This window comes from Triticum aestivum, chromosome 4B (genome assembly GCF_018294505.1).
Source record: "Triticum aestivum cultivar Chinese Spring chromosome 4B, IWGSC CS RefSeq v2.1, whole genome shotgun sequence".
In the NCBI taxonomy this organism is placed as follows: domain Eukaryota; kingdom Viridiplantae; phylum Streptophyta; class Magnoliopsida; order Poales; family Poaceae; genus Triticum; species Triticum aestivum.
The window spans coordinates 310,917,011-310,989,099 of record NC_057804.1 but is presented as its reverse complement, the minus strand read 5'-3'; the positions used below and the strand labels follow the sequence as shown (position 1 = coordinate 310,989,099).

The 72,089-nt window shown below is 45.4% G+C and overlaps 1 protein-coding gene across 1 annotated transcript; it reads left to right on the top strand.

The window, feature by feature from the left end:
• The first annotated feature begins 32,984 nt into the window (after window positions 1-32,984).
• Window positions 32,985-56,553, top strand: LOC123092066 (ABC transporter E family member 2). The gene is made up of 12 exons (XM_044513739.1): window positions 32,985-33,309; window positions 34,066-34,151; window positions 34,243-34,340; window positions 35,738-35,855; window positions 35,975-36,064; window positions 36,715-37,019; window positions 37,114-37,309; window positions 37,386-37,568; window positions 38,352-38,621; window positions 39,266-39,511; window positions 56,033-56,170; window positions 56,259-56,553. Exons 1-11 carry the CDS (start codon window positions 33,207-33,209, stop codon window positions 56,150-56,152), a joined length of 1,815 nt encoding a protein of 604 aa, XP_044369674.1. The 5' UTR covers window positions 32,985-33,206; the 3' UTR covers window positions 56,153-56,170; window positions 56,259-56,553.
• The last annotated feature ends 15,536 nt before the right edge of the window (window positions 56,554-72,089 follow it).

Genomic DNA, 72,089 nt, shown 5'->3' with positions numbered 1-72,089 from the left:
CTCAGATATGTTAGGTTACAAGGAAGGTTAAACAAAACAATGGAAAGGAAAGTGTAGACTCGAATCAGTTATCGGTGTTCTTGAGTGTCCAACAACACAGAACCCGTGGAAAATTGGAATTGGCAAGAAATAATAGTTGATGAAGAACTCATAAGAAGTTATGTAATTCCGTGATATTCTCGAGATACCATAGGGTAATACTCGAAGGTAGATGAAAGTAGAGGTTGGACATGTGAAATGATCTGAAGAAGAAAAGTACTTTAACTTGTCCGAGAAATGGGATCAAAGAAGAACAGTATGGTCGGAACCACAGTTGCAAAGGACCAAACATAGATGCAAGATGAACTTATCACAAGGGGATTATTATTATAACAAAAAGCTTCCATGGTAAGTTCCATATCGGGTCCATGGGCATAAACACAAAGGTTCAAGGTCGACTCCCACTTCTCTAATGCACAACTTTCCATTCACTTCTCGTATTCGAAGAAGTTGTAGCATTGAAATTTTATCGGAAGAAACGCTAGTAGATATAACCCGCATAATCTTCGGGTTACACATATTTAGGGAAAAAATAGATTCAACCAATCGGGCGTCTTAGGAACATATAACGCAAACTTCAGGAGTAATTTATACAAGCTTGAAAATAGAGCATGGTTGAGAAAGCAGAGGATGCAATTTACCAAAGGCATTATGCATCAGAGGAAGGGCTCGCAAGGTTATTGAATAAGAAGGACGCTGTTGGATAAAACCCAACAAAGGATCTGGTGGTCCACGAGGGATCTGATATGAGCAATGATACTCAATCAGAAGATCAAAGAATGCAAGGAGATCAGATTATAGAAACAACTAACTAATTCAAAGCTCAAATGCAAGGCAAATATGATTCCCAAATCAAGGGATCAGAAGCAGAGGCTCTAATCAAAGACAAGTAAGTTGAATAGACATAGATCAACAATCAATCAAGGTTCGATTTGTCGAACGCCAGCTCATGTCCGAGGTGACGTCTGAGATGAATGGAAGAATTCTAATTGTGATTGATGATTGCAAGAATTCACAAACATATCGCATCAAATGTTCAAAATGACGATGACAAAGGATACTACTGAATATTGCTAGACATATGGAAAATATCCATAATGCAAGCAGACAAGTATTTGTAGAGCAATAGTTGGAGAGGATTTTGGAAGATCGAATAGTATGTCAATGTATCTCGTGATTCAGATGAACAACTAGTAATGAACAATTCCTCGACAAGTGCAAAGAATTATTCATAGGGGTATTCATGCGGCAAGGAACTGTAGGGCAGTAATCATAAAGGATTCTCGGAACATCAAAGAGTATCTTCAGAATCTTCTGGTGCACCAAGCAATCATCTGGAGTGAGGGGCTCTCCGGAAGAAAGCATTTACGAGAACCTAGATCTAGAGTTAGCAAAATATTTTAAACCGAATTGAAGAGTGATCAGATTCCCAGAGTAAAGAAGAGGAATAAAAGAACCTAATACCACCCAATGTCTATGTGGGCCCGTAAGTGATTCGTCTCCAACGTATCTATAATTTTTCATTGTTCCACGCTATTATATTACCCCTTTTGGATGTTTATGGGCTTTATTTTACACATTTATATCATTTTTGGGACTAACCTACTAACCGGAGGCCCAGCCCGTATTGCGGTTTTTTTTGCCTATTTCAGTATTTCAAAGAAAAGGAATATCAAACGGAGTCCAAACGGAATAAAACCTTCGGGAGCGTGATTTTTGGAACCAACGTGATCCGGAGAACTTGGAGTGCAAGTCAAGAAGCTTGCGAGGCGGCCAGGAGACACGAGGGCGTGCCCACCCCCTCTGGACGTGCCCCCTATCTCTTGGGCCCCACAGGCGGCCACCGACATACTTCTTTCTCCTATATATACCTACGTACCCCGAAAACATCCAGGGAGCCAACGAAACACAATTTCCACTGTCGTAACCTTCTGTATCTGCGAGATCCCATCTTGGAGCCTTCGTCGGCGCTCCGCCGGAGGGGGAATCGACCACGGAGGGCTTCTACATCAACACCATAGCCCCTTCGATGAGTTGTGAGTAGTTTACCACGGACCTTCGGGTCCATAGTTATTAGCTAGATGGATTCTTCTCTCTTTTTGGATCTCAATACAATGTTCTCCCCCTCTCTTGTGGAGATCTATTCGATGTAAACTCTTTTTGCGGTGTGTTTGTCGAGATCCGATGAATTGTGGGTTTATGATCAAGTTTATCTATGAGAAATATTTGAATCTCCTCTGAATTCTTTTATGTATGATTGAGTTATCTTTGCAAGTCTCTTCAAATTGTCAGTTTGGTTTGGCCTACTAGATTGATCTTTCTTGCCATGGGAGAAGTGCTTAGCTTTGGGTTCAATCTTGTGGTGTCCTTTCCCAGTGACAGCAGGGGCGGTAAGGCACGTATTGTATTGTTGCCACCGAGGATAAAAAGATGGGGTTTATATCATATTGCTTGAGTTTATCCCTCACATCATGTCATCTTTCTTAATGCGTTACTCTGTTCTTTATGAACTTAATACTCTAGATGCAGGCAGGAGTCGGTCGATGTGTGGAGTAATAGTAGTAGATGCAGGTAGGAGTTAGTCTACTTGTTGCGGACGTGATGCCTATATACATGATCATGCCTGGATAATCTCATAATTATTCGTCTTTCTATCAATTGCTCGACAGTAATTTGTTCACCCACCGTAATACTTATGCTATCTTGAGAGAAGCCACTAGTGAAACATATGGCCCCTGGGTCTATCTTTTATCATATAAGCTTTCAATCTACTTTTATTTGCATCTTTACTTTTTTGCATCTATATTATTGTCACGCCCAAGATGCGGCCCTATCCTAAAGGAACTCGAAGGTCCCACCAAGGATAGAAGCGCATCTTGAAGACGCTTTTGCAAGGTGGATATCATTACATCAACATTACATAATAGATAGGGATACATACATAAGGCATACAATGCCACACAAATACAACATCATCTTACATAAGATCACCATCCAACTATGGATGAAACACAAACAGAAACTCAAACGACATCCACCCTGCTAGCCCAGGCTGCCGACCTGGAACCTATCCCATGATCGAAGAAGAAGCAGAAGAAGAACTCCAACACAAGCAAACATCGCTCTCGCATCATGATCATCACATAAAACTGTACCTGCAACTGTTGTTGTAGTAATCTGTGAGCCACGAGGACTCAGCAATCCCATTACCATGGGTATCAAGACTAGCAAAGCTTAAAGGGAAAGGAAGGGGTAAAGTGGTGAGGTTGCAGCAGCGACTAAGCAAGTATGGTGGCTAACATACGCAAATAAGAGCGAGAAGAGAAGCAAAGGAACGGTCGTGAAGCTAGCAATGATCAAGAGGTGATCCTGAGCTCCTACTTATGCCAATCATAACACAAAAAACCGTGTTCACTTCCCGGACTCCGCCGAGAAGAGACCGTCACAGCTACACACGCGGTTGATGCGTTTTAATTCGTATCTGGTGTCAAGTTATCTACAACCGGACATTAACAAATTCCCATCTGCCACATAACCGCGGGCACGGCTTTCAAAAGTTTATACCCTGCAGGGGTGTCCCAACTTAGCCCATGATAAGCTCTCGCGATCAATGAAGGATAAGAGACCATCACGGCTACACACGCGGTTGATGCGTTTTAATTCGTATCTGGTGTCAAGTTATCTACAACCGGACATTAACAAATTCCCATCTACCACATAACCGCGGGCACGTCTTTCAAAAGTTTATACCCTGCAGGGGTGTCCCAACTTAGCCCATGATAAGCTCTCGCGATCAACCCTTCTCCCAGGAAGACTTGATCAGTCTCGGAATCCCGGTTTACAAGACATTTCGACAATGGTAAAACAAGACCAGCAAAGCCGCCCGATGTGCCGACAATCCCGATGGGAGCTGCACATATCTCGTTCTCAGGGCAACACCGGATGAGACATCCTACGAGTAAAACCAGACCTCGAGTTTCCCCGAGGGGGCCCTGCAGTCTACTCGGTTCAGACCAACACTTAGACAAGCATTGGCCCGGGGAGGCTAAAATAAAGATGACCCTCAGGCTCCGGAAACCCAAGGGAAAAAGGGCTAGGTGAAGCAAATGGTAAAACCAAGGTTGGGCTTTGCTGGAGGAGTTTTATTCAAAGCGAACTGTTAAGGGGGTACCATAAATCACCCAACCGCGTAAGGAACGCAAAATCCGGGAACATAACACCAGTATGATGGAAACTAGGGCGGCAAGAGTGGAACAAAACACCAGGCATAAGGCCGAGCCTTCCACCCTTTACCAAGTATATAGATGCATTAATTAAATAAGAGATATTGTGATATCCCAACATAAACCTGTCCATCATGGGGCAATCTTCAACTTCACCTGCAACTAACAACGCTATAAGAGGGGCTGAGCAAAGCAGTAACATAGCCAAGCAACGGTTTGCTAGGAATGGTGACAAAGGTTAGAGGCTGACATGGCAAATAGGGAGGCTTGAAGAGCAAGCGATAGGTAGCGCAGCAAAGCGATAGAACGAAGCAACTAGCATAGCAATGATAGTAGTGAGATCCAGGGTAGCGGTCATCTTGCCTGAAATCCCGCAAGGAAGAAGAACGAGTCCATGAAGAAGACGAACGGATGAAGCCAAACCAAGCACAGACGAACGAATCCTCACGATCACAACGAAACGGGAACTATCGAGAAGAAGCACACAAATAGTAAACACACCACACATATACATGACATGATGCACAACCAAGCATGATGCAAGACAATACTACATGAAGCTACTCATGGCAAGAGATGATGCAAACAAGAGCAACACATCAAGGCAAGTTTAAATGAGGCCGGGAACAACATATAACAATTCCGGTAAGTCCTCATATGCAAATTTCTAAATTGGTCCAGATCTGAATAAACCTTATGTCCAAGTTGTTAAACAGCAAGTTAAGATGCACCAAGAAGATCTACACGAGATTCTAGTCAAGTTACATATAAAGTTCATTTAATTCGGAGCTACGGCCTAGAAGATATGAGCAAAACAAGTTAAACATGGCATTGATGCTAAATGCATCCAAACATCAAGCAAACACCTCAAAACAAGTATGCAACATGCTAATATGAAACTACATGCAATTCTAAGCAAGTTTCATATAGAGCACACTCAAAACGGAGCAACCGTTCAACACATACTCTATACAAGTTTAAAGGACAAGCTGTCCAAAACAGCAACTAGGTATCTAGCAAGCATCAAAACAACATGCTACAGTACCACAATATGAAAACAAAAGGCATGGAATGATGTACAGGTAAAGCATGACAAAACATGAACACTGAGCTATCTCCAGAAATCACTGGAACATGCTCAAAAGGACATGGCAAGATTGCAAATAATAACTAGCTAAGTGTCCCTGCATTGCCACGGACTAACAAATATATATATACAAAGAGAAAATTCATGTGACATGAGAGTCAAAGGCCATTTTTATGGGATGATATCTCATGGTCATGATCTAGTAGGTACATACATCTCGTCATTGTCTTTCTTCCACACTCCATGTCTGAGCTACCACGCGACACTCGACTTCCTTCTCCCACCATGCATGCTTTTATCTCCTATTTCTCCTACCTCTACCTTGCACGACAGTACCAAGTTTCTTGTCCAACTATCATAATCTTCTCCGGTAGGGCACCCCCTTAGATTATTACTGACTTGTACATGTTGCAAATAAGATCAACGAAAATGGATACTAAATTTCTGATGAGAAATGAGAATTCAGGGCAATATCTTCCCTAGAAAATAATAATTCCAAGACAATCTTTTTATACCTTCTGTCAACATTGGGACACACATTCCACGCAATAAGCATGCAATGATGTTGATACTTGATTAATTGTCAATATATGTCTATAGTAAAGATAACTTTACTCAAAACATGTTTTTCTAAGAATGAAGGATAATTCATATTAGAAAAAAAATAAAGGTTTGGGTTCATCCCACCAATGTTTCTCTTGTGCAACTCATCTCCGCACCTGCTCACGAGATTGGCGTGTCTCGAGCACACCACTCCCACACACCCTCACAAGAGCGGCACAACCAATCTCTGAGTGCCACTGACACACATGCATGGAGCGCTCACTCCAAGCCTGACTATACACATTCCCACAGTAGCCGAATTCAAAGAGAATCAACGGGGCATCATCCACTGCTTTCTCAGGGTCCTATTCATCATGAAATCATAGACCAAGATATTCCTCCCATTCATTTTTAGGGAAAGGATTTTTCTTGATGTTCCTCTCATCTTCATGGTAGTAATAACCTAAAAACGCCACCAGTCAACTCCGAGGAACATGCAACATTGTGAGAGTCAAAGTCATGGTCAGTCAACTCCGTCAAGAATTTCAAATTATGTGCTATCCAATACGTACTTGTTGCCGATGGAACGACCACATGGATAGCTCCTACAATCTTCATGCAGGTTGCACAAAATTACGCCATAGGAGGTTTCAAACCTTCAATGGGCCACCCTTGGCCATCCAGCCGGTGGTTTTCCATCCTTCCTTACGCCTGACGTCTTGTGGAACCAGGCGCATCCCAGATCCACCGCCTTCCATTCAGGTCGCCACACAGAGGGGAAAAATAGAGTAGGCGGTGGCGCGGAGGAGGAGGCGGTGGTTTTCTATGTCACTGGTGTTTGTGTAGTTGTGCGTTGGAACTTCACAACGTGGGGAGGACGAGGAAATGGGAGAGCAGATTGTCGATGGTGGCATGGGAAAAAGAACGCGGTCTGGGGAGGGGGTCGGTGGCTAGAACTTTGGAAAGGAAGGAAACCTGATTGTGTTTCCCTTTATTTTGTATATGGAAGTTATCGTATGGTTCATGTATGGCAACAAGTCCTATAAAAGAGAACCAAGGATTGATTGATGATTGTGTTTTATTTCATATGGAAACCGATCTGTCGGGGCTACATGTAAGTGCATTGTGACTAAGGAAGGATCAATAGATTGAATTAGATTAGAAAAAAACCAGCAGGAGGGTGGAGTTATTAATTAAGAAAAAAGTCAGTAGTGGGAGGTGGGATGAAATAAAACCGGACGAAAAAAAGTCAGTAGTGGGAGGTGGTAGTCTCCGCCGGCCAATTTTCGTCCCACCTCCACTGGTTTTTTTTCGTCCTAAAAAAATCTATGAAATTTCGTAGGTTAACCAGGGACAACTCCCACCTCCCAGGTTTTTTTCCGTCTCACCTTCCATGATATTTTTTTGTACCTCGCCCCACCTCACACTGAGCCGCCAAGAACCGCAAAAACCGCCTACCTTAGCCAAATCAACAAATCTCTCTCATTAATGCAATTTTCTTTAGGAAACAAATAATAGATTCTTTCCTACCTTAGCCAAATCAACAGATCTCTTTCATTAATGCAATTTCCTTTAGCAAACAAATAATAGATTCTTTCCTACCTTAGCCAAATCAACGGATCTCTCCCATTAATGCAATTTGCTTTAGGAAACAAATAATAGATTCTTTCCTACCTTAGCCAAATCAACGGATCTCTCTCATTAATGCAATTTTCTTTAGGAAATAAATAATAGATTCTTTCCTACCTTAGCCAAATCAACGGATCTCTTTCTTTAATGCAATTTGCTTTAGCAAACAAATAATAGATTCTTTCCTACCTTAGCCAAGTCAACGGATCTCTCCCATTAATGCAATTTGCTTTAGGAAACAAATAATAGATTCTTACCTACCTTAGCCAAATCAACGGATCTCTCTCATTAATGCAATTTTTCTTTAGGAAACAAAGAATAGATTCTTTCCTACCTTAGCCAAATCAACGGATCTCTTCCATTAATGCAATTTGCTTTAGCAAACAAATAATAGATTCTTTCCTACCTTAGCCAAATCAACGGATCTCTCCCCGGTTCGCTGGGCGCGTTTCGGTGGGTGGGCGTGGGGATGGGGGTAATTTGATGGAAAAAACCCGGTTGAAAATAAACCGGTTGAAAATAAAACGGTTGAAAGTGGGGGGGACTATTCAACCAATTCGTCCATTAGGAGTAGAGATAGGAGTAGAGATAGTTTACAGACTTGGCAGAAATAACATCAGGTTGCAATGTTTCGAGCTATCAAACAACATGTTACAGAAACTTATCATGGCAAACAAAGGCATGGAATGAATCTACTAATTGCATAGAACAAAAGTCCCTTACTGACCATGAGCCAAAAGGGCACAAAAAATATGATGGCACCCATGTAAACATGGCAAATGATATGACAGATTCATGCATGGCAGGAACAACAATAAGTAGGCATGTTGGTGAGCTTGTACCACTCACCACAGAGCAATACATGGCATGGAAAGGCAACCAACAGAAAGAAAACATGTTTGTGAAGCTAAGCATGGCAATATCAAGTTCATAGGGTGCATGGATCACTAACAACAAACATGGCAACATTGAACTTAATGTTAACAGACTGACAGCAACATTATTTAGCAACTTTGGAGCAAGATTACCACATGTTACATCAGGCTATAAATGCAACCAGGGGCATGGATGGATAAAACATGACATGTATAACAAATCATCCTTAGTGAACATCTCCAGATTATGCATAGAATGACTTGTAGCAGCAGGTTTACATAGCATCACGAAATAATAGATTCAGTCTAGCAAAACAGCAACAGCATGTACCCTACTTAACAAGCTCGATGCACCCAGTACAAGACTCAAAAAAATACATGGATGGCACCACTGTGAAGATGGCATGATGTAGTACAAAACACATGTAGAGCTCATGCCCATAGGATGCACACATCAAATGCAACAAAAATGACAAATCATCAAGTTATAACAGTTTTAGCAGATTAATACCATATAGCACTCTTGCAACGATGATTCGGGCATCGGGATGACCTCAAACGAGCATGGCACAATGGAATGAAATGTAGAGCATCTCACAACGAACATTTTGATATATTATACATGCAAAATAGAGCATTATGTATGGAGTTATGGCATGGCAAAAAGGCAGCAGAATGCAAAATAATTTCGGGACTTAGGAAAAACAGGGTCAACCTTGGGTCTTCTCAGATCCAAATCCGGGCCGCGGAGCTCGAGGATTGCCGGAGATGGGCGGCGCTGGCGACGAGGGAGGAGGCCGAAGAGGGCGCTGCGGGGTCCGGCGAGGGGAGTCGAGGAGGCACGGGCGGCAGCCGGCGAGGGGAGTCGAGGAGGCGCGGGCGGTCGGCGACGGGACGTGGCGGCGGCCGGCGACGGGGCCGCAGCTGCGGACAGCGGTGAGGCGGCGGGGCGGCGTCCGGCGTGGAGCTCCGGCCCGGGGACGAGGCTGGCGGGGCGAGGGGCGGCACCGGCGACGACGGCGCTCGGCGGCACGGCGGAGGGCGGCGGCGCGCGGCCGGGAGGCGGGCGGCGGCACGGGAGGCGGCGGCCGAGCGGAGGGGCGCAGGGCGCGGGCGGAGGCGATGCGGGCCGCGAGGGGGCCCGCACGGGCCGAAGCGGGCCGGTGGCGATGTGGGCGCGGGGGCGCCACATGGCGGCTCCGTAGTGGCTGGGGCGCGGCGACGGACGCGCCCGGCTCCGCCCGGACGTGTCTGGCGGCGAAGAGGGAGCGGGGCTAGGGTTTGGACTGCGAAGAATTCGGAGGGGATCACATATTTATAGGTTCTGGGAGCTAGGAGAGTCCAAATGGAGCGCGATTTTTGGTCACGCGATCGTGATCGAACGACCGAGAGCATGGAGAGGGTTTGGATGGGTTTTGGGCCACTTTGGAGGGGTGTTGGGCTGCACACAAAAGAGGCTTTACGGTTACCCGGTTAACCGTTGGAGTATCAAACGGACTCCAAATGGCACGAAACTTGACAGGCGGTCTACCGGTGGTGTACCAAGGCCTCTTGGCAAATCACGGTCCATTCCGAGAATGTTTAACACCCGCACACGAAAAGAGACAAGAGGGGGTGTGCCGGATGACATAGGACTGCCGGATTGCAAAACGGACAACGGGGAAAATGCTCGGATGCATGAGACGAACACGTATGCAAAATGAAATGCACATGATGACATGTCAATATGCAACACGCAAGCAAATGACATGGCAATGACGGCGAATAACTGGCAGACACCTGGCGCATCGAATCCGGGGTGTTACAATTATAAAATACCAAAAATATATTTATCTTATCATACTATCTCTATCAAATCTCACTTTTGCAAGTGGCCGTGAAGGGATTGACAACCCCTTTATTGCGTTGGTTGCGAGTTCTTTGTTTGTTTGTGTAGGTGCGTGGGACTTTTGAGGAGCCTCCTACTGGATTGATACCTTGGTTCTCAAAAACTGAGGGAAATACTTACGCTACTATTGTTGCATCACCCTTTCCTCTTCAAGTAAAACCAACGCAAGCTCAAGATGCAGCAAGAAGGATTTCTGGCATCATTGCCAGGGAGGTCTTCACTCAAGTCAAGACATACCAAGTACCCATCACAGACTCATCTCCCTCGCATTTACATTATTTGCCATTTGCCTCTCGTTTTCCTCTTCCCCACTTTACCCTTGCCGTTTTATTCGCCCTCTCTTTCCCAATCTCCTTCTCTCTTTTACGTTTGCCTTCCCGTTGCCATGTCCGAATCAAAAAGAACTAAGGGTCCTCTCCCGGGTTCTAGTACCTTGGATAACGCCTCTATCCTCTCTAAGCTCATAAATAATGATGTTATGGAAAGACCCACCGGGGTCACCAATGATAGCTTAAATAATTTTGATGAAGATGACTCCGGAATTTTTTGCTATTTGCTTGATGAGTCTTTAAAAGATGCTTGGGATAGGTTATTAAGGATTCGGGCTAGCTATGTGCCACAATATCAAATTGAAGTTTACTTAAAAAGTTTCTATGTTGGCTTGCCCGCTTCTTTCAAACAAGTTCTAGATTCTATTTGTGAAGAAGGTTTTCTTGAAGGGGATGCTATAGATACCTATGAAAAAAATGAAAACCATATTTGGGCACCCTATGAATGATAAGGTTGAATCAACTACTCTCTTGTGATTTTATCAAAATGAAATTATCAAAGAGATGAAGTCTAGCTTAGAGGCAAATTTTTGTAACGTGCTTAATCTTAGTTCATCCATTAATGGCAATGTGCTTACCCTAAATAGAAGAATGAATGCCATAGAAAGGAGATCCTCTTTTTCCTTTCCGAGTGCCAAAGATGGCACTACTTAGATCTATCTTCGCTTTTATGCCTAGCTAGGGGCGTTAAACGATAGCGCTAGTTGGGAGGCAACCCAATTTTGTTTGTGTTTTTTGTTTTTGTTCATGTTTAGTAATAAATTTTGCACCTATATTCTGTTTATATGTGTTTTTATGTTTTAATTAGTGTTTGTGCCAAGTAGAACCTATAGGATAACCTATGATGATAGTTGATTTGATTCTGCTGATAAACAGAAACTTTGCGCGCACTAATTTAGTTTTGTTAAATCACAGAAACGTGATTTTGCGTTGATTCTTTTTGCTGATGATCAATAGACAACTTTTCCAGGACTTCCTATTTTGGTAGTATTGTTAGAGTTCCATAAGTTTGCGTTAGTTACAGATTTCTACAGACTGTTCTGTTTTTGACAGATTCTGTTTTTCGTGTATTGTTTGCTTATTTTGATACATCTATGGCTAGTAAAATAGTTTATAAACCATAGAGAAGTTGGAATACAGTAGGTTTAACACCAAAATAAATAAATAATGAGTTCATTACAGTACCTTATGTGGTGGTTTTGGTTTCTTTCACTAACGGAGCTTATAAGATTTCCTGCTGAGTTTTGTGTTGTGAAGTTTTCAAGTTTTGGGTAAAGCTTTGATGGACTATGGAATAAGGAGTGTCAAGAGACTAAGCTTGGGGATGCCCATGGCACCCCAAGATATTCAAGGATAGCCAAAATCCTAAGTTTGGGGATGCCCCGGGAAGGCATCCCCTCTTTCGTCTTCGTTCATTGGTAACTTTACTTGGAGCTATATTTTTATTCGCCACATGATATGAGTTTTGCTTGGAGCGTCGTGTATTATATTAGTCTTTGCTTTTTAGTTTACCACAATCATCCTTGCTGTACACACCTTTTGAGAGAAGCCTACTTGATTGAATTTGCTAGATTGTGTTATGTGCTTCACTTATATCTTTTGAGCTTGATAGTATTTGCTCTAGTGCTTCACTTATATCTTTTAGAGCACGGCGGTGGCTTATTTTTGTAGAAATTGCTAGTCTCTCATGCTTCACTTATATTATTTTGAGAGTCTTTTAGAACAGCATGGTATTTGCTATGGTTATAAAATTGGTCCTAGAATGGTAGGCATCCAAGTTGGGTATAATAAAAATTATCATAGGAAGTGAATTAGATGCTATGATCAATTTGATACTTGATAATTGTTTTGAGATATGGAGGTAGTGATGTTAAAGTCATGCTAGTTGGGTGATTATGAATTTAAAGAATGCTTGTGTTGAAGTTAGCAAATCTCGTAGCATGCATGTATGGTTAAAGTTGTGTAATAAATTTGAAACATGGAGTGTACCTGGCGTGTGCATCCTTATGAGTGGCGGTCGGGGACGAGTGATGGTCTTTTCCTACCAATCTATCCCTCTAGGAGCATGCGTGTAGTGCTTGATTTTTGATGACTTCTAAATTTTTGCAATAAGTATATGAGTTCTTTTGACTAATGTTGAGTCCATGGATCATACGCACTTTTACCTTTCCACCTTTGCTAGCCTCTTCGGTACCGTGCATTGCCCTTTCTCACCTTGAGAGTTGGTGCAAACTTCGCCGGTGCATCCAAACCCCATGATATGATACGCTCTATCACACATAAACCTCCTTATATCTTCCTCAAAATAGCCACCATACCTACCTATTATGGCATTTCCATAGCCATTCCGAGATATATTGCCATGCAACTTTCCACCGTTTCGTTCATCATCATCATGACATACTTTACTTTTGTCATATTGCCATTACATGATCATGTAGTTGACATCGTATTTGTGGCAAAGCCACCATGCATATTTTTTTATACATGTCACTCTTGATTCATTGCACCATCCTGGTACACCGCCGGAGGCATTCATGTAGAGTCATATCTTGTTCTAGTTTCGAGTTGTAATTCATATGTTGTGATCAATGAAAGTGTGATGATCATCATTATTAGAGCATTGCCCAAAAAAAGGCCAAAAAGAAAAAAAGAAAGGCCAAAGAAAAAAAGAGAAAAAAAAAAGAAAATAAATAAAAGGGGCAATGTTACTATCTCCTTTTCCACACTTGTGCTTCAAAGTAGCACCTTGTTCTTCATGTAGTGAGTCTCATATCTTGTGCTTCAAAGTAGCACCATGTTTTTCATATAGTGAGTCTCATATGTTGTCACTTTCATATGCTAGTGGGAATTTTTCATTATAGAACTTGGCTTGTATATTCCTACGATGGGCTTCCTCAAATGCCCTAGGTCTTCGTGAGCAAGCAAGTTGGATGCATACCCACTAGTTTTCTTTTATTGAGCATTCATTTATAGCTCTAATGTATCCGTTGCATGGCAATCCCTACTCCTCATGTTGATATCAATTGATGGGCATCTCCATAGCCCGTTGATTATCCTCGTCAATGTGAGACTTTCTCCTTTTTTGTCTTCTCCACACAATCCCCATCATCATATTCTATTCCACCCATAGTGCTATATCCATGGCTCACGCTCATGTATTGCGTGAAGGTTGAAAAAGTTTGAGATTATTTAAGTATGAAACAATTGCTTGGCTTGTCATCGGGGGTGTAGAATTTGGGAACATCTTTGTGTGACGAAAATGAAGCATAGCCTAACTATATGATTTTGTAGGGATGAACTTTCTTTTGCCATGTTATTTTGAGAAAACATGATTGCTTTGATTAGTATGCTTGACGTGTTACTATTTCTTTTATCAATATGAACTTTTATTTTGAATCACTTGGATCTGAACATTCATGCCACGATAAAGAAAATTACATTGAGAATTATGCTAGGTAGCATTCCACATCAAAAATTCTGTTTTTATCATTTACCTACTCGAGGACGAGCAGGAATTAAGCTTGGGGATGCTTGATACGTCTCCAACGTATCTACAATTTTTTATTGTTCCATGCTATTATATTACCCCTTTTGGATGTTTATGGGCTTTATTTTACACATTTATATCATTTTTGGGACTAACCTACTAACCGGAGGCCCAGCCCATATTGCTGTTTTTTTGCCTATTTCAGTATTTCGAAGAAAAGGAATATCAAACGGGGTCCAAACGGAATGAAACCTTCGGGAGCGTGATTTTTGGAACGAACGTGATCCGGAGAACTTGGAGTGCAAGTCAAGAAGCTTGCGAGGCGGCCAGGAGATAGGAGAGCGCTCCCACCCCCTCTAGGCACGCCCCCTATCTCCTGGGCCCCACAGGCGGCCACCGACGTACTTCTTCCTCCTATATATACCTACGTACCCCGAAAACATCCAGGGAGCCAACGAAACACAATTTCCACCGCCGTAACCTTCTGTATCCGCGAGATCCCATCTTGGAGCCTTCGTCGGCGCTCCGTCGAAGGGGGAATCGACCACGGAGGGCTTCTACATCAACACCATAGCCCCTCCGATGAGTTGTGAGTAGTTTACCACAGACCTTCGGGTCCATAGTTATTAGCTAGATGGCTTCTTCTCTCTTTTTGGATCTCAATACAATGTTCTCCCCCTCTCTTGTGGAGATCTATTCAATGTAAATTCTTTTGGGGTGTGTTTGTTGAGATCCGATGAATTGTGGGTTTATGATCAAGTTTATCTATGAAAAATATTTGAAATCTCCTCTGAATTCTTTTATGTATGATTGAGTTATCTTTGCAAGTCTCTTTGAATTATCAGTTTGGTTTGGCCTACTAGATTGATCTTTCTTGCCATGGGAGAAGTGCTTAGCTTTGGGTTCAATCTTGCGTTGTCCTTTCCCAGTGATGGCAGGGGCAGCAAGGCACGTATTGTATTGTTGCCATCGAGGATAAAAAGATGGGGTTTATATCATATTTCTTGAGTTTATCCCTCACATCATGTCAACTTTCTTAATGCGTTACTCTATTCTTTATGAACTTAATACTCTAGATGCAGGCAGGAGTCGGTCAATGTGTGGAGTAATAGTAGTAGATGCAGGCAGGAGTCAGTCTACTTGTTGCGGACGTGATGCCTATATACATGATCATGCCTAGATAATCTCATAATTATTCGCTTTTCTATCAATTGCTCGACAGTAATTTGTTCACCCACCGTAATACGTATGCTATCTTGAGAGAAGCCACTAGTGAAACCTATGGCCCCCGGGTCTATCCTTTATCATATAAGCTTTCAATCTACTTTTATTTGCATCTTTATTTTTTGCATCTATATTATAAAATACCAAAAAAATATTTATCTTATCATACTATCTCTATGAGATCTCACTTTCGCAAGTGGCCATGAAGGGATTGACAACCCCTTTATTGCGTTGGTTGCGAGTTCTTTGTTTATTTGTGTAGGTGCGTGGGACTTTTGAGGAGCCTCCTACTGGATTGATACCTTGGTTCTCAAAAACTGAGGGAAATACTTACGCTACTATTGCTGCATCACCCTTTCCTCTTCAAGGAAAACCAACGCAAGCTCAAGATGTAGCAGTAAGCCGCATAACCATGTTACTAAAATAGTTTTCCAAAGACTAGACTCAACTTCGTCCAAGGAGTTGGAAAGGGGGGTTCCTACAGGCAGTCGGCTCTGATACCAACTTGTGACGCCCCCGATTCGATCGTACAATAATCATACACGCAAATGTGTACGATCAAGACTAGGGACTCACGGAAGATATCACAACACAACTCTAGACGCAAATTATAATAATACAAGCTTTATATTACAAGCCAGGGGCCTCGAGAGCTCGAAAACAGAAGTTCGATACACAAGAGTCAGCGAAAGCAATAATATCTGAGTACAGACATAAGTTAAACAAGGATGCCTTAAGAAGGCAAGCACAAAATCAACAACGATCGAAGTGGCAAGGCCTCCTTCTTGGGACCTCCTAACTACTCCTGGCCGTCAGCAGTCTCCATGTAGAAGTAGTCACCCTCGGTGGTAGTAGTAGTAGTCGACGGGGGTAGCAGCATCTGGCTCCTGGGATCCACCAACTAGTTGCAACAACCGGAAAGAAGAAAGAAGGGGGAAAAGGGGTAGCAAAGAAACCATGAGTACTCATCCAAAGTACTCGCAAGCATCAGATCTATACTAAGTATGCATTGGTATCAAATGGAAGGGTTGTATTTGTGGACCGAACTGCAGAATGCCAGAACAGAGGGAAGGCCTAGCCTATCGAAGACTAGCATCTTCAAGCATCTTGTAGCATTTAGAAGAGTACATAATAGCATGTTATAATTAACAAGCATGTTGTAGCATTAATGCCCAGAGATTCTTCCTCGACTCCCTGCGAGAAAGCAATCCCGGAGCCAACATATCCATCACATATCTCAAGTATCCATTTCTAGTTGTAATAGATTAGGATACCATTCCGAGCGTCCATTACCGTGGACATGGTTATTCGAATATATAACTTCCCTGCAGGGGTGCACCACATTACCCAACACGCTTGATTACTCGGGCCGGTCACACTTTCTTGGGTCCATGCCCGGCCTCAAAAGATCAACATGTCGCAGACCTGCCTAGGCTCAACAGAGAGGTCCCTGCCGGTCTACATCCTAAGCACTCTCGGGTCTTAGGCCCATCGCCCGTTACACTCCGGGTCCTTGCACATAGGGCGAGTCCAGGCTCCACCTCTACATGGATGGTGACAGCACAGTCATGCCGCAATATGGAACTGGACGTCTGACAAAGCTTGACTGATACTACAACACCGAGTGCCCATATTTGTTCCCGCGTGGTGGTTAGTGCATAAAGGCCAGTGGCCAACTCAGAACAAATACCCAAATCATTAGTGCGTTGGGAGCTCGCGGAGACGAGTAGAGACTCACGATAATGTGATCCCGTCGCCCGTCTCGAGGAAGTATGGCAAGGTCTAGGCCTAACCCCCTCTCTCTCTCTAGGGCGGTCTACCTGCCCGGCCATGCCTCATAATTATCTCGTGGGTGCTCTTCGGGCCCACGGACTTTCACATCAACTCGCGGGTATCCTTTAGGGCCGACACGACTAATTAGAGACTATCGGGAACTTAGGTCCACCTCAACCGGGCTAGTACTGTGTGTCCCTTCAGTCCCGCGGTAACAGTGCATGAGGGCTGTAGGTAAAGGTAACTGTGTGTCTGTAACATCAAGGGGAAACCTAAGGAATCACCCTCGATGGATTCCCACTAGATGTAACCATCAAGGTGAACATATGAGGAATCACCTCGAGGTTTACACTTGAAGTGTTGCACGATAGAGTCGTATTGGGGGTGGTGAAGGAGGATTGACCCTCGGCAACCACGACCGAATAGCTATACTACAGAGTTATCATCAGGAGTGTGTTACAAGCTATCACCCTCTACACTCGATAGTAGCTCTACAGAGTCGTCCAACTAGGGGTGTGATGTGATGTGTCAGGCTCTAGACGTCGATCACATTGATCGAGTAATCGGTCATCAAGCCAAGGCAACTTAGACAAGGTGAGGGGTCACTAATGGCTCACTAACCAACCTATACTAAGTAGTTTAGGATAAGCAGGTAAGGTACAATGAGCAGGTTACAAAAGCAGGCTATCCACCAGAATAGGAGCAATCAATAACAGTAACAAAATCTAATGCAAGCATGAGAGAGAATAGAATGGGCGATATCAGAATGATCAAGGGGGGTTGCTCGCGTGGAAGCTCTGCTAAAAAAGAAAGAAGTGTCGTCGTCGATGTAGTGAATCATAGAGGCATCAACAGCGGCCTCGGGGTCTACCAGAGAGAAGAGGGGAAGAAACAATAAATACAGAAGCACACAATTGCATCACTAAGGATGACATGACGATAAGCGGTGCTAGGGGTGTTCTAATGCAGCGCTACACGATACCGGCAAAGGGGGATAACATCTAGGAAAGTTTTCCTGAAGTTTGGCATTTTCGTACAAATGAAATGGAGGGGGACGGTCCCATGTTCGCTATGCTAGGACGTATGGTAGACCAACGGACTGCATACTCGGAATCTTCATGTTTTTGTGAGCAACTTCCATGTACAAAACTTTTTCATCCGAGTTACAAATTATTTTATATGATTTTTCGAAGTTTTAAACATTCCTGAAATTATTTTAATTCGAAAATTAATAGTAAATTGCTATGGGTACCCAGCTCTGTGTACACAGAAGTGTACATAGAGGATGACATGTGGGCCAGGGGGACCCAGTTGACTAGTCAAAGTTTGACTGATCAACAGGGGGTGGGGCCCTCCTATCATACACTGACCGATTAACTAGTTAGTTAATTAGACTAAGCAAGTAATTAATTTAAATAAGAAAGATTAATTAAGTTAAATATAATTTATTATTATTATTTTTTAAAGGGGGCTGTGCTCCGCTTGGAAGTGGCCCAGGAGGCCAACTGGTGCAGGCGTAGTGGGCTAACGGGGCGGGTGAGCACTGGCGAAGGGCACTGGACCCGGGCGCGGCTAGCCGGGGTCGCGGTGAGGCCGGCCGGGCGAGCTACAGCTAGTGGCGGCAGTACACGGCACGGCCATGCGCGGGCAAGCGTGCAGGCGAGCGCGTGTGGAGGCGCGCCCGAGCTCAACGGCCATGGGGATGCGGTAGCGGGAGCTCGGGCGGTTGCACGGATGCGGCGGGTGCTGACGACGGGTGCGGAAGGAACCGTGCGAGTGAGGGCGGCTGCAGGGGAGCAGTAGTAGGTGGGCTCGGAGCTGTGTGGAATGGTGGCGGCAGCGGCTACGGAGGTGGCCGGAAGCATCGACTGCAACAACGAGCGGTGACGGGCATGGTGTGGCTCCCTCAAGGGACCAATTGGTCGACCAAGAGGTCCTACATGACACGAGCGACGCGAGGCAGCCAAGGGCGCTACGGGCGCGTGCAGACGAGGCGATGCTCTACGGGGGATATCCTATGGGGCACGATAAGGAACAAGGTGAGGTTGAGGAGGAGACGAGGCTCGCAGCTGTAGGATCGAAAGTATGTCTAGAGGGGGGGTGATTAGACAACTTGACCAAATAAAAATCTAGCCTTTTCCTAATTTTAAGTCTTGGCAGATTTTAGCAACTTTACACAAGTCAAGTAATCAACCTACACATGCAATTCTAAGAGTATAGCAGCGGAATGTAAATCATTGCATATGAAGGTAAAGGGGTGGAGTTTGGAGGGAGCAAACGCAATGTTGACACGGAGATTTTTGGCGTGGTTCCGATAGGTGGTGCTATCATACATCCACGTTGATGGAGACTTCAACCCACGAAGGGTAACGGCTGCGCGAGTCCACGGAGGGCTCCACCCACAAAGGGTCCACGAAGAAGCAACCTTGTCTATCCCACCATGGCCATCGCCCACAAAGGACTTGCCTAACTAGGGTAGATCTTCATGAAGTAGGCGATCTCCTTGCCCTTACAAACTCCTTAGTTCAACTCCACAATCTTGACGGAGGCTCCCAAGTGACACCGAACCAATCTAGGAGACACCACTCTCCAAAAGGTAATAGATGGTGTGTTGATGATGAACTCCTTGCTCTTGTGCTTCAAATGATAGTCTCCCCAACACTCAACTCTCTCTCATAGGATTGGATGTGGTGGAAAGATGATTTGAGTGGAAAGCAACTTGGGGAAGGCTAGAGATCAAGATTCATATGGTAGGATTGGAATATCTTGGCCTCAACACAAGAGTAGGTGGTTCTCTCTCAAAAAATGAATGCTGGAAGTGTAGGCATGTTCTGATGGCTTTCTCCACGAATGAAGAGAGGATGGAGGGGTATATATAGCCTCCACACAAAATCTAACCGTTACACACAATTTACCAAACTCGGTGGGACCGAATCAGAAAACTCGGTCAAACCGATTTAGTTCATAATGTGACCGTTAGGCATTTTGGTGGGACCGACATGTCAACTCGGTGGGACCAATTTCGTTAGGGTTAGGGCATAACGTAATCTTGGTGATACCGATTACACAAACTCGGTGGGACCGAGTTTGGTAATAAGCTAACCAGAGAGTTGGTCAGGCAAACTCGATGGGACCGATTCGCTCATCTCGGTGAGACCAAAACGTTACGAAGGGGAAACAGAGAGTTTGCATTGCGAACTCGGTGGGACCGATCGCTCATCTCAGTTAGACCGAAACATTACGAAGGGAAACCGAGAGTTTGCAATCCCATGTCGGTGAGAGTGAGATCCCTATCAGTGAGACCGAAGTGACTAGGGTTTCTGGCAGTGGCTATGTCAAATGAACTCGGTGGCGTCGGATAGATCAAATCGGTGGGGCCGAGTTTGACTTTTGGTTGGGGACAGATGTGGATATGAGAAAGTGCTTGAGGGTTTTTGGAGCATATCACTAAGCATTTTGAGCAAGCAAGCCATTAAGCAACACCTCGTCCCCTTTTAATAGTATTGGCTTTTCCTATGGACTCAATGTGATCTTGGATCACTAAAAATAAAATGTAGAGTCTTGAGCTTTAGAGCTTGAGCCAGTCCTTATCATTTTGAGGGGTCCACATTCCTAATCCATGTCATGCCAATCATTGAACTTTCCTGAAATATTCATCTTGAAATAGCATTAGTTCAATGAGCTATATGTTGTTAATCATTACCAAAACCACCCAGGAATAGTTGCACTTTCAATCTCCCCCTTTTTGGTAATTGATGATAACATATAGATCAAAGCTTCGACAAATGATAATAAGATTGAAATACATCATCACTTTGAGAAGTATGTGATAAGCAAGAGCTCCCCCTAAATTTGTGCATTATTTGAGATTTGCGTTTGAATGCAAATGCACAATCGATTAGTATCATGGGTTACTCTTCCATGTCACATACATCTTGGTGGAGCGCTCAAAATGATAGCAATTAGAAGCATGCACTCATCACCAAGCAAAGTGAATGATCATGTATGGATATAAGAGATAATATCATCCAAGCAAACATTAAAGTAGCATATGACCAAACACATGATCATGCAAGTATCTCACACAAGGACATAAGGTATCAAACAAGCAGACAATAAAGTTCAACCAAACAAGTAGCAAGAGAGACAAAAAGCAACACTCGCTCTCTCGAAGCCTATGATCTATACATATTTCTCCCCCTTTGGCAACAAGTTACCAAAAAGTTCAAATATGCATAGTGCTATGCGTCTCTCAGGCTTGATCTTCATGAGGTGGTGTAGAGAGAACTCCAAGGATGAAGGCATCAGTCGATGTAGTTGGAGCTGATGGAGTGGCTGCTGGAGGTGGCACTGAAGCTGTAGCTGCTAGTGCTGATGTAGTAGCTCTAGTATCTGGTACTGGCACTGCTGCTGACCTCTGACCTCTTGGCACTCGCCGAAAAGCTTCTGTAGTTGCCTTCCCTTTCTTCTCTTCTGCATCCTCCTGAAGCTGCTCAACTACTGTTTGCATCTCAGTCACTTTCAGATCAAGATCATAGAATTTTTGTTCAATGATCCTCTCCAAACTCTCCTGATTCTGAGTCAGGGTGGCCAAGCCCTTCTCAATCCTCAAAGTAGATTAGATCATATATCCAAGTTGATCTTGTTTGCTTTTCAAGAATACTTGAGATGCCTCTTCAACAGTTGGTATCTTTGCAGCTTTTTCTGCCTTTGCTTTAGCTCTCTTCTCTTGTGCTTGCACTGATGAAGGATCATTCTCATCCACTACAACTTTGTTGTCTTCAAATTCTCGATGGAGAGGTAAATGCTCCTTGTCCAACAAGTAAGTGCATGTGCCCATCTTTGAGTTGATGAGCACCTGAATGTGTGGAGCATACCCACAAGACCTTTTCTGGTCAGCAGCTGTCCTCTTGATTGTCTCTACAATCAAACTCATGACCTTGAATTTTCGAGGCACATCAAAAATATGCAGCAAGTTGATTGAATGTCATCTTATCATCCTATGATCTCCAGATTTGGGCAATAGATTATGCCTTAAGATGGTGTTAATAGTAGGCGGACTAGACAAGAAGTATTTCACTGAGCCCAACTTATGAGTTTCCAGTGCTTCATCAGGAATTTCCTTATACATACTTGCCATGGAGTTGTGGTCTTTCTTCTTCTTGGCATATGCATCCAAATCATCCTCATGGTCTTCTAGAGCATTGATCAACTTAGCCCATTCATCAACAGTTGACTGGTACATTGTACCTTCAGACATCCATACTATCCTTCCATCTGGATAGAAATGAGCACTGGGGTAGAATTGCATGATTAGCTCATCATTCCATTTGGTGAGCTTCTGTCCAAGAAACTTGTCAACTCCACAAGCTTCGAAGCTGTCATATACACCTGGAAAGTGATTTTCATTCTCTTTAATGTAATCCCAATCAACCCATCTCATGTCACAGACAAATGGCTTCTTGTCAAGCAAAATAGTCTCATAGAAATCTTGTTGTTCTTTGGTGTGGAACCTATAGTCCACTGCAGTTCTCCTTCTCACAACATAAGGATCATTTTTCCTCCAAAGTCTCAGACCTGCATCCTTTCTGATGTTCATGTCCTCCGCCACTGGATGAGTGTCATTGTGGTCTGGAATCTTTGGTTTGAGCTTTCTCAGCACTTGGGCTTCAACATCTTCTTCTTCAACTTCAGGCACTTGGGCCTTGTTCTTCTCTTCAGCTGGGATGTTTCTGGTGCTTCTCTTGGGTGCAGACTTGGTGCTTTGAGCAGCAGCTTTGGGAGGAGGTTTGGGCTTAGAAGGAGCAGCCCCTGACTTGATTGCATCTCCCATAAGCTTTTGTGACTTGGGTGCTGGTGTAGCATCCTCTTCCTCTTCCTCTTCTTCTGAATCTCTTACTAGAGTTGACTTTCCAAGAACTTTTGTAGTTGTGGTTCTTGCCCTCTTCTTATTCTTCTTGCCATCTCCAACTGTCTCACCATCATCTGATTCTATAGTGAATTTCATGGTTTCTCCTGTTGGAACTTTCCTTGGCTTGGATGTTGGCACTCTCCTTGCTGGTGCCTTCTTATTCATACCAGGCTTTGTTATAGCAGCAGTGCCATACTCTTTCTTTAGCACTTTCTTCTTTGAGGTGGCCTCATCCTCAACAGCTACATAGTCCTCATCTTCAAAATCTGAGGTTCTCTTCTTTCTTGTCCTGGTGGCTGCCTTGGGCAAGTTACTTGGTGTGCTCCTGCTGCCCTCATCATAGTTGCTTGAGGGACTAGTGCTCTCACTCATTTGCACTTGCTCTTTAGATTTATTATGCACTCTGGTCAGACATCTTGGCAGGCAAACTGACAGCAAACCCCGTGAATAGATTTAGATGAGGTAGAGTAGATGGGCATCACAAAGTGCAGAGACTTTTGCAAAACAAATGAGTCAAAAACTTAGTTTTAGTTCTCTACTGAAATGATTTCGGAGCTACCGAATTGATAAACTCAGTGATACCGAAGCAACATTTGGAACCTAAACTAGTGAACTCGGTCAGACTGAGCCACAGTTCGGTGGCACCGAGATTGCTAGGGTTTCACAGAGAATTGAACTCGGTCACACCGATTTGCAGTTTTCGGTCAGACTGAAAAGCGCATGTGCAATGGCCTAAGCCAAATCGACGAGAACGATTTCTACGATTCGGTCGGTCCGAGATGAGTTCAGCGGAGAGCTAACCCTAAATTTTTCGAATCAAACTTAACCAAGGAAGTTTTCTCTGGATAGAATGATTTCATACGTGGCAATGATCATGACATTGACCTTGTGCTAAGAAGCGGAGGTAAAAAGAGAGCACAAGGGGTCGAACTCATACCCTAGTTCGGCGGGAGTTCGCTACGACAACAACGGCGGAGCAGATTCCCGTTGACGGCGACAGAAACCAGCGGCGGGAGGTCGCTGGCGGCAAGGAGGCGATCCGGAGACCCGAGGAGGCAGAGCAGGATATGCGTGGGCTGAGGGGTTTTGAAGAAATTTCCAAAATCTCACCCGTGGATATATATATCCTGACCCTGTTGGTGTGACCGAGTGGAACAACTCGGTGGCACCGAGATACAGAATCGCAGGCGGATACTGCAACTTGGTGTGACCGAAATGTTCAAATCGGTTGCACCGAGATGAAAACCTAGATCAACTTAGTGAACTCAGTATGATCGAAATGGATGACTCGGTCATACCGAAATGCACAAAGAGGTTTTGGAAGTTTAAGTCTGTGATGAATCGGGGACTCCGAGTGCTCCTCACACAGAGTGGTTCGAATCTGACTTGATCAAACTTTGTGATGTAGCATGAATAGAGTTGAGATGAGAAAAGCATAGATAGCTAGAGAAGGTTCTTAGGCATTCTTGTCCATCCACTTGGCAAAAAGAGAAAGAGCCAAACAATCAAAGCAACAAGTGGATGTCCTCGAATGAGTAAAATATGCAACCAACATGCTCACACAATAAAATGGCAAATGAAATATGTGGCAAAGCATGCACAAACACTCTAGCATCTATCAAGCAATTTACGATGACTAGGTCATCTATATATGAGTATATTGACTTAGGAGTCAAATGAGAACATTTGGTCATAGGTCATACTCATCGTTTAAGCACAAGTGGGGTTACCACTTTTACATAAAGCATTGTTGTGTTCACACTGTTAGAGTTGCTTTAGCTAAATTCTTAGAGTAAAGCTCCCCCTAGATGTGATATCCCCCCTAAGAGGGATGAACTAACCTTGGGTTTTGTCGATGATGACTTCATGTAGGTGTCTAAGATGTGGATGCTCAATGTTGATGTAGATCATTCGAAGCAATCCACTAGAGTGAGTTGCACTTTCAATACCTACACGGGTTAGTCCCACAAGGAACAAGCAAGAATATCCATAGACATAGAATGATGTACACACAAGATGATGTCCATGAAAGCATTAGGTTACCTTGTCCCTTGTCTTACCAACAAGAGTGTTTGTGACTCCTTGAACTAGTGCAAGATGTGGAAGTTGTTTGCACTTGTTCTTGCCAAAATGATATGAGTGAAGTGTGTTGGCGGAGTCACCCTCAAGAACTCTCTAGTTCTTCTTCTTCGGAATCCACATCATCTTGATGGGGATCCTTGGGGTTGTAGTCGTACTTGATGAAGTAGAACTTGATGTAGTCTTGGAACCCACTTGACCAAGGCCTTGGGAGCTTCTTCAAATGCATCAATCTCCTCTTGAAGCTTATCCTGGCCTTTTTGCTTTGGTCTTGTGGTGGAAAATCATCTTGAGCTTGTGTCCCTTGGAAAGAAGTAGGGTCATACTTCTCTTGTTGAGGAACAAACTGTGTCTTGGGGTATTGATCTTCTTCCTACTCAACTCCATTGGCATTGAACTTTCGTTCAAAACCAACACCTTGATTCTTCCGGTGCCTTCCTTGCTTGCGTACAATTTCCTCAAATTGCTTACTTTCGGCAAGGCTCTTGTAAAAACCTTTCTCTATAATTCCCTTCAATACGCTATTTTCTTGCTCAAGTGTAACTTGGCTAAGAGAATCATTAGTGGAATCAAGAGAACTACTAGAAGCAACAACATTAGATTTAGCATGATTATTGTTACTACTAGAAGAAGAATCTTTCTTACTTTTGTTGCTAGATTTAACTTGTGGCATGTAAGTAGACAAGAGTAAATGCTTGGCAATGTAAGAAGAACTTTTCTTGTGAAGATCATCATTGATTGCCTTTAAAAACTTATGCTCTTGCTCTAGGTTGAGCTTTTCAAAGCGTAGTTTTTCATGAATCTTCAAAAGTTCTCGATGATCTTCCAAGGTAGTTTCATGAGCTAACTTAAGAGTTTTTAGTTCTTTAGTTAGACGATCAACTTCCTTCTTATCATCGTCATTCATTTTATCTTGATTAGCATGATTAATAGCAAATTCATCATAGTTTTCATAACTAGAGTTATCTACAAGTAAATCATCATCACCTAGCAAATCATCTTCGTCACAATTGAAATCAACATACTCGGGGTGTGATACCTTTGGGCCTTTAGCCATGAAGCATCTTCCAATTTCTTCATTTGGTGAGTCAAATATTGTTGGAGATATGCCCTAGAGGCAATCATGTATGATGATATTTCGTATGTGTTTATGAATAAAGATAGTCCTTGGACATTATCAATGATGTGTATCGGCAAGTACGTGACTTGTTTGTGGGACTATGCATTGTATGGTGATTGTCCTAAAAGGTCCCTAGTCGAAAGGGATGTGTGGACGCGCAGCCGACTAGACTAGCATATGACACGGTCGATGGCTTGGTCTCACTGGCCATGGAGCATTGGATGCTAACCGGATAATATGGACTTGGAAGGGTCTGGTCGGATTCGACGTAGTCGGATCCGAGTCGAGATAAGGTCCGAGTCGGACAGACCCAACTATAAGACGCAACGATATGTCATCTGTGAGTCTCTAGTACAACATACGTTCTATGTCCTAAGACCTGAGATGATGCATGTACTCGGGATGGTGACAGACTTGCTTTGGGCCGACCAAATGCTACTCCATGATTAGGTAGTTACAAAGGTAGGTTTCAGATTTGTCCAGTCCCATGCCGCGAGACATGGTTGAGCAAGATGGAATTTGCCCCTCCGATCAGGAGAGATATACTTTGGGCCCCTCGTGTGATCCGACGAGGATAAGCATGGCCATGCGGCAGGGATTATGAGATAATCCGGTTTGTGGTCGGTATCACTAGAACGAGAAAGAGGCCGGGCTAGCACAAGGATGACAGTCTCGCCTTGAGCCCGACAACATATATCATGAGGCAAAGGGAACAGAAGTGTGACACATTGTACAGGTTCGCCTAGCCAGCTTCATAGTCTGCTTGGTGGTCGGCATGCCTTGCTAGAGGCCGCTACCAACCGTGCAGGTCGGAGGTGATCCGAACTGTGACCAAGCCGACTTGAACCTAAGGGGTCGCGCGCTTAAGGGAAGGAACCTACGAGGCTGGATCCGAGGACACTGGTCGGATGTGATCCGAGCTGTATTCGGATTGTGGCCGAGTAGACTTGTGGGCTTTAGGGTCCGTGCGAGGCCCAAGAGTTGAGCCCGCGACGGACGCCTATATAAAGTGGAGGTACGGCACACTCATGTGGTTGATCGCTTTGGCGCTATGACTAGGTTTTGCATGTGTTGCGAATAGCCACCTCCACTCGCTGCCGACTGTGTGATTGGACCTAGCAGTCCGCCACACGGTGTTCCTTCTGCACGTGCGGATACCGTTAGAGGCGGTGCACTTGCGCCACTCCGGCGAACTTGTACGTGGGATCGGACGACCGGCTGTTTGAGGGAGATCGGACGAGGAGGAGATGATCCACGCGGACGCGCTGCCCCAACTCTTCTTCCGCTGCACGGCACTGCGCGTCTAGTGGTAATGAACTGTGATCCATCTCCTATAGCATGTTCATGTTGTTCTGCCCGTAGGAAAATTTTAAATTACAGTCGACGCACCCTACCGTAGTACCCAACAAATATGTCATAGGAGTTGGTTGACACAAGTGCTAGACCGGCAACACCTTCATCTTGAGTATATTCGGAGTCGGAGTGATAACTTCTTTCGGAGTGATGGTCAGAATCAGAGTTGGATACCCATTCACTAAGGTGAGCTTGATGTCTTCGTTTTGTGTAGATCTTTGATGATTTGTCCTTCCTTTCTGAATCATTGCTTCTCCGGGAGGTTCTTCGTTCATAACGATCATCTCTACTCCTTCTCTCTCTTGGTGGTGATTCTTCTCTTCTACTTCTTCTTTTAGGTGAATCTTCTCTTCTTTTGTAGGGAGTCGTACACTCATTGGAGTAGTGTCTGGGTCTTCCACAATTGTAGCAATTACGGTCATGACTCGAAGATCTTTTGTCATTGTAGGACCTTGACTTGGAACTTCTTTCCTTGCTTCTACTCTTGTAGAACTTGTTGAAGTTCTTCACCATTAGGCTCAATTCTTCATTGAAGCTTTGTTTCTCACTTGATGATGTAGGAGCATCACATGAGGCTTTGTAAGCACCACTTGACTTGTTGTGAAGCTCTTCTTTAGCCTTGAGTGACATCTCATGAGCAATAATTCTTCCAATGACTCCCGTTGGCTTGAGATCTTTGTAATTGGGAATCATTTGGATCAATGTGCACACGGTATCATATTTTCCATCCAAGGCTCTTAGGATCTTCTTGATGATTAATCTATCGGTCATCTCTTCACTTCCTAAGTCAGCAATCTCATTTGTGATGAGGGCAAGCCTAGAGTACATTTCAGCGACACCTTCACCATCCTTCATTTTGAACTTGTCAAGTTGACTTTGAAGCACATACTATTTGGATTCCTTGACGGAGTCGGTATCTTCATGCATATCAATCAAAGTATCCCAAATTTCCTTTGCATTCTCAAGACAGCTGATTTTGTTGAATTCTTCGGGGCATAATCCATTGAAGGGAATATCACAAGCTTGAGCATTGTATTGCAACATCTTCAACTCTTCTGCGGTAGCTTCACAGTTCGGTTCTCTCCCATCGAAGAATTCACCTTGCAAGCCAATACACACAATAGCCCAAACGGCGGGGTTATGTCCAAGAATATGCATTTTCATCTTATGCTTCCAACTAGCAAAATTTGTACCATCAAAGTAAGGACCTCGGTGGTAATTTCCCTCGCTAGACGTCATACTATCTTGGGTTGTGAAACCAAGGCTATGATCACCAAAAGCTATGGAAATCAAGGCAAATGGAGACTGTAGCTCTGATACCACTTGTAGGATCGAAATTATGTCTAGGGGGTGATTGGACTACTTGAGCAAATAAAAATCTAGCCTTTTCCCAAAATTAAGTCCTTCCATGACCCTTGCCTCCTGTACAGAGGAGGGAGATGAGTGGGGGAATGGTGGGCTAGGCCTTCCCTTTTGCTAGATGGGTCGTAGTGCCGGTATTAGGTCCTCTTCTTCCTCTTTATCTTTTTATCTTTTCTTTACATTTCTACCACTGTTTTCTATTTAGTTGCTATAGCAAATGAATTTAGTGTTGGGAACGTAGCATGCAATTTCAAAAAAAAATCTATGCTCATGCAAGATCTATCTAGGAGATGCATAGCAAGGAGAGGGGGAGAGTGTGTCCATGTACCCTCATAGACCAAAAGCGGAAGCGTTTGCCAATGCGGTTGATGTAGTCGAACTTCTTCTCGTTCCAACCGATCAAGTACCAAACGTACGTCACCTCCGAGTTCTGCACACATTCAACCCAATGACGTCCCTCGAACTCTTGATCCAGCAGAGTGTGGAGGAAGTAGAAGAGTTTCGTCAGCACGACGGCGTGGTGACGATGATGGTGAAGTTATCCGCGCAGTGCTTCGCCTAAGCACTACGTGAATATAACCGGAGGCGTAAACTGTGGAGGGGGCGCCACACATGACTAACAAACATTGGTGTGTGTTCTAGGCGCCCCCTCCCCACGTATATAAAGGAGGGAGGGGGAGAGAGGCAGCCTAGGGCGCACCCCTAGTCCAATTCGGCCTTCCCCTTTCCTTTTAGCGGAAAGGGGAAAAGGGAAGAGAGGGAGGAGGAAGGAAGGGGGCGAACCCCCTCCTCCTTCTCCTATTCAGCCTCCTTCCTTAGGGGGGTGCCACCCCTTGTGGGCTGGTGTGCTCCCCTCCTATGGCCCATAAGGCCCATTATTCCCCCGGGGGGTTCCGGTAACCTCCCGGTACTCCGATATGTACCCGATACACTTCGAACACTTCCGGTGCCCGAATACTATCATCCTATATATCAATCTTTACCTCTCGACCATTTCGAGACTCCTCGTCATGTCCGTGATCTCATCCGGGACTCCGAACAACATTCGGTCACCAAATCACATAACTCATATAATACAAAATCGTCATCCAACGTTAAGCGTGCGGACCCTACGTGTTCGAGAACTATATAGACATGACCGAGACACCTCTCCGGTTAACAACCAATATTGAAACCTGGATGCTCATATTGGTTCCCACATATTCTACAAAGATCTTTATCGGTCGAACCGTTATGACAACATACGCTATTCCCTTCGTCGTTGGTATGTTACTTGCCCGAGATTCAATCGTCGGTATCTTCATACCTAGTTCAATCTCGTTACTGCAAGTCTCTTTACTCGTTTTGTAATACATCATCCTGCAACTAACTCATTAGTTAATTTGCTTGCAAGGCTTCTTATGATGTGCATTACCGAGAGGGCCCAAAGATACCTCTCCGATACTCGGAGTGACAAATCCTAATCTCGATCTATGCCAACCCAACAAACACCTTTAGAGATACCTGTAGAGCATCTTTATAATCACCCAGTTACGTTGTGATGTTTGATGGCACACAAGTCATTCCTCCGGTATCCGTGAGTTGCATAATCTCATAGTTGGAGGGATATGTATTTGACATGAAGAAAGCAGTAGCAATAAAACTGAACGATCGCTATGCTAAGCTAACGGATGGGTCTTGTCCATCACATCATTCTCTTAATGATGTGATCCCGTTCATCAAATGACAACACATGTCTATGGTTAGGAAACTTAACCATCTTTGATTAACGAGCTAGTCTAGCAGAGGCTTACTAGGGACACGATGTTTTGTCTATGTATCCACACATGTATCAAGTTTCCGGTTAATACAATTATAGCATGAATAATAAACATTTATCATGAAACAAGAAATATAAAATAACAACTTTATTATTGCCTTTAGGGCATATTTCCTTCATTTAGTTAAGCTTTTAATTTGGCACAAATTTCAAGCGCAATATTTTGGAGTGACACATATAGTTTTGAGTCATTTGGAAACTCATAAATATTTGTTTATTTTGAAAAGGTTACGTTTGTTGGAGTTGGACCACTTTATACTTTACTAGAGATTAATCGGAGAGCCAAATGATGTTGGATCCAACATGACAAATGATTAGAGAAAATTATACTATAATTCGAATATTTTAGTTTTATAGATTGAAGAAATAATAATTGTCTTGTTATTTGAATTTTGAATTCGAATGAGATTTGAATCATCATGAGATTAACAACAATAATCGTGGTGATGTGGTATCATTAGTAGCGGTTATTGTAGCTTAATTACCCGGGCGTCACAAAGGGGTGCACATCTTCGTGCGTTACTAGAGTTTAATACATTAGTTACCATGAGAAGGCCTGTAATGATTCATGTCAATCAAGTCTCTCTTTGTAACATAGCTAGCTCAAGGGGCGACACACTCTATATAATCCACCCCGTAGCACAGGAGGAGGGGTTCGCATCCGTTGTAATCATCAGACACAAGAGAAGAAAACACAACTCCCAGGGCTTGAGACGTAGGGTTATTACCTCCTCCGAGAGGGCCCGAACTCGTAAAATCCTTGTGTCACGCTTGCGCCGTTGCTTGATCTAGCCCTTGTTCGTACCCCTAGTACTCACTGACAAAGTAATTCCCACGACAGGTGGAACCCTAGATGGCCAATCTTTTCACACTTGGAGGGGGAGAGGAATAAGAAGCAAGAACTCATACAGGAATCACTCAAACATGTCCAAATCACACATCCACAAAAATAGCACACATGAGATCCACAAGCATACAAGGACAAGTCAAGGAAAAAGCACTAGGTAGAATTCTTCACAATTCCAAAGGAGACGAAGTCTTGGAGGCAGATAGATCTTCTCTAGAGTATGGGCCTTGCATCCATGAGATGGATCTTCCCTTGAAGTGGTCTTGAATCCACCAAGGGATATTCTCCAATGGAGGTCTTGGTCTCCAGTGAGGTGGTAGACGAGCAAAGCTATCTAGATCTCAGTTCAATATACTTTGCTAACTCTATGGAAGAAGTAGGGGATGAATATTTATAGTCTAGGGAGAGAGGAGGGGGGATACATGGTTCAAAATCCTAGAAGCTGTCGCAGGCAGCGCCGGATGTCCGGTGGCTCCTAACGGACTGGAAGTTTGGTGGTTGGGGGCGTCTGGACGTTTGGTGGTCTTCAGACTTCTGGCAAAATTCACCGTTTGGGTACTGGACATGTGTGGCCGGATTATTAGTGAGCACCAGATGTCCGGTTGATTGTGGGCCGCCGGATGTTCGGTAGCTGTAGACTTGCATCTGGACTTGTTTCCCTAGGAGGCCCATCGCGCCGTATCGGATGTCCGGTGATGGACCGGACGTCCGGTGCCTGTAGCTTCTGTGTGATCGTTCCTCTTGGTCTTCTTGCTCTGGTTCGGCACCGCCTTGTCCAATGCTTCTAACTTCTTCATGGTTATCCTCTTGGAACCTAATCACCGAGGAGCGAGTTCACCTCATGTTCAATGGCACATGCATGAACTCTTGTCATAGGACCACCTGCCTCTTGAGGAGTTGGTGTAGTATTCATGGGGGATGACCGTAGGGTGCTCCGCATCAGGAGTTGCGCGAGGGCTCAACCAACGGCCACCACGTCGCCTTGCCGACTACCCCGAGCCACGACTAGGGTTAGTTATCCGGGGGCGTAGAGCAGCGACTAGAGTGGTGAATCGATAGAATGAGGCGAGGCAAAGGCCTGCCTAATGATGGTGGCATCGGAGACGACCATGCCAGGAGAAATGGGATGTGGTGGCAGTGACGATGACGACGTGTGGAAAGAGAGAGAGGGAGTCGGGAGAGCAAGAGAAGAAAGGGGGTCATGGAAGTTGTGCGGGAGAGGGGATGGATCAAGGCATAGTGATTGGGTTGTGCAAGTGAAAAGACGTCAATACCCCTCGACCGGCCACGGAATTGCATGGCGCTACCGCGGATTTCCTATGCGCGATCTAACCCATTCATCTCTTGATCTGATGGTCACCGCTGAGGCCTCCATCTCCGGCACGAATCGGCCAGCTTGAGGGGTCCAGTTGTTTGTAGACCGACCTGGAGGCTGGAGGACTCGAGCCTAGGGTTTTTTGGTTGGTCTGCCCACCGGCGCGCGTACGAAGTGATATACCCTCCTCCCCGCCGCCGCTTCCACGCCTAACTCTAGTGTCGCCGCCAGTGGTAGCGCTCTTCCCCTTCCAGCGGAAATCTCTTTGGACGGGGCGGCGTATACGGAGAGTCGCCGCAGATGGCGGACCGTTTGACCCGTATCGCGATCGTGAGCGAGGACAAGTGCAAGCCGAAGAAGTGCCGCCAGGAGTGCAAGAAGAGTTGCCCCGTTGTCAAGACCGGTAATTCACCTCTCTCTCCACACTCGTGGGTCTGATCGATGTGGGCTTACGATTTGTCTGCCGGTGCTATTGGCGAATCAAAGCGTAGATCCCAGTGGTTTCCCATTTCCACGGGGCAATCTGTTTATATGATGATTTTGATTTCAAGCCGACTGATGTGTGCCTTGTACTAGCAGGATCTGGGGAATTGGATCGCTTAACATGGTCACGTTTTTGTTTTGGCAGCTGTAGTATGTTGCTACGAACTTGCTTAAGCGTTGTTACGTGCTTAAGATTTGATTCAGTTTCTCATACATGTTGCCATCTGTTTGTTATTGTAGTCTATGAACAAGGATCAGTGTCCACATATATGCGCACATTTATAGCGCTTATTGTGGCTGCACCAATTCTCCATTTCCCCTTTTGGTGCTTACAGTGCGTTTGGTTGAGGGGGTTTAGTGTTAGGGAATGAGCGTTTTGGGGGTATGAAACATATAATCCATTGTTTGGCCGGTAGCAAGGGAGTTGAGGAGGAAAGGGGGAATGGGAATTAAGGAGCCCAATTCCCAAAATTCGAACTAAATCTCACCTCACACCAAACATGGGTTTTAGATTAATAATCAATTTCCCAAGCCTAATTCCCCAACAAACTCCCACATCTAAACTCCCATCCCCTTTCCCTAACATTGCCAAGCACGTTGATGTGTTATGCATGCTAGAGGGTTTCCTAGCTAAAGTGCTGCTGTGGTTATGACAAGTAACTGTCTTATTGTACAGGAAAGCTTTGCATTGAAGTTAGTCCAGCGGCCAAACTTGCATTCATTTCTGAAGAGCTGTGTATTGGTTGTGGTATTTGTGTTAAGGTATGCTTGTCATTTAATACAGCAATTAAGATGTATGATTTTTCATAGTGTTACTATAATCTTCTCACTTCTGCTGTAATACTTGATGCAGAAATGCCCATTTGATGCCATTGAAATCATCAATCTTCCAAAAGATTTGGAGAAAGATACTACCCATCGCTATGGACCGAATACCTTCAAATTGCACAGGTACTTTTTTAATCAAAGAGTCTGGCGCTGCGTTTGGATGTCTGTATTAAAGGCCTCCGTATTGAATTGGTTTCAATACCAATTCAGTGGGGAAACTGTAATGGACATGAATACGATTTCGCTTGTTTGGATGCTCATGGAATCCCAGTGAGGTTTCAATACCAAATCTTGTTTGGATGGCAAACTATGGAATTGCATAGTGCCTTGTTCTATATGTATCAAATCAAAATTTGTACAATATGTGACTATAATTTCCACACATAATTATAGTTCCACACATAATTAAGAATCATAAGTTCCACACAAAATTAAGAATCAATCCACCCGTCAAAGCAGAATCACAAGTTCCACACATAATATCGAAATTTGTACAATATGTCTCTTATGAAAAGCAACCAGCCAAAGCAGAGCCATAAGTTCCACACATAATTGAGAATCAATCCACCCATCAAAAATTAACAATTGATCCTTTTGTTACTAATCTCATCTAGCAATACGGCGAAGAGAAACTAAATTTGGTCTGACTGGATGATTATATGAAACAAACAAAATTTCCTGCAGTGTCATAAGAGAGCAAGCACCATGAAATCTGTTCCTGCAGTTGACACTTGACAGTACATGGCTGGCTAATGTGCATTCGACCACCAACTGATGAACTACTGAATTAGTAACGACTGAAGAGATTGCCGGATTGAAAGGACGTGAGCAATATGGCAATATTTTGGCAACTCGTAACCAGCAGCAAAGAAGAAACAAACAAGGGATGGAACCGTGAGAGATTGGATGGTTACCAATGCGTGCAGGTGGAGATGGAGGCGGTGACGGCGGGATCGGCATCGCGGCGGCGGCGCCCATGGCTTGTTAGTCCTGACGGATGGCCACTGCAACTCCACGACGAGATCCAAGCCGAAGGGGGAGATGAGGCATCCGTTGGAGGAGGGGGATGAGCTGAGGTGGCGGGGATTCAGGTGCCGGAGGGCCGGCGAGGACTGGCCACCGCCGTCGGGTGCCTTCCTCGTCGGCAAGGACTGGCCACCGCCGTCGGTGGGCCGCTGTTTCCTTGGTCAAGCGAGGGAAGAAAGAAAGATTGAATCGTTATGTTTTGCGGGATGGACGATTTCCAGCCAAATCGGAGGGGTTGAGCTCGGAAACGTTGGGAGGGCTCAGCGCGTGTAAGCGATTTCGGTGCTGTATTTGTTTTATTTCAGACTGCTGTTTCCATGTGCATGCCAAACAGCTGAATTGGAAATTTGGGAATACCAAATCCAATTCGGGGCCTCATTACAGATATCCAAACGCAGCGTGGTTGTATGAATGTGTATTTTTTTGGTATTTGTGTGTTATTTAATCTGGGTTGAGGCTGCCCTTTCGAAGAAGTAATAATTTGGAGCTTGCAGGTTGCCTGTTCCAAGACCTGGTCAAGTTTTGGGTCTTGTTGGAACCAATGGAATTGGGAAGTCAACAGCACTTAAAGTCTTAGCTGGCAAGCTGAAGCCCAATCTGGGACGATTCAAAGTATGTTCAGTATCTCTTCTCTGATTCCTATCTGATGGTTGGTTTCAACTGGTTTCTTAGATTGGGGGAGTCCCTTAACTCCCTGCACAACAGATGGTTTCATAGATCTTCTCTTGCAGAATCCACCTGACTGGCAAGAGATCCTTACATATTTCCGTGGGTCTGAACTTCAGAACTATTTTACGCGCATATTGGAGGATAACCTGAAGGTTCTACTTTTTTACTTATTGTGCTTGTAATTCATGCAGGGCTTGTTAATACGTGTTTTCAACAAGCTCTTGATATCCAGCTTATAATCACTTTCCACGTGTGCTAAGATTTTTTTTGTAATGCATCTGAATAGTTTGACTATATACATATAGATAGTCTGAGATTATTCAAGTCTTGGGGTTGTCACCATAATGTAGTTACTGACATACCAAATACTCCTTCCGTCCGAGTTTATTGGTCTGGATGCCCAGTTCTCTAGGACCAAGGGACTCAGCCGTCTTAATTGCATAGTCCTTTGATCTCTCCCCCAAGCCTGCATGCGGTCGCTCTCCTGCTTGCATGCCCCAGTCAATAGCATGCATGCAGCAGCAGCAGCCTATTTCTCTCCCCTAGCCTGCATGTGTATGCATGTCCAATCATCTCATGGGACTAGCAACAGATCTCCAGAGAAACACAGCGCTGTAAAAGCAAATGGCCTAACAAATATGGACGCCGTATGGTGCGCCGGCCCTTCAATCCTGGACGGAGGAAGTACCTAGTACTCAGACATTTTTGAATAGGCTGTTCCAGTTTATGATTTTGCATCTGTCTTATGCTGTTGAACGCTTTTGATACTGTGCATTCTGTCTCTACTCCCCATATTCTATAGGCAATCATCAAGCCGCAGTATGTTGACCATATTCCAAAAGCTGTTCAAGGAAATGTAGGGCAAGTACTTGAGCAGAAAGATGAGCGGGATATGAAAAATGAGCTGTGCGTTGATCTTGAATTGAACCAAGTTATTGACAGAAATGTAGGAGATCTGTCTGGTGGCGAGCTTCAGAGATTTGCAATAGCAGTTGTTGCTGTACAAAGTGCGGAAATTTACATGTTTGATGAGCCATCAAGTTATTTGGACGTTAAACAGAGGCTTAAGGCTGCCCGAGTCATTAGGTCTTTGCTTAGATCAAACAGGTAATGCATCATTTGTTAACCTAATTATCTTTTGGATCTTTTGACTAAAAGCTTCAAGAAATTTATTATCAAGTGTTCTCTGATTTGTTTTCAGCTATGTCATCGTTGTCGAACATGACTTGAGTGTCTTAGATTACTTGTCCGACTTTATTTGCTGCTTATATGGGAAGCCAGGTGCTTACGGTGTAGTTACGTTACCATTTTCGGTCCGAGAAGGTATCAATATTTTCCTGGCTGGATTTGTTCCAACAGAAAACCTTCGGTTTCGAGATGAATCTCTTACATTTAAGGTAACATTGGCTCATAGGATTTGAAATACTTGTTCAGTTATGAAACCTATGTCTTATGTTAGTATGGTCCTGTTAGATTGCGGAGACCCAGGAAAACGCAGAGGAAGTTGCTACGTACCAGCGGTACAAGTACCCTACCATGAGCAAAACACAGGGAAATTTCAAGCTCTCTGTCGTTGAGGGTGAATTCACTGATTCTCAGATTGTTGTGATGCTTGGTGAGAACGGCACAGGGAAAACTACATTCATCAGAATGCTGGTACATCTTTCTCTCTCTCCCCTCCCTCCGCCCTACTTCCTTCTCACCTTATTCTTATCTTGCAAACCTTGTAAGTAGTGCTAGTATTTGAAATGGTATGAGAACCTTTGGCTCTTTAGTTTCTTACCATTACGGACACTGTGAGCTTGACACTAAAAAAAGGGCAGCCCGGTGCACGTAGCTCCCGCTTGTGCAGGGTGACACTATATAGAAAAAATCACGACTATCCATTTCAAGGTTGAAAATTCAGCAAGTGCAGAATATGTCTAGTTTTTCCTTTGCCACTATTAAAACTTGTGTTAACTCCCTAGTAGTGTGGTACTCTGAAAGTCAACTAAGTACTACTGAATCAAGATTCCTATTGGATATTGTTAACACAATTTAGTTTGGTGGTGCTTCAAACCCAATGTATACAATTTAGTATGTTGCAGTTCTCAAGGGGCGCAGTATTTTGCCTACCCCAACTTGTTTGGGACTAAGGCTTTGTTGTTTCTGTTTGAAAATGTTCATCTTAGATGAATGCAGTTTACTCTTCTTCTCTATAAAGTGGGGTGCAACATTTAATCTATTGATATCGGCTATCTAAAGGTGTGAATTTTACCTTAGAAACCAAGGATACCTTTTCTTTCTGATGGTACTGTATTGTATACCTATGATTTTATAAGAACTTTACTGTTACATGGCTCAAATCATGTGAAGCTCATCTGGCTAAAACAGTACAGAATGTAATTTTTCTGAATTGATGAAGCAGTTGCATCATACTTTCTTGTTGTGACTGGACAGGCCGGGTTGTTGAAGCCAGATACCATGGAAGGAACTGAGGTTGAAATTCCTGAATTCAATGTGTCCTACAAGCCTCAAAAGATCAGCCCAAAATTCCAGCATCCAGTGAGGCACTTGCTTCATTCGAAAATACGCGATTCATATACTCATCCTCAGTTTGTATCTGATGTTATGAAACCACTACAAATTGAGCAACTCATGGACCAGGAAGTTATTAATTTATCAGGTGGAGAGCTCCAGAGAGTAGCATTATGTTTGTGCCTTGGAAAGGTATTTTCTTCTTCCACTTCGAACTTTATACGGGATAAGGCAATTCTTTTTTGCATCATATGGTTTTGAACTTCTGAAGGCTTCTCATCTTGTATTGTTTTTAAATGTTCAATATACTAAATGTATATTTTCCATTTGGTTTTTTAAGACTCCTTTCTCGCTCTGCTTTTATGGTTGAGTAAGATTTTGGATATTGTATTAAGCACAAAGATAATATATGGTCCATAATCTATTTGTGATGCTTCACCCTGCTATAGTGTGATTTTTAGCATGTCTAAGTATCAACACAGTCCTTGGCTCATGTGTGAAAATGTATTCCTTCCACCCCATAATATAATCCGCGTTGGTTTTACCAAAAGTCAAGCTTCACAAACTTTGACGATGTTTATAAGGAAAACCATCTATATCTACAGTATCAAATGTATACCATATGAAAATATACTTCATGATGAATCCAATGGTGTTGAATTGGCATTCTAGATGTTGATAAATTTCAATTTTTCTATAAACTTGGTCAAGGTTTACAAGATTTAACTTGGAAAAATCTGATATGTACTATATTTTGGGACGGAGGGAGTAATATTTAATTGGGCCAAGGACATACGTCCCGTCAGCTTATTGATGCCAACTTTGTGGTTGTTCAGCCTGCAGATATTTATTTAATTGATGAGCCAAGTGCATATCTTGATTCAGAGCAGCGTATTGTTGCCTCGAAGGTTATCAAAAGATTCATCCTTCATGCAAAGAAAACTGCATTTATTGTGGAGCATGATTTCATCATGGCAACCTACTTAGCGGACAAGGTTATTGTTTATGAGGGACTTGCTTCTATTGACTGTACTGCCAATGCACCACAGTCTTTGGTATCTGGGATGAATAAATTCTTATCGGTAAGTGCAGGGTAATAAATATTTACAAGAGGGAGTACAGTACTTCCTCCCGCTCTTATATTTCTTTACAGGGGGAGTACTATACTTCCTCCGTCTCGGTTTATTAGCCCTCATCGTATTTTGGGTCAACCTTTGACCATAGGTTTGACTGCAAAATAGAAATGATATGCCACAACAATTATGTTGTTGGATTCCTAGTGGAAACTAGTCGGTTTGTGTACCTCGCTGGTAGATTTTGTGTTGGTTTTCATATTTTGCATAAAATTGTACATGTCTAACCTCCTATTCAGTCATGGAAGTTTACATTCACATCTTCTCTTGTCTTTATCAACATGTATGCGTAACAAATAAATATGCAGGTGTTAGGTAGTTTCTGGAGGCCATTATTTGGTTTTTAATATATTGTATCATGGCTACCTCTATAAGCTTATATAGAGCCACAAAAATGTATAGAAAACAGCAGCAAACTGATCGAAATTTATGTTCACCTACTCCATATCATAGACTTCCATGTACAGCAACACATAAATGTGTGCTGCAGCATTTAAGCATATTTGTGCACATCAAGGCTAAACTCGTAAAAATGATGGCACAATCTCAAACAGAGTTTACAAACTATACTATTACCTAAACGCTTTGTAGGAGCAACAAATAATGCAGCCCATAGGAAAAATGCTCGTAATTCTGAAAGTGTTCCAGAACTGAAACCCACCAAGTGCCACATCTTGACCTGCGATTGGATATGATGTATACATATACACATGGATCACATAATTTTGTTGACAATGAAAATAGTGATAGTTGAATGCGCATCACAACTTGTGGTAGTTGAATGTGTTAAGTATATATGTTGTGTTTGTCTTGTACAGGCCCAGGCCCATAGTCTAGAGTGAGGCCCAGGCCCATGTAACCTTGTATATCTCTCTCTACTCCTCAATACAGAAAACTGTTCGGTCATTCTCTCTTCCTCACGTTTCCTAACATGGTATCAGAGCAGGACCAAACCCTAATCCCTCTTCCAGCCGCCACCCATGAAATCGCCGGCGGTGAGGTGATTCAGGCGGATCTGTCTGGTGAGGAGACATCCACATCGCTGCCCCATCCCATCTTCGTCATCAACCTGTAGGAGCTGCTCTCCAGCAGCTCCTCTGTGTGTCCTCACAGCTACTCTGTGAGAATACTTCCCCTGCTCTCCAGCAGCCATCTCCAGCAAGCTCTTGGTGCCTTCCCTGCTCTACAGCAAGCTCCAGGTGTTCCCCCTTCTATCCAGCAAGATCCAGCAAGCTCCTCCTTCTACCCAGTGAGATCCAGCAAGCTCCAGGCGCCTCCCCTGCTCTCCAGCAAGCAGTCCAGCAGCCAGCCTAGTGGGTTGCTGCTCCTGTTTGTGGCTGTCTGCTGCTCATCTCTTGTTGCTGCCTGCAGCTGCTATCAGATTGGATGTTTCCAGCTGCTGGCCGCTCACCACTATGGCAAGAAATGATTTCGGATTTGGTTCTTTGATCATAGATATCAAGCTTGATGGTTTAAACTACAGGGAATAGACATTTTTTGCCCGGACTGTCTTGAGGACGGCTGGTTTGGTTTCTCATCTGACAGATGATCCACCTAGTCCAAATGATGGTGCAGCAAGGAAGTCTTGGCAAAAGATCGATGAGCGTGTGATGGGAGTTTTAATTCTGGGTGTTGAACCCTCACTCCGAATGAGTCTTGAGCATCACACTTCAGCTAAAGAGACATGGAAGTACTTTGAGCAGCGCTACCTTCAGCCCAGCAGTGCACTTCATTTCTCCTTGTTTCAGAATTTACACAACACTCAGCAGCCAGAAGACATGTCCATAGAAGAGTACTATGGAGCTTTCACTCGCATCACTGGGCAGCTAGGTTCCATGGTTCCAAAGGGTAATTCTGGTTGTGAGTCATGTGCAGTGAAGGAAAAGTATGACCATCAGACTCTCATGTTTCAGTTTGTGATGGGTCTCAAGCCAGACTTTGAGAACATTCGCACTCAATTGCTTGGTCGTACGACTCCTCCCACCTTGACAGAGGCACTTGCTAGCTTGATCGCTGAGGAGACTCGTCTGCGTTCTCTTGGGACTACTTCTGCGCAGACTCTACACACAAGTGTTCTGGCTTTTCCTCAGCGGCCAGGTGCCTCCAAGGCCACACCTTCAGCTGTCGTCTGCTCGTTCTGCAAGAAGGCAGGACACCACAGAGATGGTTGTTTCAAGCTTCATCCAGAGCTGTTAGCTGAGTTTCAGGCTAGACAGGCCCTCAATCAGCAGCGTCGTGCACCCCAGGCTCCTTATCAGCAGCAAGCGAGGGGTGCTTTTGCAAGCGAGGGGTGCTTTTGCATCTGTTCTCTCTCAGCCCGCTGTTGCTGCAACCCAGCCTTGGGTTCTGGACTCTGGAGCTTCTTTCCATGTGACCTCTGATCGCTCTCAGCTTGTGTCTTGCCATCCAGTGCGGGATGGTGCCTTTGTTCAGACTGCTGATGGTACACCTTGTTCTATTACTCATCAGGGTTCTCTTTGCACATCCAAGTTTTCTGTTCCTGCCATCTCCTTTGCTCCAGAGCTGTCCATGAATCTTATGTCTGTTGGCCAGCTTGCTGATATGAACTACTTTGTTGGTTTTGATGACTCATTTTGTTATGTGCAGGACCGTCAGAGCAAGAGGGTCATTGGAACTGGCCATCGCCGTAGAGGATCCACATCCCTCTACATCCTTGACACCTTACACCTTCCTTCAGCTTCCACCACATCCGCGTTCCGGATGGTTGCATCAACATCAAGATCCACTTCGTCGTTTTCTTTTGCCCAGTGGCACCATCGCTTAGGTCACTTGTGTGGTTCTCGTTTATCTACCCTTGTTCGACAAGGTGTTTTGGGTCATGTTTCCATAGATGCTGGTTTTCACTGTAAGGGTTGTAAGCTAGGGAAACAAATACAACTTCCATACTCTTCCAGCACTACTCATTCTAGTCATCCTTTTGATTTAGTGCACTCTGATGTATGGGGTCCTTCCCCCTTTGTTTCGAAAGGTGGCCACAAACATTATGTCATATTTGTTGATGATCACTCTCGACATACTTGGGTCTATTTTATGAGGCATCTTTCTGAGTTGTTTTCTATATATAATAAGGCTTTTGTACATACGGTCCATACTTAGTTTTCCAGTGCTGTTCGTGTTTTTCGTTCCGACTCCGGGGGGGAGTATCTATCTACTGCTTTTCGCGAGTTTCTCTCATCTGAGGGTACTCTCCCTCAGCTTTCATGCCCCGGTGCCCATGCTCAGAATGGCGTTGCTGAGCGTAAGCATCGCCATATTGTTGAGACAGCTCGTACCCTTCTGATTTCTTCCTTTGTCCCCACTCATTTTTGGGGTGAAGCTATCTCAACTGCTGTTTATCTTATCAATCTCCAACCTTCTACTCGCCTTGAGGGCAAGTGTCCTGGTGAGGTTTTGTTTGGTTCTCCTCCCACGTATGACCACCTCCGTGTCTTTGGTTGTACTTGTTATGTTCTTTTAGCACCTCGTGAGCGTACCAAGTTGACTGCTCAGTCTGCTGAGTTTTCCTTCCTTGGATATAGTCTTGAACATAAGGGCTACCGTTGCTATGATTCTTCTGCTCGCCGCATTCGCTTTTCTCGCGATGTCACTTTTGTTGAGGATCAACCCTTCAATTCCCCTTCCACTAAACCATCATCCTCAACTTCTTTAGAGTCTACCTCGTTTCTTTCACTTCCACCTATCTTTTTAGATGAGTCCATAGCTGAACAACCTTCCTCCGTCCTAACATCAGAACCATCTCCACCACATGTTTCATCTCCTTCCTCACCAGCTCCTTTCTCTCTTCCACTAGCTCCACCTCTAGATAGTCTTCCTTTCCATTACACTCGTCGTTATTCTACTCCTCCAGCCAGTACTTTCCATTACACTCGTCGTTCTAAAGTTTCATGTGACACGCAGTCATCTATGCCTTTGTCTTCTACTCCTCCAGCCAGTACTACTGATCCTTGCACTGACGGCTCTTCTCTAGCAACGCGATACAAGAAGGACTTATATGCAGGGGTTGTTTCTGAGCCTAGTACCTATCAGGAGGCAGTTGTGTCACCTGAGTGGCAACTGGCTATGTCTGAGGAGCTTGCAGCCTTAGAGCGTACTAGTACATGGGATTTGGTACCATTACCTCCTCGTTCAGTCCCTATCACTTGCAAATGGGTGTATAAGGTTAAAACCAAGTCAAATGGTTCTGTGGAACGCTACAAGGCCCGCCTTGTTGCAAGAGGTTTTCAGCAGTCTCATGGGAAAGATTATGATGAGTTGTTTGCTCCTGTTGCTCACATGACTTCAGTTCGAACTCTAATTGCTGTGGCTGCTACTCGGTCATGGAAAATTTCCCACATGGATGTGAAGAATGCCTTCCTTCATGGTGATTTACATGAGGAAGTTTATATGCAGCCACCTCCAGGTATCAAGGTTCCATCAGGTCATGTTTGTCGTCTTCGAAAGGCTCTTTATGGGCTTAAGCAGGCCCCTCGTGCCTGGTTTGAGTGGTTCAGTTCTGTGATTCAAGCTGCCGGTTTTTCTCCTAGTGAACATGACCCTGCACTCTTCATTCATACATCTGAGCATGGCCGTACATTGCTTCTACTTTATGTAGATGACATGTTGATCACTGGAGATGATGTTGGGTATATTGATTTTGTTAAGAAAAAATTGAGTGAACAATTCAAGATGTCAGATTTGGGGTCTCTCGGCTATTTTTTCGGGATTGAGGTCGAGCACACCGATGATGGTTACTATATCTCCCAGCAAAAGTACACTCAGGATTTGATTCTTCGCTCAGGTCTCACTGACGCGCGCATTGCTGCTACACCTATGGAGCTTCATCTGCAGTTGTGTCCTACTGATGGTACTCCTCTTGAGGATCTCTCTCGCTATCGTCACATTGTCGGCAGTCTAGTGTACCTCACAGTGACCAGACCTGACATCGCACATGCAGTCCATATTCTCTGTCAATTTGTCTGTGCTCCCACCTCAGTTCATCATGGTCACCTATTCCGAGTCCTTAGGTATTTAAGGGGAACTACATCTCGCCACTTGTTCTATGCTAATTCCAGTCAGCTCCAGCTTCATCCTTACTTTGATTCCACTTTGGCGAGTGATCCTATTGATCGTCGCTCGGTCACTGGCTATTGCATATTTCTTGGTACATCTCTCATTGCATGGAAATCAAAGAAGCAAACTGCTGTGTCTCGCTCCAGCGCCGAGGCAGAGCTTAGGGCTCTCTCTACTACAACATAGATTGTATGGCTTCGCTGACTATTGGATGATCTTGGTGTCTTATGTCATACACCAACACCTCTTCTTTGTGACAGCACTGCTGCTATTCAGATTGCTAATGATCCAGTCAAGCATGAGTTGACCAAACACATTGGTGTGGATGCCTTATTCACTCGATCTCATTGTCAACAATCCACTGTCAAGCTACAATATATCCCATCAGAGCTTCAAGTTGCGGATTTCTTCACCAAGGCACAAACTAGAGATCAGCATAGGTTTCACACTCTCAAACTTGGTGTATCAGATGCTCCTGACCCACCTTAAGTTTGAGGGTGGTGGTGGTGGTGGTGGTGTTAAGTATATATGTTGTGTTTGTCTTGTACAGGCCCAGGCCCATAGTCTAGAGTGAGGCCCAGGCCCATGTAACCTTGTATATCTCTCTCTCTCTCCTCAATACAGAAAACTCAACTTGTGTTCGATCCAGATCGCAAGGAGGCGGCGGCACATGGAAAAATGACTTCTTTGATCCAAACCTATATTGATTATCTTCTCCGCCACCATATTAAATCATCAACTAGGAGAACATTTTAGCAGCATTTCAATTACATTGGCATCAAAATCTTATAACTCAATAATTACACTTAACAGAAATCAAGAATAAATGCCATGATTTCACCTGTTGTGTTTCATTTTGCATAGTCATAGAAGAAACTCAACAATGAACATTGTCGGTCGTTTGTACTAAATTAAACATCATACAATAGCAAATTCCCCATTCACATCACCAATTTCCCCTTCAGAATTCAGAACCTAAGGATAGCATGTCCCTGATTTAAAAGAAACAAGTGTGACTAAATCAGAAAGAGCACACTACAAAGTAAATAGTCATGATGGGAATGGGCCGATGTTACCCATTGGGACATTGGTCCGGCCCTGCCCATAACAAAGCCGATGGGTCTTGTGGGCCGGCTTCATAAGAAAATGGGGCCAGGGGAGCCGTTCATCACCGGTCCACCGGGACAAGCGGGTCGACCTTACTTTAGTTGCCCAAGGCTGTAGTCTGCCGTTATGATGCACATGCCTTTGTTAGGTTGTTACCCTTGTGCTTATATGGAAATTTCAAACTAATGACCCAAGACCGCTTTTGTTTCAGAGTTACAAAATGCTACCTTATGGTGCAAACAGTTCGTGGTAGAAATAGTAACGAAGATGCATATATTCTTTTTTTCATTGAACAAATAAATTCTAAATATCTTAACTTACTAAAAATTTCCACAGCTAAATGATGCTAGCTGAAACAAGTTGTTGTGTAAATGCTCTTTGCTTTCGTACAATCTACTATAAAAATGGGACAGACCATGTTGTCAAATGGGACATGAGGCAACTTGGTATTGGACCATTGGGCCGGCTCTATGTCCCTGAACAGAATAGAGGGGCCCGCAGGGACCAGGTCTGGGACGGAGCGGGCTGGCCTATTCCCATCCTGATTAAATAGTATAACTAACTTTGAACCATGTGCATATCTAATTGTGCTATATAAAACTGAAAAAGATAGAATAGGTACAATCCAGGGAAATCCATTCTCACCTATGAGAGTTCTTACCGTGTTTTCTTTTATCCTCCGTAGCTGAAGGGGCATCAGACAATCTCTTGGCAAATTTACATGGCCTAACAACAACTCCCACATGAGAAAAACAACCACCACAAGATCCCTCAAAATTGCCCATTATTGAACTACATGATTCTTGCTACAATGTCCAAACCAACATCAGACCTTGCGTTAACTTAGAAGGTAGTGATTATAAAATGTACATTGTGAGCCATGATCTATGTTATATTACTTCACATAAGGAGAAATATTCCAAGGGAAATTTAACATTTGCTCAGTTTATAGTGCACATGCTTAGTATGGACTACATGTTTAAAAGAACTGTGGATGTACACGTATTATCATGATTGACCCTATCACATTAAAGAATGGCTAGATGAACGGTCAGCATGTGCCGTCAATGGAGCCATGAATCAACAGACAATAAATTTAACAAATTGCAATGAGATGTGCGAAGAACTATTCATGGCAGAGTATTATTGCCCGAATCATGATATGAGAAAGTCAGTTTTATATAGACTAATATGATATATTCCATGTCTATATATCCTTTTACAGCTTTGTAGCATCAATAACCGATCATCCAAATACGCCATACACGACACCACTGCAAGGCGTTATATCCTCAAATTTACAGGGTCGTCAACTAACTCAGCTGAAACCACAAATATCTCAGATAATGCTTCTGTGGATAACATGCCTTTACCTGAAGATTCCCTGGTTAGAGCAAACAGACAATGAAACCACAAAAATCCCATCGATTTCAAAACTTCCTGAAGTGACTGTGAAGAGAAACATAAAAGAAAATGAAAAAGCAAAACAAATAGGTACTGAGATGTTTTGTGCGCGCGGAAAAAACAAAGAGGTATCCTTGCAAGCCCTGTTTTCGAGTCGACGACTAGTCGATGAGTCATAACTGGAAGTCGACTCAAAACACCTCGACTAGTTGGGACTAGTCGATCGGCACGGCACGACTCGTCGACTCGAAAACCTTGCTTGGAAGATATAAGTCTTTCCATGAAAATAACAAGAAGAATAACATAGGCTTGCACTAATAGTTACTAGTGTACATGTACGTGCAAATGCACGCATTGGCTTACCTCGCCTGATTGGTGCATTGCACAACAGCCAGCTCAAAACTCCGTCCCAAATCCCTCTGGGATGACGCGATTAGTATGCGCGCTACCGATGCTTATGGACCGGCTGCCAAGGCGGCTGAGGCAGCCAGCTACATGCACGGATGGACGACAACAGTAGCAAACATGTGGATTTTTCCAGCATTGATATTTGTGGATGGTTCTAGAGAACAACAGTAGCTTGGCAGGTACTGATTATCTGTGGATGGTTCCGGAGAACAACAGTAGCTTCGCTGGTACCGTAGCTAGAACTGTAGCAGCGAATCCGAGCATTTCCAACCATTGGATGGACCCTATCAATGGTTTAGGTTGCTTCCTGGTCATAAGATTTAAAATTTCAAAACTGGTACACTATATATATATATATATATATATATATATATATATATATATATATATATAGAATCAGCTAAATAGTGGCTTCTATTCGGCTGTGCACTCCATTTCTGTTTTTTCTTGCTCTCAAAATGTAACTTCGGGGCTTTGGAGAAACCTACAGACCTAAGAAGAAACATGAAAATTATGCATTAGTCTTTTGCATGAAATGCTAAATTACAGCAGCAGACAAACGTATAAAGCAATGGGAATTGAAGGAACCCAAAACTGTAAAAAATCTTGTCATTAAAATCATGCAATAAATGGGTTAGATGAGACCATCATTCACCTGTAATTTGTTCTCAGTTAATGTTTCTCTATGGCTATATTGTGTCATTTCCAGAAAACTATTTGATGCAAGTATCCGAAAGCTAGCATAGGATGAACACAGATTCATAGAATGTTGGTATATACTATATAACAATGAAAAGATTTGTGAACACATCTCACTAATGGACTTACCAGTTGGAATTGACTGGCAATCTTTGGTCAGTATGACAAGGTTCAGCTCTACTACTGTTTCCCATTTATTTCCCTAGCTCACTATGAAACTTTTGTGCCTTTTATCATCACTCTGATGGATAAGTCTGTGTACTAGGGTCCTTGTGGGGCTGCAGCACATGGTCCTTGTGGCAGTTAGGAGGATAAAGTCCTGGACCATCAAGGACTGGCTGTTAGGATAGAGTTCTGTCCTTGACCATCAAGGACTGTCAGTTAGCATCTTAGACTAGCATCTTAGACTGGCATCTTAGCAGCATCTTAGCATATGCCTTGGCTGGCTAGCAGCCTATAAATATGTATCCCCAACCCCTCAGGTTGGAATGGCATTGTGTGAGAAATAAACCAACGAAAATTGTCCCAACTCACCTAGTGTCATCCACATCTATCAATGCTCAGGCTGAAAGGTCTAACAAGTGGTATCAGAGCCTCGTTAACCTGCACCCTGAGCATTTCCTGTGAGCAGCCCAAGTCGGTAGCAGCAGCTGCTCCGTCTGCCTCAGGTTACCTTCCTCCCTCCGGACTGTCGAGCAGCAGCTCGTCTTCCTCAGCCTCCTCTTCACGCAACAGCCCCCCTGCAGCGAGCCATGTCTGCAGGTCGCTCTCAGCACACGGCTACCTCGAGCATGCGGCGCCGGCAAGAGGCCGAGCGCGCCGTGGCAGAGGAGCGTGAGCGAGCGGCTGTAGCAGCGGCTGCTGCGGCGGCAAGAGTGTCGAGGCTGGCTGCAGCGGAGCTGGCAGCAGCCAGAGCGGAGGTAGAAGCAGCCAGGGCGGAGGTAGAAGCAGCAGCAGCAGCAGAAGCAGCCCGTGAGGCTACGGCGGATGCCAAGGCACTCCGCGGCAGCCCCGGCAGTTCCAGCAGCTCCGCGCCTGCGGACGACGGCGCCGACGCAGATCGCGCCAAAGTGGCGCAGGAGCGGACGACGCAGTGGGCAGCCGAGCACGCCCGCGCTCCAGGTGGAGGCGCGCACCGCGACGGCGGCTGCAACGACCAGGACCGCGGCCTCTACGAGGTCCGGACTGTGGTCAGGGATGTTGGTTCCAGTGTTGGGTGGCCTACCCTCACTAAAACCAACTACGTCGAGTGGGCCGGGATCATGAAGGTCAGGCTCCAGGTGCGGCGCATGTGGGAGGCAGTCCAGGACAGCAACGTCGACCACCTAGAGGATCGACGGGCGCTGGACGCCCTCATTGCCGCAGTCCCGCCCGAGATGCAGTTCTCGCTTTCCAACAAGCGGACTGCCAAGGAGGCTTGGGACGCCATCGCCGCAGCACGCATCGGCAGCGACCGTGCTCGCAAGTCCACCCTGCAGGCACTTCGTAAGGAGTGGGAGAACCTGGGCTTCAAGCCAGGTGAGGACGTTGATGACTTTGCTCTCCGTCTCAACACTCTGCTGCAGAAGATGGTGAAGTTTGGCGATGCCACCTACACCGAGGAGAGAGCTGTCGAGAAGCTTTTTCGGTGCATTCCCGAGAAGTACAAGCAGATGGCTCGCTCGATCGAGTCGTTGCTGGACCTCTCCACGATGACGATCGAGGAGGCGATAGGTCGACTCAAGGTCGTCGACACCGACGAGCCACAGCCCCCCTCGGGGCCCGTCACCACCGGCGGGAAGCTGCTCCTAACTCGGGAGCAGTGGGAACCCAGCCTTGGTGACAAGAAGAAGGGGGAGCCTTCCTCCTCGACGGGCGGCCGCAAGCGTGGCAAGCAGCGTAAGGCGCGAAGAGGCCCCCCGGGCAGGGCACAAGGACGTGCCGAAGGTGACGCCCGCGGAGGCGCCAAGGACGGCGCCGCTGGCAAGCCCAGGCCGGCACAAGACAACAGTTGCCACAACTGTGGCCGGTTTGGCCATTGGGCCAATGAGTGTCGGCAACCACGACAAGGCCAGGCTCACGTCGCACAGGCGAAGGAGGAGACGGCTCTGTTCATGGCGCATGCAAGCATTGAGCTACCCTCGGCGACTCCAGTCGCAAAGGCTTTCATCCACCTCGATGAGCCAAAAGCACATGCTCTTCTCGGCGATGGCTCCGGGAAGGACAAGGCTACGGGGTGGTGCCTCGACACCGGCGCCACCCACCACATGACCGGTCGAAGGGAATTCTTCGCCGAGCTCGACTCCGATGCGCGAGGCTCCGTCAAGTTCGGGGATGCCTCCGCTGTGGAGATAAAGGGCGTCGGCTCCGTCATCTTCACCACCAAGATGGGAGAGCACCGGCTGCTCACCGGTGTCTACTACATCCCCGCGCTAAGGAATTCCATCATCAGCTTGGGACAGCTGGATGAGAACGGCTCACGCGTGCTGATTGAGCATGGGGTCCTACGCATCTGGGATCGCCAGCGTCGCCTTCTCGCCAAGGTGCCCAGAGGTGAAAATCGACTCTACGTCCTTGATGTGCAGGTGGCACAACCGGTCTGTCTCGCTGTCCGTCGAGACGACGAGGCGTGGCAGTGGCATGAGCGCTTTGGGCACCTTCACTTTGAGGCTCTGAAGCGTCTAAGTGCCAAGGAGATGGTGCGAGGCCTGCCATGCCTCGACCATGTGGAGCAGTTCTGCGACATCTGCGTACTGACAAAGCAGAGACGACTCCCCTTTCCCCAACAGGCGAGTTTTCGGGCTAAGGAGAAGCTGGAGCTCGTGCACGGAGACCTGTGCGGCCCGGTGACGCCAGCCACACCAGGAGGTCGACGCTACTTCCTGCTGCTCATCGACGATCTCTCCCGCTACATGTGGGTGATGATCCTCGGCAGTAAGGGAGAAGCGGCGGACGCCATCAGGCGCGCGCAGGTTGGTGTGGAGGCGGAGAGCGGCCGCAAATTGCGCGTGTTGCGCACTGACAACGGCGGCGAGTTCACGGCGGCTGAATTCGCGTCGTACTGCGCCGATGAGGGCATCCAGCGCCACTACTCCGCGCCGTACAGCCCGCAGCAAAACGGCGTCGTCGAGCGGCGCAACCAGACGGTTGTGGGGATGGCTCGGGCTCTCCTCAAGCAGAGAGGGATGCCGGCTGTCTTCTGGGGAGAGGCGGTGCTAACGGCCGTCTACATCCTCAACCGCTCTCCTACTAAGGCACTCGACGGCAGAACTCCGTACGAGGCCTGGCATGGGCGGAAGCCGGCGGTCTCTCATTTGCGGGTCTTTGGCTACCTTGCGTTCGCCAAGGAGCTCGGCCACATCGGCAAGCTCGACGACAGGAGCACTCCGGGAGTCTTCATCGGCTACGCGGAGGGCTCAAAGGCCTACCGCATCCTCGACCCAAAGACACAACGTGTGCGCACAGCGCGAGACGTCGTGTTCAACGAAGGGCGAGGGTGGCAATGGGACAAGGCGGTGGACGACGGCTCGACGCCGACGTATGACGACTTCATTGTCGAGTACGCTCCCTTCAAGGAAGCTGGGGGAGCAAGCAGCTCCTCTTCACCGGGCACGTCTACCCCGGCCCCCAAAACTACATCGACTCCGGCGCCTGCTACACCGACGACACCACAACCGGCGACGCCGCATACTCCAGCCCCGGCGGTCGCCACTCCGGGCTCGTCTTCATCAGCACCAGCTCACGCAGAGCACAACCCGATGAAGTTCGCTTCCCCGCTCACTCACGACGAGGAGCGGGTCGACGCATGGTATGGAGGCGAACCGCTGCGGTACCGTACGATGGATAATGTGCTCGGCGACCAGCCGGTGCCAGGACTGGTGCCACGTGACCTGGAGGCGCAGCTACAGCTCGTGTGTGAAGACGGCGAACCACGGTCCTTTGCAGAGGCCGAAAGAGACGCGGCATGGCGCGCCGCGATGAAGTTGGAGATGGATGCGGTCGAGCAAAACCGCACCTGGGAGCTTGCTGATCTCCCTCGAGGTCACCGCGCAATCACCCTTAAGTGGGTGTTCAAGCTGAAGAGGGATGGAGCCGGCGCCATCATCAAGCACAAGGCTCGTTTGGTGGCCCGAGGCTTCTTGCAGCAGGAAGGAGTCGACTTCGACGACGCTTTCGCTCCTGTGGCACGGATGGAGTCCGTGCGACTTCTCCTTGCGCTGGCTGCCCAGGAGGGCTGGCGTGTCCACCACATGGACGTTAAGTCGGCATTCCTCAATGGCGACTTGAAGGAGGAAGTCTACGTGCATCAGCCACCGGGGTTTACGATTCCCGGCCAGGAGGGCAAGGTGCTCCGCCTGCGCAAGGCTCTCTATGGCCTGCGGCAGGCACCCAGGGCGTGGAACGCCAAGCTGGACTCCACGCTGAAGAAGATGGGTTTCGAGCAGAGCCCGCATGAGGCTGCCGTCTACCGACGGGGGAGTGGAGGAAATGCCCTGCTGGTGGGCGTCTACGTTGACGACCTGGTGATCACCGGCACCAAAGATGCAGAGGTGGCGGCGTTCAAGGAAGACATGAAGGCCACGTTCCAGATGAGTGACCTGGGGCTCCTCTCCTTCTATCTAGGGATTGAGGTGCACCAGGACCACTCCGGGATCGCGCTTCGACAGTCCACCTACGCCAAGCGCATCGTTGAGCTAGCTGGGCTCACCGACTGCCATCCAGCTCTCACTCCGATGGAGGAGAGGCTGAAACTAAGTCGCGACAGCATGACGGAGGAAGTGGATACTACGCAGTACCGACGCCTTGTGGGGAGCCTTCGCTACCTCACTCACACACGGCCGGACTTGGCATTCTCCGTCGGCTATGTCAGTCGGTTCATGGAGCGACCAACGTCGGAACACCAGCAGGCAGTGAAGAGGATCGTCCGCTACATAGCAGGGACCCTCGACCACGGCCTCCATTACCCTAGGTGCCCTGGGGCGGCACACTTCGTCGGGTACAGCGACAGCGACCACGCCGGCGACATCGACACCAGCAAGAGCACGAGCGGGATCCTCCTCTTCCTCGGCAAGTGTCTCGTGAGCTGGCAATCAGTCAAGCAGCAGGTGGTGGCCCTGTCCAGCTGTGAGGCTGAGTACATAGCGGCCTCCACCGCCTGTACTCAGGCGCTCTGGCTTGCTCGACTGCTTGGTGATCTTCTCGTTCAAGACACCAGAACGGTGCAGCTCCTGGTGGACAGCAAGTCCGCCCTGGCCCTGGCAAAGAACCCCGTGTTCCACGAACGGAGCAAGCACATCCGACTGAGGTATCACTTCATCCGCAGCTGTGTGGAAGAAGGGAGCATCGAGGCGAGCTACATCAACACCAAGGATCAGCTCGCAGACCTGCTCACCAAGCCCCTTGGGAGGGTCAAGTTCCTCGAACTTTGCTCCAGGATTGGGATGATTCAACTCTCCCACAAGACGACGTACAAGACTTAGGGGGAGAATGATGGATAAGTCTGTGTACTAGGGTCCTTGTGGGGCTGCAGCACATGGTCCTTGTGGCAGTTAGGAGGATAAAGTCCTGGACCATCAAGGACTGGCTGTTAGGATAGAGTTCTGTCCTTGACCATCAAGGACTGTCAGTTAGCATCTTAGACTAGCATCTTAGACTGGCATCTTAGCAGCATCTTAGCATATGCCTTGGCTGGCTAGCAGCCTATAAATATGTATCCCCAACCCCTCAGGTTGGAATGGCATTGTGTGAGAAATAAACCAACGAAAATTGTCCCAACTCACCTAGTGTCATCCACATCTATCAATGCTCAGGCTGAAAGGTCTAACACACTCAAGTAGCAGATTTTCATTTCTTGGTTTCAACACGTTCTTTTGTACACTACCATGACCCATAGGAGGAAAATTGCATGTACAGAAGATGCTCTAATGCCGCACTTGACTTTTGTGCACCAGGTTAATTACCACATAAGTGAAAATACTCTAGCTGATCTTCTAACTTTCTTGGTGCAGTACATGAGTCACCTCTATATTCCTTAACCTGCACTAAGTTGCCATGACCATTAACCATGGAATACGTGTACTGATTCGCGTAATTTTATTTGCATGGTGGTACTACTTGATATTCTGCCAATAGCCGTCAATACTTGTTAGCTAACAAAAACTGCGGCAGCGAGCCACAAACTTCATCTATCTGCCAAACTGTCCACATATGGTTTTCACTTCAATTAGAAGCCAATCTCTGCAAATAAGAAAAAAAATGCTAGGTAGAGATCTTTCAAAGAATGAGAAAGTAATGATACCTTTTTGTTGTCTGACCGAAATAAGCACCGGTGAAACTGACCTGCTGCCAAGGGTTGTGCATGTCCGTCCTGGTGGCTATTGCTGCATGATGAGTTCTTGGCCGCGTTTTGGCCACCGCTGGGTTGGTGTGCCCTGTGTCGATTCGTGCGGTGGTAAGCGCTGATGCCGAGCAGCCTGCAAGACGATGCCGAGGCCTTGACCGGGTAGACAGGTGTCAGGAGGCTCTGCTTCCACCTTATCTCCACGATGGCCGGTGTGGCTCCAATGGAGAAACAGCGCGAGAAAACAGCAACAGATGGTGCGACCGTACGGATCTTGTGAACCGTGGAGCTCTGTCCATCGAGGACAGGGACAACGACCAGAGCGGTGATTGGCGATCGGTCTCCTGGATGGCTAGACAGCCGGTGGACACGGCTTCAGCGGGTGATCAGGTGCTAGGATGGAGAGGCAGCACAACGGTGCGCGGTGACTTGGCCCCTGACTGTGTGTGCATGGATGATGGCTGGATAAGGGGCTCATGTACAACGCCACAACTAAATTTCGCACCCAATTCACGCACAGATCAACAACAGTAGGTGTGGAGGATAACGGCGGAAGTTGTGAATGATGGCCGGGATGGTAATTGAGCGATGGGGAGGAGGGCTTTTATAGGCCTTACGGTGCATGAGCGGCGACACAACGTTGATGTTGTGGTGGGCGGCGGTGTTTGATGGGTCTCTTGTAGAGAGCTCTCGACATGCCGTGAACCGAGCTACTCCCTCTTTCCATCTATATAGGGCCTAATACGTTTTCCAAGACCGCCTTTGACTATTGGCAAGATTAATAGTACATGAGATTTATAATTTAAAAATTATATCATTGGAAGCTCCTTTCGCATACGAATTTGACGGCATGCTTTGTCTAAGTTGCATGTCATATATTATTGCTCTAACATTTGGTCAAAATTAGCCTCGAAAAACGCATTAGGCCCTATATAGATGGAAGGAGGGAGTATAAATAATTAAATATCTGATTCATTGGCGGTTGATTGCTCGTAGAAAAACCTACCTAGAAATTGTACCCTCTCTACTGCCCAGAATTACATGTATCTCTTCTATATAAATTAGGAAGAGACTGGAAAAAACTCAAAAAAAGGAGAAAAAGGATTCCTACAGGATGTAGGGTCTTATTACTTACAAGTTTCTAATGATAGTATTTTTGCTACATAAAAAAAGGAGAAAAAGGGATTCCTATGGGATGTAGGCGGAGTATTTTATTATTTAAATATATGGTCAACATTTGAAATAAAATACTTGTGGGATAATAAACCAGAATGCAGGAAGTAGTAATCGAATCTTCCATCTCTGGTTGAGTTGTACGCATGCAGCTTTCTGTAAGATTAACTTTCAGTAGGATTCTCCAATTCTAGATTTGCATATGGAAACATTAAAATAGTTTTTTCTTTACAGACTCTTTGTTTTGGGGTGCTAATTTCCCTTTTGTTTTTGTTGTTGTTTTCTGATAGCATCTTGACATTACATTTAGAAGAGACCCGACCAACTATAGGCCACGAATCAACAAACTCGAATCAACGAAGGACAGAGAACAAAAGAATGCAGGGTCCTACTACTACCTAGATGACTAATGAGAGGGGCCAGCGCAGGTTGCTACAATTTGGTATTGGTTAATGGCTCCACGTATCCTGTTCTTGATTGTTTAGTGAGTTTGTTTCTTTTTGGGCTCCTTTGTAGATTCTTGTTGGACGTCAATAATGTTCCGAATCCTTTCTGGATCATGCGCAAGGCTAACGAGAAGTTGCCATGACGTGCGTCCATGAGACATGCGAATTGGCCACAGGAGTGAAGCGCATCGAGTGTGGTGCTTGGGTTTCAAAGAAGCGCATGTGTTGAAACTGTACTTTTTGTTGGTTTGAGCTGTGGGGAGAACGATTATCAATTTTCTTGTATTTGCATTGCTGTATCATGGCTTTACCATCTCATATTGTTCTATCGTGAAATCTTATAATGCATATTCTCCTGGAGCTTATTATAGTCCTCTCACTAGTTTGTCCTCATATTATATTTTATATCCTCTCACTAGTTGGTTCCGTTCCTTTTGATGAATGACGAAGTGTGGTTGGCAGTACATGCTATACATTTTATTTTTTTGTTCACCTTAGAATTACATTTTTGCTAATTTTCAGCTTGTGTTCACCTTAGAATTTTATTTTTGCTAATGTCCACTTAGAATTTTATTTTTGCTAATTTCCAGTCGATTGATTTTAGTTTGTTTTTAGTCAATTTTTTGGTTTGTAGGTAGGTTCTTATCGGGTTTTCAAAGAACTAGGCCCATGTGGAGGGTCACTTCCTCCACATGGGCGAGGGGAGCAGAGCATTCTTTTGGAAAAGGTTATGCCTGCCCCCATGGGCGAGGTTTTCCTTTTGGTCCTGTGCCTACTCGTCCCTGATGTAACCAACTAGAACCTAGGATAATGGGAGTCAAGATGGAATCTTAGAGTGAAGCTTGGTATACAGTTCATGCATGCTCTGCAAAGCAAGACGACCTGTAATCTCTACTTAAGAAGGCAGGAGGGAAAAATCCTATTTGACGCTCTCTGCCTCAAGCAGTCGAGCAACTGGGCCGGCCCATCTCCCACTGTAGGTGGCAGTTCCGGTTTTGGGAACCTTCCAGAGTCTCCCATCCGTTTTTTACCGGGTTGGGGAACCTTCTGGATTTCGTGTTTTATTTCTTTTTCAATTTTCTGTTTTTCTTCTTTCCTTTTCTGTTTTTTTTTCTTTTTCTTTCAAGTTTTTTTTTCTTTTTTTCAAGTTTTCATGTTCTGAAAATTGTTCGTGTTTCCAAATTTTGTTCTCAACCTTTAAAATATGTTCGTCATTTAAAAAATTGTTCCTGTTTTGAATTTTTGTTCACAAATTTAAAATTTGTTCAAGTTTTCACAAATTGTTTGTAAATTCATTTTTTTGTTCACATATTCAAAATTGTCCATGTTTTCAAATTTTGTTTGCATTTGAAAAATATTTAGGAATTTCAAAAAGTGTTCCAGCTTTTCAAATTTGTTCACAAATTTATAAAATGTTCATGTTTCAAATTTTGTTCACAAATTGAAAAAATGTTCCCATTCCAAAATTTGTTCGCAAATTTCAAAAAATGTTCATATTTACAAGTTTTGACGCTCCTATTTATGACAATTGTTCTCATTTCTAAAGTTTGTCATAAATTCAAAAAATGTTCCAGCTTGTCCAATTTTGTTCACATATTCAAAAGATGTTCATGTTTTTTGAACTTTGAAAAAATTGCGTTTTGAACAAATTGTTCGTAATTCCAAAAAATGTTCGTGTTTTGAAAAAATTGTTCGTAATTTTGATAAATATTTTGCGTTTTCAAATTTTGTTCACAACTTTAGAAAATATTCAGGTATTTCAAATCATGTTCCTGCTTTTCCAAAAATAAATAAATTCACATATTCCAAAAATAAATAAATTCACAAATTCACGTACAGGAAATAACATGCAAGGGAAATATCCCGCAACAGAGAGTTCTTAAACACAATCGTGATGCGCCATCGTTCAGATGCAGTCATTCAGTCAGGTGGTTAGCATCGCTTGTTGAGTATAGGGACGTCGTAGGTTTGATTCCCTGTGGCGTCGTTTCCGGTTTTGCGATTTTTTTACCATTGTACACACACCTCGGGGTCCTTATAGTGGTCCGACCCAGGCAGGAGAGCCGCTCACGCGACTCCGCAGTTCATGGGCTTAGGCCTGGGATTAGGGGACGCAACCCATGTGTCGTGACATCCGCCCCTCCCCCCCTCCCCCAAATGTGGAAATGGCGTAATGCCGCTCCTCTTGGAAACCCAACGATGTAGATCACCTTGACTCTTCAAAGTTGTGCAAAATGCATGCCAACAAATTACTTGAAACATAATCGACATGCCATGATTGGCGCAGCGCCGAGCTGAGAACAACTTGCGGTATGGAAGGCGAATAAGTTGAGCTTGTCGCTAAAAGGCGTTCGCCGGGGGAGGGGGGGGGGGGGATTGTGCTAGCGCTTCAGTTGGGAGACTTGGACGATTAGCCTAACTTTGGCAGGTCTAGGCAGTACGCAGTGTTTTCGATGCATCGGGGCACCATGTATGACTCGAAGAACCAGAATGACATCTTCTGGCCGGACCTCGTTGTCAAAGATGTTTGAATGCACTGTGGCATCTTCAGGAAGACTTTTTCACCCAAGGCAAGCTGTGCTCGAAATGCTTCTTATTTGCGTGATTCTTCATCCATTGTTAGGCTTGAAAGAGTTGTTGATGTCACATCGTTCTTGTAGCATGGTGTGTATGCCAGACACCACACTGGCCTTGTCCGCCACAATAAGAAGATGGAGAGGCTCGTGTCCGTAGAGCACTTCGAATGGGGTATTATCCAGAGCAGAATGGTACATGGTGTTGTACTAGTACTCGAGTAGATGCAATCATTCAAACCATTTTTGTGCAGGCATGAACAACACATCGCAGGTATGTCTCCATACACCAATTGAAGCACTTCGTTTGTTCGTATGTTTAGGGGTGATAAGTTGAGCTCATACGCTAGGCGACATCGTAGAGCTTGAACAGTTCTTGTCAGAGCATGCTTGTGACGATCCAATCGCTGTCGGAGATGAGCACTGATGTCCTGCAAATGCATAGGGTTGAGTTGTGGCTTTTCTGAAGTAAGAGTATCAAACCCAGAGCTAGGAAATGGTCTTTTTCATTGGAATGTGCCTGCAAGTTAGTTCTGATTCAAAGCAAAAGCTACACGAAAGTGGAAATAATGGAGTGTTTTTTTACGAGAATTAAAGTGCACAAGAATGGAAGTCAAGAACAAGAGAGTAGTGGAAGCGATGAAATATGCTGTGGGGTGTGCGATCTACCCTGAGTGTGCGATCACCACTAGTATGCATACTACTTAATCATGCAATCACATAACTCTAGTTTCAGATAACTAATCAACTTCATATGTTTTTACGTGTGGGTGGAGCTAGTACAAATAGGTGCATATTACCGCAACTCCACATCAAACATGCCACCACTGTTCCGTTCATACCGGATAGAGGCAGCAACGATTAAGGGTCTCCCCATGAAGCAGTTAAGGCGGCCTCTCTTACTCCCCTATGTAAGTTCCGCGAAGGAAGTAGCTTCTGCCATCGCAATACCTAGGCTTCCATGCATCCCTCGGATAGTAAATCCTTGATGTCCATAGGAGAAAATTGGCGAAGAGCACTTGTTGTAAGGTGGAACCCTAATGGATGATATTTTCACACTTGGAGGGGAGAAAAGGAAAGAACAACAAGAACAAGAAGAGGAATCACTCAACAAAACCCAAATCACACATCCACTAGAATAGCATACATGAGATCCACAAGCATAACATGAACTATCAAAGGGAAGTAGCCCAAAGGTAAGGTTCTTCTGAAATCAAAAGGAGATGAGGTCTTGATGATCTAGAGAGATCCTTCTCCCTTAGGAGGTCTTGGTGATCCTATGATGCGGATCCTTCTACCTCAGGAGGTCTTGGTGATCCATGATTGAGGTACAAGGAGCAAAGCTCTCTCAGTAATCTCAAATACTTCACTAACCCTAACAAATGACCTAGGTACGAATTATATAGGTGTCTGGAGGTGAGGGATGAGTGGAGGAAAAAATAGGCAACTCCACGGCCAGCTCCCTGTTGAGCCTGTCCGCGCGGTCTAAGTGGGCCCCGTGTGCATGGGGGTCCCGTGGGCATGGTACATGGCCGTGCGCACGAGGTAGCAACAACTACAACGAAGGGGCCCGTGTGCATGGGGTGTCCAGAAACTCTCTGGATAGGCTGTGCGCACGGGGTCCAACTGGCCCGTGGGAACGAGGTCGCCTTATGTCTTCTTCTTCCAGCTTTTTGCCTCCATCTTCCTTGCGATCTTTGGATCCTTCTTCTTGGGCTTGGTGAAGCTCCTTTACTCCTTCGCGGGGTCGTCCTCATACCTAATGATGCACAAGTTTTCATGGTGAGTTAGCATCCACGTTCCATTCATATCCATGTCAAACTCGAAGAGGAGTGAGTTCACCTCATTTACGATGGCACTCGCGGGAGCTCTTGTCATGGTTCCACTTGGTGCTTGATGAGTCGGTGTGGTGTCCATGTGGATGACCGAAAGATGATCCACATCATCTCCCCCCGGGAAAGATCCGACCTTGGATCATTAACCTCATCACCATGGTAGGGAGATAGGTCCTTGACGTTGAAGATGTCACTCACATTGTACTTGTCGTGTGGAATGGCGAATGGCGATCTTGTAAGCATTGTCATTGTAGCGTGCTAGCACCTTGAATGGTCCATCAGTGCGAGGTAGTAGCTTGGACCTGCATTGGGGAAGCGTTCTTTGCGAAGATGTAGCCACACAAGATCTCCGGGGTTGAACACCATGGATGCTTGTTGATGTTTAGCTTGGTGGCGAGACGATGTACTTGGCGTTCAATTGTGTTCCTTGTATCTTCATGCGTTTTCTTGATGTATTTTTCTCTTGCACTCGCGTCCATGTTGGTTCTCTCTTGTAGTGGTAGCGGGAGGATGTCCAATGGAGACAATGGGTTGAAGCCATAGACGACCTCGGAGGGGGACTTACCAGTAGTAGAGTGTCGTGCTTGATTGTAGGCATACTTGGAGATAGGCAAGCATTCCTCCCACTCTGTGATGTTTTTCTTGATCAACACACATAGTAGTGTAGATAACGTCCGGTCGGTGACCTCCGTTTGACCATCGGTTTATGGGTGATATGCCGAAGAGAATAGTAGCTTGATGCCGAGCTTGGCACATAGTGTCTTCCAAAAGTAGCTTAAGGACTTCACGTCACGGTCTGACACGATCGTCTTGGGCACTCCATGCAACCTCAAGATTTCCCTACAAAAAAGATTTGCAACATGTGAAGCATCGTCTATCTTGTTGCATGGTATAGAATGCGCCATCTTAGAGAAACAGTCCAAAACAACAAACGCAAAATCTTTGCCATTTTGTGTTCTCGACAAACTAAGCAAAAAACCCATACCTATGTATGCCCATGGTTGGTACAGAATAGGAAGTGGCATATGTAGACCATGAGATTGAGATTGTGACTTAGCTTTGCAGCATGTAGAGCACCTATCGGTGTAGCGCACGACATCACGCCAATAGTACTTGGTGGAGAGCATCGCAAAGGTCTTGTCACGGTCGAAATGTCCCAAAGTCCTCTACCGTGAGCCTCTAGCAAAAGAAACTGAAAGGATCGAGAAGATGGGCCTAGAGAGAGGGAGAGAGAGAGAGAGAGAGGGAGGGAGGGAGGGAGGGAGGGGGGAGGGGAGGGGAGGGAGGGAGGGAGGGAGGGAGAGAGAGAGAGAGAGAGGTGATTAGACCCTTAATAAGTAAAAATGACAGTTTTTAATTTCTTTAGGTTAAGGTTGAGTTTAGCACATGTTAAAGCACACACAATACATCTCAAGCAATCATGGCAAGAGTATAGGCAGTTGAAAGAGTAAAGCATGCAAGTTGCATGAATGTAAAGGGATGGGTTTGGAGTGTGCAAACGCAATGGAGACGCGGAAAATTTTTGGCGTGGTTCCGATAGGTGGTCCTATCGTACGTCCACGTTGATGGAGACTTCAACCCACGAAGGGTAACAGTTGCACAAGTCCACGGAGGGCTCCACCCGCGAAGGGTCCATGAAGAAGCAACCTTGTCTATCCCACCATGGCCATCGTCCACGAAGTACTTGCCTCACTCGAGTAGATCTTCATGAAGTAGGCAATCTCCTTGCCCTTACAAACTTCTTGGTTTAACTCCACATCACGAAGAGGCTCCCAAGCGACACCTAACCAATTTAGGAGACACCACTCTCCAAAAGGTAATAGACGGTGTGTTGATGATGAACTCCTTGCTCTTGTGCTTCAAATGATAGTCTCCCCAACACTCAACTCTCTCTCACAGATTTGGCTATGGTGGAAGGGGATTTGAGTGGAAAGCAACTTGGGAAGGCTAGAAATCAAGGTTCAAATGGTAGGAATGGAATCTCTTGATCTCAACACATGAGTAGGTGGTTCTCTCTCAGAAAATGAATGGTGGAAGTGTAGGCACGTTCTGATGGCTCTCTCACATATGGAGAAGGGGGTGGAGGGGTATATATAGCCTCCACACGAAATCCAACCGTTACACACATTTGACTCATCTCGGTTGCACTGATTAGTTAAACTCGATGGCACCGATCTGTTCAAAAATATGAATGTTAGGAATCTCGATGGGACCTATTGGAACAACTCGATGGGACTGATGTGCTAGGGCTTAGGGCGAACCTCGTATAGGTGGCACCGATTGCATCAACTCGGTGGGACCAAAGTGAAGCAATAAGGCAACAGAGAGTTGGCAAGCCATCTCGGCGAGACCAATTGCAATTCTCGGTGAGACTAAAATAATTGCAACAAGTAACAGAGAGTTGGCAAGTCCATCTCGATGGGACCGAGATCCGTATCAGTGTGATCGAATCATTAGGGTTTCTGGCAGTGGCTATGTCAAATGAACTCAGTGGCTCCGGGGTAGAAAGAATCGGTGGGGCTGAGTTGGAGTTTAGGGTTTTGACATATTTGGATGGAGAAAGTGGTTGAGGGTTTTGGAGCAATACCACTAAGCACTTTGAACAAGTAGACCATTAAGAAACACCTCATCCCCTTGTAATAGTATTGGCTTTACTATGGACTCAATGTGATCTTGGATGATTAAATAGAAATGAAGAGTCTTGAGCTTTTGCCAATATTGTCCTTAGCATTTTGAAGGGTTCCACATCCTCTTGTCCCTGCCACTCCACTGTTGGACTTATCTGAAATGTACTGGATAAAACTATTTGTCCAACAAAAGATATATTACAAAAATCACCCAGGGAGCACTTGTGCTTTCAATCTCCCCCTTTTTGGTAATTGATGACAACATACATCAAAGCTTCAAACAGATGATACGAAGAGAAGTAAGTAAAGCTTTGGAAGAACATGTAACATGCATAAGCTCCCCCTATATGTGTACAATCATGTAATGATAGCATTGAATAACATGTGAAAACACATCATGAAGAGCAAGTGATGAGTTACATGTATCTTGGCTATATGCATCAGAGCAAAGATCAAATGAGATGTACCTTCATGTTTATGAATCCCTCTTGCAAACAATATGTGCAAAAGCAAGAGATCATCATGCAAATGAGTGTGATGCCTTACCTTGTGGTTCTTGAATAGACTCTTGGAGGAAGCAAACTTGAGAAAACAAGGTTAAGTAACACAAGAAAACCCCAAACAAGAAGGATTCCAAGATCCACAAGAATACCAAGATTGGGATGACATGTAACAGGTGAATACTTCAGAGTGAGTACTTCATTCAGATATAGACATGTCCCCAAGGACTTAAAGATTTGCAGTGAGTTCTAAGGATTTTTCTCCCCCTTAATCTAACATTGATAAAATCGGGGTAGAAATACATAAATCAGAGCAGAAATGAATGAGATAAAAAACATCTCAAAACAAATACTAACATGTCTTTCCCCTCTTAAAGACATGTGACTTCTCTCCTCTTATGACATTGCATCTCTCTTCCTTTCTTAGAAGAGTTTTGTAAGATTAAGCTTTGATGTGCTCTCTCTCCCCCTTTGACATCAATTTCCAAGAAGGGTAGTTTTCATGGATAAGAGTCAAGTGAGTATGATCCTTGGGAGACACAAGCAAGCATAATGTAGCTCAAGATGCAGACAGAGGAAAAAGAATCATTGAGTGGAGCTAAAGAAAATAGGAAATATAAGATGGCAAAAAGTTTTCTCAGTAGTGAAATCGGTGGTGTGGATCTGTTTCAATCGGTGACTCCGAGATAGCAGAGCCACTGAAGCTGCTCATCGGTGAGACCGAGTTAGTCCCTGTCGGTGGAACTGATGAACTGTGTACAAGTAAACCTTGTGCTTCGGTCTGGCCGATGGGCTTGGATCGGTGGAACTGAGTTTAATGTAGAGGAAAAGTTTTGTCAACTCAACTCACTTGCAAATGAGATTTCACAAAGATTTTCAAGGAACTGTCATAAGGATTTGCAATGAATTATTATTTTTACACAAAGGCAAACAACACAGATAACAAAAAGAGATCTAGATGAAGTTTTTTTTGTTAAAAAAAAGAAACACAATAGCAAAAAGACATGTAATGGAAATGCAATGTACAAAAGGAACACTAGAGAACTTCATCTAGAGATGGTCGGCGACAAAGTCACCTATGTTAGAGTATATTGACTTAGGAGTCAAGTGAGATCAGTTGATCATAGGTCATACTCATTGTTGTGGTTTTGTCACGCCAGATGCCCTTGTGAAAGGACTTAGGTGTGGGGCCATCGCGATGTAGGTTAGCTCGAAGGGGTTGAACGGGACAAAGGGCACAAGGATTTACCCAGGTTCGGCCCCTCACAACGGGGTAAAAGCCTACGTCCTGCTTCAAGTTGTATTGCTTGAGTTTCGATTACAAGGGAGAGAATACGCTTGACCTAGCTCTCGATTGATTGTTTCCTGAGCTAACCCGCCACCGGGTCTCGCCTTTATATTCACAGGTTGAAGCCCGGCGGCTTACAAGAGTCCGAGGCAGATCACACAACGTGACCGACCTGGTTTCTAAATTACTTTGCCTTAACAGACAAGCCACCATATGGCGGTTCGCATGTCCGGGTCTTGGGCTCTCGCCAGGCCCACTCCTATGAGCCGCCATCTCCACACTTTGTCCTGTGAGGCCTACTTGGGCCTTCCTCATGTTAAGCTGTCAATGGTGTAACCCGGCCCCTCCTGGGCGGGTCACACCTTGGATTTATATCCCCAACATTAGGCCCCAGACTGATTTGAACCTGTTCATGTCAATCTCCAATCTTCAATCAACATCTCTTTGAATTTCCTCAACTCTTGATATGACAAGCTCTATATAACCCACCATAACAGAGAGATGACGCCACATTATAAATTTCAGAAAAAACCCTTATGACATCATAACGAATCTTTGCATTGATCCTCCATTCCGAGAATCGAGGCACCTTTGTTGTTAAGATAATGATCAGGCCTCCTTGATTCCCGCGCCTGCCATTTATTGTTGACTTTTCCCTTTATAAATAGCAGGGGGGTCCTTTTCACTTTTACCCCTACCTCTTTCTCTCCTTCTTCCTCCTCGCACAACCGGAGCCTCCGGAGCTCCTCCGTCGCAGTCAACCTCCAAAGCGACTTCGACCTGGCCGCTGCATGAACCTGATTTTCTAGAAAACACGACGCCCCTCCACTGTTCCTCAGCTCGATCAGGTATTCATCTCCTCTCGCCTTAGATCCGCATTAGCAGACCCTAGTTCATCGGTGTTCCTCAGCTGCTCGTTGAAGTTCATCGCTGCTTTCCATCTATGCTTAGTTCAATCCCAAAATAGTGTTGGAACCATGGGTAACAATTTCCGCATCCGTCTTTATTCATAGATGTATCTCTTCGGCCTGAGATTCAATCCCAGTTTGTTCGTTCCTCTCGTACCATACTTTAGGTTTAGCAATATTTCATATTTTCCGAACCATGGTAGATCCGAAAATATAGGCACGACTTGTGAAACTTGTTTGCTCAATACTTAGTGAAATTCTCCCCCCAACTCCAGATCTGTAGCTGCGTGAGTACTGTTGTATAAGCGGCTCAAAAAATGCCTTCATGACTCGCCGCTACCCAGTCGACTTAAATATGAACTGTTAATCTGCTAGCATTTATCCAATGTCAATATAACCCACCAACACTCCTTTTCATAGCAGTCAATATTTACACAACCAATTTTGCATAGTAAACTTGTTCTTTTTAACCATTTGGCGGCTCACCATCACGATATTAACCCGTTAATTTTCCCTTCTTAGGCTTTATTTGATAAAAAATGACTAAGACCGTCACTTCCTGTGACTGGGTCGTTTCCACTGTCACGGAAAAATCCCTCCAAGAATATGTTGACATGAGCGTCTTGCCACCTAAAGATGCCATCCACTGGCGGGTACCGGGGTTCGAGGTTCCACCTCAACCAAAAGAAGAAGTTATAGTCTTTTCTAATCACATGCTCAGGGGTTTCTCACGGCCTGACTCAACATTCTTCCGTGACGTTCTACACTTCTACCAGCTTCACCCTCAAGACATTGGCCTTAACTCAGTCTCCAACATCGGCCATTTTCAAGTTTTTTGCAAAGTGTACCTTCAAGAAGAACCCAACGTTGACCTTTTCGGAGAGTTTTATTATCTAAATGCCAGACAGAGATGACAGATGGGCCCAACCTTGAACTTGGCAGGATTCCCATCCAGCGGTGGAGAGATGTTGTGTTTCCTGCAGCCGAGCTTCCCAGTCACTCCAAAGACTGGAATCAGACTTGGTTTTATTGCCAAGATACTTCTCCGGCGGGAGAAAACCCTCTGCCGAGCTTCCACAGCTACCGGATCAATCCAAAACATCCACTCCCAGATCGTATCAGTGCTGCAGAATGAGGCAAGTATGCACCATCTTTTTCAAAAATAAGGGCCTTGCTAGCCAACGGCTTAACCGGAGTCGATATGGTCCAATGCTGGGTTGCGTGGAGAATCTTGCCCTTAAGCTGTGTCATGCCCAATATGCGACCCTATCCAAAAGGAACTCGAAGGTCCCACCAAGGATAGACCCGCATATTGAAACACTTTTGCAAGGTGGATATCATTACATCAACATTACATAATAGGTAGGGATACATACATAAGACATACAATGCCTCACGAATACAACATCACAATATATAAGAGCATCATCCGACTACGGATGAAACACAAACAGAAACTCAAACAACATCCACCCTGCTAGCCCAGGCTACCGACCTGGAACCTATCCCCTGATCAAAGAAGAAGCAGAAGAAGGACTCCAAAACGAGCAAAACATCGCTCTTGCGTCATGAACATCGCATAACCTGTACCTGCAACTGTTATTGTAGTAATATGTGAGCCACGAGGACTCAGCAATCCCATTACCATGGGTATCAAGACTAGCAAAGCTTAAAGGGAAAGGATGGGGTAAAGTGGTGAGGTTGCAGCAACGACTAAGCATATATGGTGGCTAACATACGCAAACAAGAGCGAGAAGAGAGCAAACGGAACGATCGTGAAGCTAGCAATGATCAAGAAGTGATCCTGAACTCCTACTTACGTCAAACATAACCCCAAAACCGTGTTCACTTCCCGGACTCTGCCGAAAAGAGACCATCACGGCTACACACGCGGTTGATGCGTTTTAATTCGGATCAGGTGTCAAGTTATCTACAAACGGATAACAAATTTCCATCTGCCACATAACCGCGGGCACGACTTTCGAAAGATTATACCCTGCAGGGGTGTCCCAACTTAGCCCATGATAAGCTCTCGCGATCAATGAAGGATATACCTTCTCCCAGGAAGACCCGATCAGACTGGGAATCCCGGTTTACAAGACATTTCGACAATGGTAAAACAAGACCAGCAAGACCGCCCGATGCGCCAACAATCCCGATAGGAGCTGCACATATCTCGTTCTCAGGGCAACACCGGATGAGACAGGCTACGAGTAAAACCAGACTTCGAGTTTCCCCGAGGTGGCCCCGCAGGCGGCTCGGTTTGGACCAACACTTAGACAAGCACTGGCCCGGGGGGTGGGGGGGGGGCTAAAATAAAGATGACCCTTGGGTTAATTACTCCCAAGGGAAATTTAGGTGGTGGTGAGGCAAATGGTAAAACCAATGTTGGGCCTTGCTAGAGGAGTTTTATTCAAAGCGAACTGTCAAGGGGGTCCCATAAATCACCCAACCGTGTTAGGAACGCAAAATCCGGGAACATAACACCGGTATGACGGAAACTAGGGCGGCAAGAGTGGAACAAAACACCAGGCATAAGGCCGAGTCTTCCACCCTTTACCAAGTATATAGATGCATTAATTAAATAAGAGATATTGTGATATCCCAACATAATCCTGTCCATCATGGGGCAATCTTCAACTTCACCTGCAACTAACAACACTATAAGAGGGGCTGAGCAAAGCGGTAACATAGCCAAGCAATGGTTTGCTAGGAAGGTTGAAAAAAGGTTAGAGGCTGACATGGCAATTTGGGAGGCTTGATAAACAGTTGATAGGCAGCGCAGCAAAGCGATAGAACGAAGCAACTAGCATAGCAATGATAGTAGTGAGATCCAGGGTAGCGGTCATCTTGCCTGAAATCCTGCTAGGAAGAAGAACGAGTCCATGAAGAAGACAAACGGGAGTAGTCGAACGAATCCTCACAATCGCAACATTACCGGAACTAAGAAGCAACACCGGAAATAAACAAACAACATGGTAAACACACAAGCATAAACATGGCATGATGCACAAACAAGTATGATGCATGTCCGGTTTAATGAGGCATGACATGGCAAAGTGCAACAAACAATACTACAAATTAAGTGGAGCTCAATATGCAACGAGTTGCATATTGACGAAACACCACATTCATTAATTTAGTTCACTCTTGTTTATGTACCCAACAATATTAAATGTTGATTAACATGGCAAGAGGTGAAGTATAACAAAACTACATATCTAGGCAATTTTAAATGAGGCTGGAAACAACAAACAACAATTCCAGAAAATCCTCATGTCCATATTTCAAATTTGGTACTGTTCTGCCTATTACATGATTTTAGAGTTGTTAAACAGTAAAACAAAGTGCACCATGTTAATCTAGGCATTTTCCACCCCATTTACATATAAAGTTTATTTAAAACCGAGCTACGGTTGTTTAGTTATGAAATAAACCATTTTAACATGACATTTTAGCAAATTAATGCAAACAACAACTTAAACATCTTTAACATGGATGAAAGTGGCATATTATTAATCTACACAAAATTCTAAGCATTTTACATATATAGTTTATTTAAATCTGATGCACCACTTGTGAATTATTAAATGCATGAACTCTAGGGACTTTTCTGCAAAACAGGTAAAACACAGGATAATGACTAAATTCGCAGGCACGGAAAAAATATGAGCGGGCCGAAATAGAGGCTGGCCCAACAGTTCACAGGAAGGGCTTGGGGGTTCCCACCATGGGCCAAGCCCAAAACTGTGGAGAGGGCGCTGGCAGGCTGGGCCTTGGCGCAAAGAGTGGCCCAGGCGCGGGTCAACGCACGGAGTGCGCTCGTCCCTGCTCGACGAGGACGAGGCAGAAACAGGGTCAGGGGCGCAGGGACTCGGCGCGGCAGCTTCAGACGATGACGGGCATGGAGGAGGCGAACGGATCCGGGCGGAGCCTCGCCGGAATGAAGCTGGAGCGGCGGCGCGGGATGTAGAGGAAGGTCAACGCGCTCGAAGACCGGAGCGAAGCAGGCAGGGGCTTGGCGCATCGGCTTCAGACGAAGCAGGGTGCGGCAGCGGTCGCTCAAACCGAACGAAGCAGAGGCGAGGCCGGGCATGGCGGCACGAGGCTTGGCGAGGCGGCGGAGCCGAGGGCCTTGGGCGACGGCGACGGACTTGGCGGGGCGATAGAGCTGGCAGGACTGCAGCGCCACGGCGGATCCGGGGCACCGATGCTCCTGCGAACAGCAGCGACGGGTGGAGCACCTCCTGTGCACTTGAAGAAAGAGAGGGAGAGGGATTTTTCAGAGAGGATGGAGCAGAACGGAAAAGAAGAAAGAAGAGGGAAGGCGAGGGCGATGGCCACACGACCTGGGGCCTGATGATGCTCGGCGGCGGTGCGGGAACCGAAGGGTGCCGGCGCAACGTTGATCTAGGGGAGGCAGGAGCAGGGCAAGCCGGCTGCTTGGCCTTGGGACGGTGGATCGGCACGGCCCACTGGCGCTGAAGGTGCGCACGAGCGAGGCCGTCGTCCTCCTGCATCGAAGCAGAGGATGCAGGGGAAGCAGAGGCCGGCAGCGAGGGATGCGGGGTCACGAGGCGGCAACACTCGGGCAGACGGGAGGAGAGGGCGACGGGGCTGGTCCTGCTGGCTGGCGAAGAAGGTAGGGAGGAGGCGACCATGGATCGAGAGGAGAAGGTGGGCGATGGGATCTAGAGGCTGTAGGTGGCGAGCGATGGTTGGGGAGGGATGGATCCCGAGGGGGATTTGGAAGGTGGCGGCGGGTGATGGGACAAGGGTGCTAGATTTTAGGGTTGGACTAGGGGTGGACTATATATAGTGAAATGAGAGGAATTTTGGGACATCCGATTTAAATCGGACGGACGGGAAAAATAGACTAGGGGAGTTCCATAAATAAACCGAAGATATTTTAGTGATGATTGGGGATGATCCAGACTCATCAGACACGACAGGCCGGGTCGGGTTCGGGACACCTTCGGACGCGCGCAAAGGGGTTAGTGGCTGTGAAGAGAGGGTGGGGATTTAGACGAGAGGGGAAAACAAAGACAAAGGGGTCCGACGAAAGGCCACGGGGACAAGGGGGGTTTTGTTGGTCTCGGAGAAAGAGAGAAGAGAGGGGTCCTATTGGTGTGAGAGAAGGTCAACAAGGACAAGCGGTCTGACAACAGGGACTTGAAAAACCTGGTTGGTCTCGGAACGTTCAGCAAAAGCAAGGGGGGACGCGGCAACTACGAGCCGATGCAAGTTTTAAAAACAATGACGACAACGAGTGCTGATGCAATGCGGATGATGTCATGAGATGAAAAGCAAGACATGAACAAAAGCAAAACAAAAGACAAAAAACCCAACCACGGAGAAAAAACATATCACATCTCCGGAAAAGGCAAGAGTTGGAGTTACGAATATGGAAAGTTGTATCCGGGGCGTTACAACACTCCACCACTACGAGAGGATCTCGTCCCGAGATTTAGGATGGCACCGGAGAGAAACGGAAGAGGAAGAGAAGAGGTAAAACTAAGTTGCTTCTTCGACAAATGAGTGAAACCACAAACCTTGAGAGGCTGAAAAACTTGAAAGAAAGAACACAGCGGAGTTGAACACAATTGAGAGCACTGCGGTAGAAAATAAAAACAAGGGACACCATGTGAACCTTGGAGGTTGCAAAGCTATGAATGGCGAGCACAATGGACAAGAAGGAATTGAAACCACTCTGGTTGAAACGAGATAAGAATGAATAAGAATGATATAATTTCGGCAGCACTCCGACTGAAAGAAGAAGGAAAACTTGATAAGATGAAAAGAACTTGAAGAGATGACACAACACTCCGGTTAAATGGATAAGCATGAAAAGAACATGATCTTGACAATTTGACATGATGAGTGAAAAGAGCAACATTACAATGCCTCCGGAATAAAAAATAGACGATAGATTATTGGAATAACAGATGGAGGAGAAAATGCCAACTTCTGCCACAAATGAGCTTGGAAAGCACCCTTCCAAGAAGGTTATAATGGAGTTGTTGGAAAACCAACAACGAGAAGGACAAGCTTGTAGTGGGCTTATGGAAAACATCTCAAGACTATGAGGTGACATTCTGCCACTAACGAAAACAATTGATTGGTTGAGATCAATGAAGATAAGAGAAACTTCTTTCACCAAGAGGATAATT

Bases quoted from the DNA above. Each gene is read 5' to 3' on its own strand.
- LOC123092066 (XM_044513739.1), top strand. From the start codon at position 33,207: ATGGCGGACCGTTTGACCCGTATCGCGATCGTGAGCGAGGACAAGTGC. The intron at 33,310-34,065 runs GTAATTCACCTC...CTTATTGTACAG, and splicing joins TTGCCCCGTTGTCAAGACCG to GAAAGCTTTGCATTGAAGTT. The intron at 37,310-37,385 runs GTAACATTGGCT...TGGTCCTGTTAG, and splicing joins ATGAATCTCTTACATTTAAG to ATTGCGGAGACCCAGGAAAA.